This window comes from Petromyzon marinus, unplaced genomic scaffold (assembly GCF_048934315.1).
Source record: "Petromyzon marinus isolate PM22_M1 ecotype Great Lakes invasive population unplaced genomic scaffold, UKy_Petmar_22M1.pri1.0 PM_Scaffold_429, whole genome shotgun sequence".
In the NCBI taxonomy this organism is placed as follows: domain Eukaryota; kingdom Metazoa; phylum Chordata; class Hyperoartia; order Petromyzontiformes; family Petromyzontidae; genus Petromyzon; species Petromyzon marinus.
Window position 1 is genome coordinate 1 of NW_027423423.1, and position 71,747 is coordinate 71,747.

The 71,747-nt window shown below is 51.9% G+C and overlaps 3 protein-coding genes across 6 annotated transcripts in view; 1 reads left to right on the forward strand and 2 right to left on the reverse strand.

Moving 5' to 3' along the window:
- The first annotated feature begins 836 nt into the window (after window positions 1–836).
- Window positions 837–10,807, forward strand: LOC142923335 (uncharacterized). 2 transcript variants are annotated; one of them, XM_076064409.1, is made up of 2 exons: window positions 837–923; window positions 8,626–10,807. In XM_076064409.1, exon 2 carries the CDS (start codon window positions 8,844–8,846, stop codon window positions 10,782–10,784), a length of 1,941 nt encoding a protein of 646 aa, XP_075920524.1. In that variant the 5' UTR covers window positions 837–923; window positions 8,626–8,843; the 3' UTR covers window positions 10,785–10,807. The 2 variants fall into 2 exon arrangements, with proteins under 2 accessions (XP_075920524.1, XP_075920525.1); XM_076064410.1 differs by lacking the exon at window positions 837–923 and adding an exon at window positions 4,148–4,172.
- Window positions 10,808–10,825: 18 nt separating this feature from the next.
- Window positions 10,826–37,874, reverse strand: CHMP2B (charged multivesicular body protein 2B). Of its 3 annotated transcripts, XR_012940686.1 has the most exons (7): window positions 37,316–37,868; window positions 31,793–31,884; window positions 23,871–24,065; window positions 19,448–19,550; window positions 16,943–17,049; window positions 12,947–13,141; window positions 10,826–12,892 (listed from the first exon to the last, which is right to left on the reverse strand). XR_012940686.1 is itself a non-coding variant. In XM_076064411.1 (6 exons), exons 1-6 carry the CDS (start codon window positions 37,347–37,349, stop codon window positions 13,025–13,027), a joined length of 648 nt encoding a protein of 215 aa, XP_075920526.1. In that variant the 5' UTR covers window positions 37,350–37,868; the 3' UTR covers window positions 10,826–13,024. The 3 variants fall into 3 exon arrangements, 2 of the variants coding, with proteins under 2 accessions (XP_075920526.1, XP_075920527.1); XM_076064411.1 differs by having other exon boundaries at window positions 10,826–13,141; XM_076064412.1 differs by lacking the exon at window positions 31,793–31,884 and having other exon boundaries at window positions 10,826–13,141; window positions 37,316–37,874.
- A 13,580-nt stretch (window positions 37,875–51,454) lies between these two features.
- LOC142923336 (NADPH oxidase 3-like) overlaps window positions 51,455–71,747 on the reverse strand; it is a 28,798-nt gene continuing 8,505 nt past the window's right edge. Inside the window, exon 4 of the mRNA XM_076064413.1 lies at window positions 51,455–51,518. Within this exon, the coding sequence (XP_075920528.1) occupies window positions 51,455–51,518 (64 nt within the window). The remainder of the gene's footprint in view (window positions 51,519–71,747) is intronic.

Sequence of the window (71,747 nt, forward strand, 5' to 3'; positions counted from 1 at the left end):
TGAGTAAATAGGTGAGTAAAATAGGTGAGTAAATGGTTGAGTAAAGGGTGAGTAAATAGGTGAGTAAATAGGTGAGTAAATAGGTGAGTAAATAGGTGAGTAAATGGGTGAGTAAATAGGTGAGTAAATGGGTGAGAAAATAGGTGAGTAAATAGGTGAGTAAATGGGTGAGTAAATAGGTGAGTAAATAGGTGAGTAAATGGGTGAGTAAATAGGTGAGTGGGTGAGTAAATAGGTGAGTAAATAGGTGAGTAAATGGGTGAGTAAATAGGTGAGTAAATAGGTGAGTAAATAGGTGAGTAAATGGGTGAGTAAATAGGTGAGTGGGTGAGTAAATAGGTGAGTAAATGGGTGAGTAAATGGGTGAGTAAAATAGGTGAGTAAATAGGTGAGTAAATGGGTGAGTGGGTGAGTAAATAGGTGAGTGGGTGAGTAAATAGGTGAGTAAATAGGTGATTAAATAGGTGAGTAAATAGGTGAGTAAATGGGTGAGTAAATAGGTGAGTAAATAGGTGAGTAAATGGGTGAGTAAATAGGTGAGTAAAATGGGTGAGTAAATGGGTGAGTAAATAGGTGAGTGGGTGAGTAAATAGGTGAGTAAATAGGTGAGTAAATGGGTGAGTAAATGGGTGAGTAAATAGGTGAGTAAATAGGTGAGTAAATAGGTGAGTAAATAGGTGAGTGGGTGAGTAAATGGGTGAGTAAATAGGTGAGTAAATAGGTGAGTAAATGGGTGAGTAAATAGGTGAGTAAATAGGTGAGTAAATGGGTGAGTAAATAGGTGAGTAAATAGGTGAGTAAATGGGTGAGTGTGTCTCTCCGTCTCCCATCCCCCAGGGTGGCCCCTCCCCCTGGCCTCATCAATTCCTCCACGGAGGCTTCCCGGAGGGACTCGAATGTGGTGAGGGTGAGGTTGGACTACGGTGAGTGGTGAGGGTGAGTGGTGAGTGGTGAGGTGAGTGGTGAGTGGTGTGTGTGAGTGGTGAGTGGTGAGTGTGAGTGGTGTGGGTGAGGTTGGACTACGGTGAGTGGTGTGTGTGAGTGGTGTGAGTGGTGAGGGTGAGGTTGGACTACGGTGAGTGGTGAGGGTGAGTGGTGAGTGTGAGTGGTGAGCGGTGAGTGGTGAGTGGTGAGCGGTGAGTGGTGAGGGTGAGGGTTGGACTACGGTGAGTGGTGAGTGGTGTGGGTGAGGTTGGACTACGGTGAGTGGTGAGCGGTGAGGTTGGACTACGGTGAGTGGTGAGGGTGAGTGGTGAGTGGTGAGGGTGAGTGGTGAGTGGTGAGTGTGAGTGGTGAGTGTGAGTGGTGTGGGTGAGTGGTGAGTGTGAGTGGTGAGGGTGAGGTTGGACTACGGTGAGTGGTGAGTGTGAGTGGTGAGTGTGAGTGGTGAGGGTGAGGTTGGACTACGGTGAGTGGTGAGCGAGTGGTGAGTGGTGAGGGTGTGTGGTGAGGGTGAGGTTGGACTACGGTGAGTGGTGAGCGGTGAGTGGTGAGTGGTGTGGGTGAGTGGTGAGTGGTGAGGTGAGTGGTGAGTGGTGTGTGTGAGTGGTGAGTGGTGAGTGTGAGTGGTGAGTGGTGAGTGTGAGTGGTGTGGGTGAGGTTGGACTACGGTGAGTGGTGTGTGTGAGTGGTGAGGTGAGTGGTGAGGGTGAGGTTGGACTACGGTGAGTGGTGAGGGTGAGTGGTGAGTGGTGAGGTGAGTGGTGAGTGGTGTGTGTGAGTGGTGAGTGGTGAGTGTGAGTGGTGTGGGTGAGGTTGGACTACGGTGAGTGGTGTGTGTGAGTGGTGTGAGTGGTGAGGGTGAGGTTGGACTACGGTGAGTGGTGAGGGTGAGTGGTGAGTGGTGAGCGAGTGGTGAGTGGTGAGGTGAGTGGTGAGGGTGAGGTTGGACTACGGTGAGTGGTGAGTGGTGTGGGTGAGGTTGGACTACGGTGAGTGGTGAGCGAGTGGTGAGGGTGTGTGGTGAGGGTGAGGTTGGACTACGGTGTTCTAGTGGTGAGTGTGAGTGTGAGTGGTGAGGGTGTGTGGTGAGGGTGAGGTTGGACTACGGTGAGTGGTGAGCGAGTGGTGAGTGGTGAGGGTGTGTGGTGAGGGTGAGGTTGGACTACGGTGAGTGGTGAGTGTGAGTGTGAGTGGTGAGGGTGTGTGGTGAGGGTGAGGTTGGACTACGGTGAGTGGTGAGCGAGTGGTGAGTGGTGAGGGTGTGTGATGAGGGTGAGGTTGGACTACGGTGAGTGGTGAGCGAGTGGTGAGTGGTGAGGGTGTGTGGTGAGGGTGAGGTTGGACTACGGTGAGTGGTGAGTGTGAGTGTGAGTGGTGAGGGTGTGTGGTGAGGGTGAGGTTGGACTACGGTGAGTGGTGAGCGAGTGGTGAGTGGTGAGGGTGTGTGATGAGGGTGAGGTTGGACTACGGTGAGTGGTGAGCGAGTGGTGAGTGGTGAGGGTGTGTGGTGAGGGTGAGGTTGGACTACGGTGAGTGGTGAGCGAGTGGTGAGTGGTGAGGGTGTGTGGTGAGGGTGAGGTTGGACTACGGTGAGTGGTGAGCGAGTGGTGAGTGGTGAGAGGGTGAGTGGGTGAGTGGTGAGTGGTGTGGGTGAGTGGTGAGCGGTGAGTGGGTGAGGCGGTGAGTGGGTGAGTGGTGAGTGTGAGTGGTGTGTGTGAGCGGTGAGGGTGAGGTTGGACTACGGTGAGTGGTGAGCGGTGAGTGGTGAGTGGTGTGGGTGAGTGGTGAGTGGTGAGTGTGAGTGGTGAGTGGTGTATGTGAGTGGTGTGGGTGAGTGGTGAGTGGTGTATGTGAGTGGTGAGTGGTGAGGGTGAGGTTGGACTACGGTGAGTGGTGAGCGAGTGGTGAGTGGTGAGGTTGGACTACGGTGAGTGGTGTGTGTGAGCGGTGAGTGGGTGAGTGGGTGAGTGGTGAGTGGTGTGGGTGAGTGGTGTGGGTGAGTGGTGAGGTTGGACTACGGTGAGTGGTGTGTGTGAGTGGTGAGTGGTGAGTGTGAGTGGTGAGGGTGAGGGTGAGGTTGGACTACGGTGAGTGGTGAGGGTGAGTGGTGAGTGTGAGTGGTGAGCGGTGAGTGGTGAGTGGTGAGCGGTGAGTGGTGAGTGGTGAGGTTGGACTACGGTGAGTGGTGAGTGGTGTGGGTGAGGTTGGACTACGGTGAGTGGTGAGCGGTGAGGTTGGACTACGGTGAGTGGTGAGGGTGAGTGGTGAGTGGTGTGTGGTGAGTGGTGAGTGTGAGTGGTGAGTGTGAGTGGTGTGGGTGAGTGGTGAGTGTGAGTGGTGAGGGTGAGGTTGGACTACGGTGAGTGGTGAGTGTGAGTGGTGAGTGGTGAGCGGTGTGTGTGAGTGGTGAGCGGTGAGTGGTGAGCGGTGAGTGGTGAGCGGTGAGTGGTGAGCGGTGAGTGGTGAGTGGTGAGCGAGTGGTGAGTGTGAGTGGTGAGTGGTGAGGGTGAGGTTGGACTACGGTGAGTGGTGAGGGTGAGTGTGAGTGGTGTGTGTGAGTGGTGAGTGGTGAGCGGTGAGCGAGTGGTGAGGGTGAGGTTGGAATACGGTGAGTGGTGAGCGGTGAGCTGTGAGTGGTGTGTGTGAGTGGTGAGGGTGAGGTTGGACTACGGTGAGTGGTGAGCGGTGAGCTGTGAGTGGTGTGTGTGAGTGGTGAGGGTGAGGTTGGACTACGGTGAGTGGTGAGCGAGTGGTGAGTGGTGAGTGGTGTGGGTGAGTGGTGAGGGTGAGGTTGGACTACGGTGAGTGGTGAGCTGTGAGCGAGTGGTGAGTGATGAGTGGTGAGAGGGTGAGTGGGTGAGCGGTGAGCGAGTGGTGAGTGGTGAGCGGTGAGCGGTGAGTTGGTGTGTGTGAGTGGTGTGGGTGAGTGGTGTGGGTGAGTGGTGAGTGGTGTGGGTGAGTGGTGTGGGTGGTGAGTGGTGACTGGTGAGCGGTGAGCGGTGAGCGAGTGGTGAGTGGTGAGCGGTGTGTGTGAGTGGTGAGTGGTGTGTGTGAGTGGTGTGGGTGAGTGGTGTGGGTGAGTGGTGAGTGGTGTGTGTGAGTGGTGAGTGGTGAGCGGTGTGGGTGAGTGGATGAGGGTGAGGTTGGACTACGGTGAGTGGTGAGCGGTGAGTGGTGAGTGGTGAGCGGTGAGCGGTGTGGGTGAGTGGTGAGGGTGAGGTTGGACTACGGTGAGTGGTGAGCGGTGAGTGGTGAGCGGTGAGCGGTGAGTGGTGAGTGGGTGAGCCGTGAGTGGTGAGCGGTGAGTGGTGAGTGGTGTGGGTGAGTGGTGAGTGGTGAGCGGTGAGTGAGTGGTGAGCGGTGAGTGGTGAGCGGTGAGCGGTGAGTGGGTGGGTGAGCGGTGAGCGGTGAGTGGGAGACGGTTCTTGCCTCCCCCGCAGATTGGGGGGGAGGTGTCTCCACTAGAGGCCGCTATGGTTGAGCGTGTGTCTGTGTGTGTGAATGTGTGTGTGTGAATGTGTGTGTGTGAATGTGTGTCTGTGTGTGAATGTGTGTGTGAATGTGTGTGTGTGAATGCGGTTTCAGGAAAGGGCGGTCCTGCACAGATGCCATATTTTCTGTCCGTCTGCTACAGCAGAGGTGTAGGGAATCCCAACAAGACCTACATCTCTGCTTTATTGACCTGGTCAAGGCCTATGATACCATCAGTAGGCCTGGGCTCTGGGTCGTTCTTCGTGCTTTTGGAGTACCTGACCCTCTGCTCACGATCATTAAGGACCTTCATGATGGTGAGCGGGCCCGGGTAAAACTACGTGGCCGGGAGTCAGAGCCATTCCCTGTACACCTTGGGGTGCGACAGGGATGTCCTCTGGCTCCCACATTATTTAACATCTATTTTGACCACGTAGTTCGTGAAGCCTTCAATAGCTGTACCGGGGGAATCTCCATATGGTACAGATATAATGGGAGGCTAATCGATGCCCGGGTGCGGTCAAGGGATGGCTCCCTATTGCTCAACCACGTTATGTATGCTGATGATTTGGTAATAGCTGCTCAGTCAGAGGAGGAGTTGGAGACGCTGCTGCTGAGACTGGAGCGTGCCACTAAGAGGTGGGGCCTTACCATCAGCCCCACCAAAACTAAGCACCTGCCTGGGTATTTTGTACCATCGGACACTCCACTCCCACAACTCCCAATCGGTGATGGGGCAGTTGTGGAGAGAGTGGAGAGTTTCCCATACCTGGGCAGTGTGCTTATGACTGGCTCCAGTTTAACAGCAGAGGTCTCACTCCGAATCAGTCGAGCGGCAATATCTTTTCATCGGTTGCGTAACGCTGTGTGGAAGCTACCTGGTCTGTCGCTCCGCACTAAGCTTCAGGTCTTCTCGGCCACGGTCATTCCCTCCCTTCTCTACGCTTGCGAAACGTGGACCCCCCTAATGGAACATCTTCGCCGGTTAGAAACATTTAGGCTGGCCTGCCTACGATCCATCCTGGGTTTAACCAGACTGGATTGTGTGAGGAGCTCACAAATCCTTGAAAGATCTGGGCAGGGTCCCATCGGTGAGCTCCTCCGGCAGGCAAGGCTGCGATGGCTGGGTCATGTAGCCCGCATGCCCAGCCACCGCATGCCGAAACAGCTTTTGTTTGGCCGGATTGAGGGGGCTAAGCGGGCGCGGCACGGGCTAGAAAAGAGATGGAGTGATGTGGTACAGGAGGACGTGGAGCTGAGTGGACTTGCCGATGACTGGTACCAGCGGTGTCAAGATCGGCCTCTGTGGAGGAGGCTCGTGAAGGATGCTACTGGGCAGTTGGAGGCAGTCGCCCTCCAACAATAACGGAGGGCGGAGGAGCGACGCTCACAACAACGAGCGGAGCGCCGGGTGGCTAAAGGACAGCAGGTTGGCACAGTAGGGGGCACAGGTGGTGCATCAGCCAGTCATCTCAGTCAGTCGACCCGTGGCACCTGGGTCTGCCCAGTGACCTCCTGCCAGTGGGCGTTCGACACTTCACGTGGCCTCAAGGTGCACATAGCCTGGCACAAGCGTCGTGGTGACGTCACCGCCACTTAGTGGCCAATGGCGGTTGTTGTGTGTGAATGTGTGTGTGTCTTTGTGTGTGTGAATGTGTGTGTGAATGTGTGTGTGAATGTGTGTGTGTGTCTTTGTGTGTGTGAATGTGTGTCTGTGTGTGTGAATGTGTGTGTGAATGTGTGTGTGTGAATGTGTGTCTGTGTGTGTGCATGTGTGTGTGTGTGAATGTGTGTGTGTGTGAATGTGTGTGTGTGTGTCTTTGTGTGTGTGTGAATGTGTGTCTGTGTGTGTGTGTGTGAATGTGTGTCTGTGTGTGTGAATGTGTGTGTGAATGTGTGTGTGTGAATGTGTGTCTGTGTGTGTCTGTGTGTGTGTGTGTGAATGTGTGTCTTTGTGTGTGTGAATGTGTGTCTTTGTGTGTGTGAATGTGTGTGAATGTGTGTGTGAATGTGTGTGTGTGTGAATGTGTGTCTGTGTGTGTCTGTGTGTGTGAATGTGTGTCTTTGTGTGTGTGAATGTGTGTCTTTGTGTGTGTGAATGTGTGTGAATGTGTGTGTGTGTGAATGTGTGTGTGTGAATGTGTGTGTGTGAATGTGTGTGTGTGAATGTGTGTCTGTGTGTGTGTGAATGTGTGTGTGAATGTGTGTGTGAATGTGTTTCTGTGTGTCTTTGTTTGTGTGTGAATGTGTGTCTTTGTGTGTGTGAATGTGTGTCTGTGTGTGTGAATGTGTGTGTGTGAATGTGTGTGAATGTGTGTGTGAATGTGTTTCTGTGTGTGTCTTTGTTTGTGTGAATGTGTGTCTTTGTGTGTGTGAATGTGTGTCTGTGTGTGTGAATGTGTGTGTGTGTGTGTGTGAATGTGTGTGTGAATGTGTGTGTGTGAATGTGTTTCTGTGTGTGTCTTTGTGTGTGAATGTGTGTCTTTGTGTGTGTGAATGTGTGTCTGTGTGTGTGAATGTGTGTGTGTGTGAATGTGTTTCTGTGTGTGTCTTTGTTTGTGTGTGAATGTGTGACTTTGTGTGTGTGAATGTGTGTCTGTGTGTGTCTTTGTGCGTGTGAATGTGTGTCTGTGTGTGTCTTTATGTGTGTCTGTGTGTGTGAATGTGTGTTAATGTGTTTCTGTGTGTGTCTTTGTTTGTGTGAATGTGTGTCTGTGTGTGTGTAAATGTGTCTGTGTGTGAATGTGTGTCTGTGTGAATGTGTTTTTGTGTGTGTGAATGTGTGTCTGTGTGAATGTGTCTGTGTGTCTTTGTGTGTGTGAATGTGTGTCTGTGTGAATGTGTCTTTGTGTGTGTGAATGTGTGTCTCTGTGTCTTTGTATGTGTGTCTGTGTGTGTCTTTGTGTGTGAATTTGTGTCTGTGTGTGTGAATGTGTCTGTGTGTGTCTGTGTGTGTGAATGTGTCTGTGTGTGAATGTGTCTGTGTGTGAATGTGTCTGTGTGTGTCTGTGTGTGAATGTGTCTTTGTGTCTGTGTGTGAATGTGTCTTTGTGTGTGTGTCTGTGTGTGTGTCTGTGTGTGTCTGTGTGTGTCTGTGTGAATGTGTGTGTGAATGTGTCTTTGTGTGTGTGTCTTTGTGTGTGTGTCTCTGTGTGTGAATGTGTCTGTGTGTGTCTGTGTCTGTCTGTGTCTGTGTGAATGTGTGTCTGTGTGTGAATGTTTCTGTGTCTTTGTGTGCGTGTCTTTGTGTGTGTGTCTTTGTGTGTGTGTCTGTGTGTGAATGTGTCTGTGTGTGTCTGTGTGTGTCTTTGTGTGTGTGTCTGTGTGTGTGTCTGTGTGTGTGTCTGTGTGTGTCTGTGTGTGAATGTGTCTGTGTGTGTGTGTCTGTGTGTGTGTCTGTGTGTGTGTGTCTGTGTGTGTGTCTGTGTGTGTCTGTGTGTCTGTGTGTCTGTGTGTGTCTGTGTGTGTGTCTGTGTGTGTCTGTGTGTGTGTCTGTGTGTGTCTGTGTGTGTGTCTGTGTGTCTTTGTGTGTGTGTCTATGTGTGTCTGTGTGTGTGTGTCTGTGTGTGTGTGTCTGTGTGTGTGTCTGTGTGTGTTTTTGTGTGTGTGTCTGTGTGTGAATGTGTCTGAATGTGTGTGTGTCTGTGTGTGTGTCTGTGTGTGTGTCTGTGTGTGTGTCTGTGTGTGTGTGTCTGTGTGTGTCTGTGTGTGTGTGTCTGTGTGAATGTGTCTTTGTGTGTGTCTGTGTGAATGTGTTTTTGTGTGTGTGTCTGTGTGTGAATGTGTCTGAATGTGTGTGTCTGTGTGTGTGTCTGTGTGTCTGTGTGTGTGTCTTTGTGTGTGTGTCTGTCTGTGAATGTGTCTTTGTGTGTGTCTGTGTGAATGTGTTTTTGTGTGTGTGTCTGTGTGTGTCTGTCTGAATGTGTGTGTGTCTGTGTGTGTGTCTGTGTGTGTGTCTGTCTGTGAATGTGTCTGAATGTGTGTGTGTCTGTGTGTCTGTCTGTGAATGTGTCTGTCTGTGAATGTGTCTTTGTGCGCTACGAACCCAGCAAACCGGCCTTCACAGGTGCTGCTCGCTAACAGCACTTGCCCCTACAGTCTGTTGAGGCTACACGGGGGACCTTTGTCTGTGTGTGTGACCGTGTGGGTATGGTGATGTCACCACAGCTGCTACTGACCTTTAACCCCGCTCACCCACACCCCCGCCCTCAGGAATTGACGGGGCGTCACCTTTGACCTCTCCGGAACTCGCGACCCCTGACCTCCTAGCCCCTGCAGCGGTGGAGGTCGCAGGTCAAATCCACCCCGAGACCCCTGAACTCCCAGACTTCTGCGGCCTCTTGACCTCTGCGGCGCCAGAGGTCGCTGCGACCCCTAAACTCCCCGATATGCTGAGGTCGTGGTACAGCACCACGCCCCACTCGTAGCGGATGGTGCTGATTGTTGCCGGCCGCCCGCCCGTCCATCCACTCACCCACCCATTCACTCACCCACCCACCCATTCACTCACCCATTCACTCACCCATTCACTCACCCACCCACCCATTCACTCACCCACCCATTCACTCACCCACCCACCCATTCACTCACCCACCCACTCACTGACCTACCCACCCATTCACCCACCCACCCATTCACCCACCCACCCATTCACTCACCCACCCACCCATTCACCCACCCATTCACTCACCCACCCATCCACTCACCCATTCACTCACCCACCCATCCACTCACCATCCATTCACCCATTCACTCACCCACCCATCCACTCACCCATCCATTCACTCACCCACCTATTCACTCACCCACCCATTCACTCACCCACCCATTCACTCACCCACCCATCCATTCACTCACCCACCCATCCACTCACCCATTCACTCACCCACCCACCCATCCACTTACCCACCCATCCATTCACTCACCCACCCATTTACTCACCCACCCACCCACTCACCCACCCACCCACCCACTCACCCACCCATCCACTCACCCATCCACTCACCCACCCACTCACCCACCCACTCACTCACCCACCCACTCACTCACCCACCCATCCACTCACCCACTCATCCACTCACCCACCCACCCATCCACTCACCCATCCACTCACCCATCCACTCACCCACTCACCCACCCACTCACTCACCCACCCATCCACTCACCCACCCATCCATCCACTCACCCACCCATCCATTCACTCACCCACCCATCCACTCACCCATTCACTCACCCACCCACCCATCCACTTACCCACCCATCCATTTACTCACCCACCCACCCACTCACCCACCCACCCACCCACTCACCCACCCATCCACTCACCCACCCACTCACTCACCCACCCACTCACTCACCCACCCATCCACTCACCCACCCATCCACTCACCCACCCATCCACTCACCCACCCATCCACTCACCCACCCATCCACTCACCCACTCACCCATCCACTCACCCACCCATCCACTCACCCATCCACTCACCCACCCACCCATCCACTCACCCACTCACCCATCCACTCACCCACCCATCCACTCACCCATCCACTCACCCACCCACCCACCCATCCACTCACCCATCCACTCACCCACCCACCCATCCACTCACCCACCCACCCATCCACTCACCCACCCACCCATCCACTCACCCACCCACCCATCCACTCACCCACCCACCCATCCACTCACCCACCCACCCACCCATCCACTCACCCACCCACCCACCCATCCATCCACTCACCCACCCATCCACTCACCCACCCATCCACTCACCCACCCATCCACTCACCCACCCACCCATCCACTCACCCACCCACCCATCCACTCACCCATCCACTCACCCATCCACTCACCCACCCACCCATCCACTCACCCACCCATCCACTCACCCACCCACCCATCCACTCACCCATCCACTCACCCACCCATCGACTCACCCATCCACCCATCCACTCACCCACCCACCCATCCACTCACCCACCCACCCACCCATCCACTCACCCATCCACTCACCCACCCACCCATCCACTCACCCACCCACCCATCCACTCACCCACCCACCCATCCACTCACCCACCCACCCATCCACTCACCCACCCACCCATCCACTCACCCACCCACCCATCCACTCACCCATCCACCCATCCACTCACCCATCCACCCATCCACTCACCCATCCATCCACTCACTCACCCATCCATCCATTCACCCACCCATCCATCCACTTACTCACTCTCCCACTCACTCACTCTCCCACCCATCCACTCACTCACCCACTCACTCACCCATCCACCTATCCACCCATCCACTCACCCACTCACTCACCAATCCACTCACCAATCCACTCACCCATCCACATCTTGTCGTCTGAATAAAGTTTGTTTGGAGCAGTGATTGAGGGCCGGGACCATAAATATATAATTATTTAATTACCACAACCACCACCACAACAACAACCGTAGCTTGTGAGATATACAGAGACCAGGCATAGAGAGACAGAGACTCGCATAGAGACTCACACAGACACTTACACAGACACTCACACACACAGACACTCACACAGACACACACAGAGACTCACACAGACACAGAGACTCACACAGAGACTCACACAGCCACAAAGACTCACACAGACACAGCCACAAAGACTCACACAGACACAGAGACTCACACAGACACAGACTCACACAGATACTCACACAGACACTCACACAGACACAGACTCGCACAGACACAGAGACTCACACAGACGGAGACTCACACAGACACAGAGACTCACACAGACACAGAGACTCACACAGACAGAGACTCACACAGACAGAGACAGACACACACAGACACAGAGACTCACACAGACTCTCACACACACAGACTCACACACACACAGAGACTCACACAGACACACACACAGAGACTCACACAGACACAGAGACTCACACAGACACAGAGACTTACACGGACACACACAGAGACTTACACAGACACACACAGAGACTCACACAGACACACACAGACACACACACAGAGACTCACACAGACACAGCGACTCGCACAGACTCGCACAGAGACTCACACACAGAGACACAGACTCACAGACTCACACAGACTCACACAGACTCACACAGAGACTCACACAGACACACACAGACAGACACAGACAGACACAGAGACTCACACAGACACAGAGACTCACACAGAGACACACACACACAGACACACACAGACAGACACAGACTCACACAGACACACAGACTCACACAGACACAGAGACTCACACAGACTCACACAGACACAGACTCACACAGAGACTCACACAGAGACTCACACACAGACTCAGACAGACACAGACTCACACAGACACAGAGACTCACACAGAGACTCACACAGAGACACACAGACTCACACAGACTCACACAGACACAGAGACACACACAGACTCACACAGAGACTCACACACAGACACACACAGACTCACACAGACACAGAGACTCACACAGAGACTCACACACACACACAGACACAGAAACTCACACAGAGACACAGAGACTCACACAGAGACTCACACAGACACACAGAGACTCACACACAGACTCACACAGAGACACACTCACAGACACAGAGACTCACACACAGACACAGACTCACACAGACACAGACTCACACAGACACAGAGACTCACACAGACACAGAGACTCACACAGACACACACAGACAGACACAGACACACACAGACAGACACAGAGACTCACACACAGACACAGACTCACACAGAGACTCACACAGACACTCACAGACACACAGACTCACACAGACACAGAGACTCACACAGACACACACTCACAGACACAGAGACTCACACACAGACACAGACTCACACAGACACAGAGACTCACACAGACACAGAGACTCACACAGACACACACAGACAGACACAGACACACACAGACAGACACAGAGACTCACACACAGACACAGACTCACACAGAGACTCACACAGACACTCACAGACACACAGACTCACACAGACACAGAGACTCACACAGACACACACTCACAGACACAGAGACTCACACACAGACACAGACTCACACAGACACAGAGACTCACACAGACACAGAGACTCACACAGACACACACAGACAGACACAGACAGACACACACAGACAGACACAGAGACTCGCACAGAGACTCACACACAGACTCACACAGACACACAGACTCACACAGACACAGAGACTCACACAGACACAGACTCACACAGACACAGACTCACACAGACACAGAGACTCACACAGACACACAGACTCACACAGACACACACTCACAGACACAGAGACTCAGACAGACACACAGACTCACACAGACACACACACAGACACACAGACTCACACAGACACACACTCACAGACACAGAGACTCAGACACAGACTCACACAGACACACACAGACACACACACAGACACACCCCAGGGTCGAGACCTCAGCCTACCCCCTGGGGGTCACGACCTCAGCCTACCCCCTGGGGGTCACGACCTCAGCCTACCCCCTGGGGGTCACGACCTCAGCCTACCCCCTGGGGGTCACGACCTCTCCACCCCAGGGGTCACGACCTCAGTCCACTCCGAGTGCGCGTAGTTGGCGCTCGATGTCGTCATCGCTGACCCGGGATGATGACGCGGAGGAGGGGGGGAGGGGGAGGTCGTGGGAGGCCGAGGGAGCACGTGACATCTGGGGGGGGAGGGGTGACATGGTCACGTGACACACACACAGTGACATCTGGGGGGGGAGGGGTGACATGGTCACGTGACACACACACAGTGACATCTAGGGGGGGAGGGGTGACATGGTCACGTGACACACACACAGTGACATCTGGGGGGGGAGGGGTGACATGGTCACGTGACACACACACAGTGACATCTGGGGGGGGAGGGGTGACATGGTCACGTGACACACACACAGTGACATCTGGGGGGGGAGGGGTGACATGGTCACGTGACACACACACAGTGACATCTGGGGGGGGAGGGGTGACATGGTCACGTGACACACACACAGTGACATCTGGGGGGGGGAGGGGTGACATGGTCACGTGACACACACACAGTGACATCTGGGGGGGGAGGGGTGACATGGTCACGTGACACACACACAGTGACATCTGGGGGGGGGAGGGGTGACATGGTCACGTGACACACACACAGTGACATCTGGGGGGGGAGGGGTGACATGGTCACGTGACACACACACAGTGACATCTGGGGGGGGGAGGGGTGACATGGTCACGTGACACACACACAGTGACATCTGGGGGGGGGAGGGGTGACATGGTCACGTGACACACACAGTGACACACACAGTGACATCTGGGGGGGGAGGGGTGACATGGTCACGTGACACACACACAGTGACATCTGGGGGGGGAGGGGTGACATGGTCACGTGACACACACACAGTGACATCTGGGGGGGGGAGGGGTGACATGGTCACGTGACACACACACAGTGACATCTGGGGGGGGGAGGGGTGACATGGTCACGTGACACACACACAGTGACATCTGGGGGGGGAGGGGTGACATGGTCACGTGACACACACACAGTGACATCTGGGAGGGGAGGGGTGACATGGTCACGTGACACACACACAGTGACATCTGGGGGGGGGAGGGGTGACATGGTCACGTGACACACACACAGTGACATCTGGGGGGGGGAGGGGTGACATGGTCACGTGACACACACACAGTGACATCTGGGGGGGGAGGGGTGACATGGTCACATGACACACACACAGTGACATCTGGGGGGGGAGGGGTGACATGGTCACGTGACACACACACAGTGACATCTGGGGGGGGAGGGGTGACATGGTCACGTGACACACACACAGTGACATCTGGGGGGGGGAGGGGTGACATGGTCACGTGACACACACACAGTGACATCTGGGGGGGGAGGGGTGACATGGTCACGTGACACACACACAGTGACATCTGGGGGGGGAGGGGTGACATGGTCACATGACACACACACAGTGACATCTGGGGGGGGAGGGGTGACATGGTCACGTGACACACACACAGTGACATCTGGGGGGGGAGGGGTGACATGGTCACGTGACACACACACAGTGACATCTGGGGGGGGAGGGGTGACATGGTCACGTGACACACACACAGTGACATCTGGGGGGGGAGGGGTGACATGGTCACGTGACACACACACAGTGACATCTGGGGGGGGAGGGGTGACATGGTCACGTGACACACACACAGTGACATCTGGGGGGGGAGGGGTGACATGGTCACGTGACACACACACAGTGACATCTGGGGGGGGAGGGGTGACATGGTCACGTGACACACACACAGTGACATCTAGGGGGGGAGGGGTGACATGGTCACGTGACACACACAGTGACATCTGGGGGGGGAGGGGTGACATGGTCACGTGACACACACACAGTGACATCTGGGGGGGGAGGGGTGACATGGTCACGTGACACACACACAGTGACATCTGGGGGGGGGAGGGGTGACATGGTCACGTGACACACACACAGTGACATCTAGGGGGGGAGGGGTGACATGGTCACGTGACACACACACAGTGACATCTGGGGGGGGAGGGGTGACATGGTCACGTGACACACAGTGACACACACACAGTGACACCCACAGTGACACACACAGTGACATCTGGGGGGGGAGGGGTGACATGGTCACGTGACACACACAGTGACATCTGGGGGGGGAGGGGTGACATGGTCACGTGACACACACACAGTGACATCTGGGGGGGGAGGGGTGACATGGTCACGTGACACACACACAGTGACATCTGGGGGGGGAGGGGTGACATGGTCACGTGACACACACACAGTGACATCTGGGGGGGGAGGGGTGACATGGTCACGTGACACACACACAGTGACATCTGGGGGGGGAGGGGTGACATGGTCACGTGACACACACACACAGTGACATCTGGGGGGGGAGGGGTGACATGGTCACGTGACACACACACAGTGACATCTGGGGGGGGAGGGGTGACATGGTCACGTGACACACACACAGTGACATCTGGGGGGGGAGGGGTGACATGGTCACGTGACACACACACACAGTGACATCTGGGGGGGGAGGGGTGACATGGTCACGTGACACACACAGTGACATCTGGGGGAGGGGTGACATGGTCACGTGACACACACACAGTGACATCTGGGGGGGGAGGGGTGACATGGTCACGTGACACACACACACAGTGACATCTGGGGGGGGAGGGGTGACATGGTCACGTGACACACACAGTGACATCTGGGGGGGGAGGGGTGACATGGTCACGTGACACACACAGTGACACACACACACAGTGACACACAGTGACACACACACAGTGACACACAGTGACACACACAGTGACACACCGTGACACAGTGACACACACAGTGACACACACACAGTGACACACACAGTGACACACACAGTGACACACGCAGTGACACACCGTGACACACACAGTGACACACACACAGTGACACACACAGTGACACACAGTGACACACACAGTGACACACACAGTGACACACAGTGACACACACAGTGACATACCCCGTGACACACACACACAGTGACACACACAGTGACATACCCCGTGACACACACACAGTGACAAACACACACAGTGACACACACAGTGACACACACACAGTGACAGTAACACACACAGTGACACACACAGTGACACACACACACAGTGACACACAGTGACACACACACAGTGACACACACACAGTGACATACCCCGTGACACACACACAGTGACACACACAGTGACACATACACACAGTGACACACACACACAGTGACATACCCCGTGACACACACACACAGTGACATACCCCGTGACACACACACAGTGACACACACACACAGTGACACACACAGTGACACACACACAGTGACACACACAGTGACACACCCCGTGACACACCCCGTGACACACACAGTGACACACACACAGTGACACACACAGTGACACACACACAGTGACACACACAGTGACACACACAGTGACACACAGTGACACACACAGTGACACACCCCGTGACACACAGTGACACACACAGTGACACACTCCGTGACACACAGTGACACACACAGTGACACACACACAGTGACACACAGTGACACACACACAGTGACACACAGTGACACACACAGTGACACACACAGTGACACACACACACAGTGACACACACAGTGACACACACACAGTGACACACACAGTGACACACACACAGTGACACACACACAGTGACACACAGTGACACACACACAGTGACACACACAGTGACACACACAGTGACACACAGTGACACACACACAGTGACACACACACAGTGACACACACACAGTGACACACACAGTGACACACACAGTGACACACACACAGTGACACACACAGTGACACACACACAGTGACACACACAGTGACACACACACACAGTGACACACACACATACCTTGCCGCTGGTCTCAATGCCGATCTCGTCCAGGACTTGAGCGACGATGGAATCTCCCTCCTCCTCATCCCCAGACTCCTCAAACATCGAGTCCAGCGTTTCACTGACTGACAGGTCAACATGTTAGTTAGCTAGCTAGTTAGCTAGCTAGTTCACTAACTAGCTAACTAACTAGCTAGTTAGTGAACTAGATAGAATCTCCCTCCTCCTCATCCCCAGACTCCTCAAACATCGAGTCCAGCGTGTCACTGACTGACAGGTCAACAGGTTAGTTAGCTAGCTAGTTAGTTAGTTAGCTAGTTCACTAGCTAGTTAGATAGCTAGTTAGTGAACTAGCTATCTAATTAAAATCTCCCTCCTCATCCCCAGACTCCTCAAACATCGAGTCCAGCGTGTCACTGACTGACAGGTTAACAGGTTAGTTAGCTAGTTAACTAGTTAGTGAACTAGCTAGTTCACTAACTAGCTAGCTAGTTATCTAGTTAGTGAACTAGTTAGAATCTCCCTCCTCATCCCCAGACTCCTCAAACATCGAGTCCAGCGTGTCACTGACTGACAGGTAAACAGGTTAGTTAGCTAGCTAGTTAACTAACTAGCTAACTAGCTAACTAGCTAGTTAGTGAACTAGTTAGAATCTCCCTCCTCATCCCCAGACTCCTCAAACATCGAGTCCAGCGTGTCACTGACTGACAGGTAAACAGGTTAGTTAGCTAGCTAGTTAACTAACTAGCTTGCTAACTAACTAGCTAGTTAGATAGTTATTGAACTAGATAGAATCTCCCTCCTCCTCATCCCCAGACTCCTCAAACATCGAGTCCAGCGTGTCACTGACTGACAGGTCAACAGGTTAGTTAGCTAGCTAGTTAGTTAGCTAGTTAGTGAATTAGCTAGCTAGTGAACTGGCTAGCTAGTTAGTGAACTGGCTAGTTAGCTAGTTAGTGAACTAGCTAGTTAGTGAACTGGCTAGCTAGTTAACTAGCTAGTTAGTTCACTAGCTAGTTAGCTAGCTAGTTAACAAGTTAGTGAACTAGCTAGCTAGTTAGTGAACTAACTAGCTAGTTAGAATCTCCCTCCTCCTCATCCCCAGACTCCTCAAACATCGAGTCCAGCGTGTCACTGACTGACAGGTCAACAGGTTAGTTAGCTAGCTAGTTAATTAGCTAGTTAGTGAACTAGCTAGTTCACTAACTAGCTAGTTAGTTAACTAGTTAGTGAACTAGTTAGAATCTCCCTCCTCCTCATCCCCAGACTCCTCAAACATCGAGTCCAGCGTGTCACTGACTGACAGGTCAACAGGTTAGTTAGCTAACTAGTTAACTAGTTAAGTAGCTAGTTAGCTAGTTAGTTAACTAGTTAGCTAGTGAATTAGCTAGTTAGTGAGCTAGCTAGTGTACTAGTTAGCTAGTTAGTGAGCTAGCTAGTGTACTAGATAGCTAGTTAACTAGTTAGTGAACTAGCTAACTAGTTAGTGAACTAGCTAGTTAGTGAGCTAGTTAGTGAACTAGCTAGCTAGTTAGCTAGTTAGTGAACTAGTTAGAATCTCCCTCCTCATCCCCAGACTCCTCAAACATCGAGTCCAGCGTGTCACTGACTGACAGGTCAACAGGTTAGTTAGCTAGCTAGTTAGCTAGCTAGTTCACTAATTAGATAGTTAGATAGCTAGTTAGCTAGTTAGTGAACTAGTTAGAATCTCCCTCCTCCTCATCCCCAGACTCCTCAAACATTGAGTCCAGCGTGTCACTGACTGACAGGTCAACAGGTTAGTTAGCTAGCTAGTTAGTTAACTAGTTAGTGAACTAGTTAGTTTGCTAGCTAATTAGTTCACTAGCTAGCTAGTTAGTGAACTAGCTAGTTAGTGAACTAGTTAGTTAGCTAGTTAGTGAACTAGCTAGCTAATTAGCTAGGTGAGTGGTAGGTGAGTGGTGAGTGAGTGGTAGGTGAGTGGTAGGTGAGTGAGTGGTAGGTGAGTGGTAGGTGAGTGGTGAGTGGTAGGTGAGTGAGTGGTAGGTGAGTGGTAGGTGAGTGAGTGGTAGGTGAGTGGTAGGTGAGTGGTGAGTGGTAGGTGAGTGGTAGGTGACTGAGTGGCAGGTGAGTGGTAGGTGAGTGGTAGGTGAGTGAGTGGTAGGTGAGTGGTAGGTGAGTGGTGATTGGTAGGTGAGTGGTAGGTGAGTGGTGAGTGAGTGGTGAGTGGTAGGTGAGTGGTAGGTGAGTGAGTGAGTGAGTGGTAGGTGACTGAGTGGTAGGTGAGTGGTAGGTGAGTGGTAGGTGAGTGAGTGAGTGAGTGGTGAGTGGTAGGTGAGTGGTAGGTGAGTGAGTGAGTGGTAGGTGAGTGGTAGGTAAGTGGTAGGTGAGTGGTAGGTGAGTGAGTGGTAGGTGAGTGAGTGGTAGTTGAGTGGTAGGTGAGTGGTAGGTGAGTGGTAGGTGAGTGAGTGAGTGGTGAGTGAGTGGTTGGTGAGTGGTGAGTGGTAGGTGAGTGGTAGGTGAGTGGTATGTGAGGAGACTCACTCATCTCCTCACTCATCTCCATCTTAGCATTTTGCTTGTTGAAGGCCTCCATCATCTTCATTGTCTTCATGGGGTCCATCTCCTTGCTCACCGATCCCATCGTCTGCACCACCACCACCACCACCGCCACAACCACCACAACCACCACAACATTAACCACAACCACCACCACCACAATATTAACCACAACATTAACCACAACATTAACCACAACCACCACCACAACATTAACCACAACCACCACCACAACATCAACCACAATCACAACATTAACCAAAACCACCACAACATTAACCACAACATTAACCGCAACATTAACCACAACCACCACAACATTAACCACAAAATTGACCACAACCACCACAACATTAACCACAACCACCACAACCACCACAACCACCACCACAACATTAACCACAACATTAACCGCAACATCAACCACCACAACCACCGCATTAACCACAACCACCACCACAACATCAACCACAACCACAACATTAACCACAACCACCACATTAACCACAACATTAACCACAACCACCACCACAACATTAACCACAACCACCACCACAGCATCAACCACAATCACAACATTAACAACCACCACAACATTAACCACAACATCAACCACTACCACCCACACACTCACCCACCTACCCACCAACCCACTCACTCACCCACTCACCAACCTACCCACTCACTTATCCACTCACTCACTCACCTACCACACATTCACCTACCCACCCACCTACCCACTCACTCACCTACCACTCACTCACCTACCCACTCACTGACTCACCTACCACTCGCTCAGTAACCTACCACTCACTCACCTACCTACCCACTCACTGACTCACCTACCCACTCACTGACTCACCTACCCACTCACTCACCTACCACTCACTGACTCACTGACTCACTCACCCACTCACTGACTCACTCACTCACCTACCACTCACTCACTCGCCCACTCACTCACTCACCCACCCACTCACCCACTCACTGACTCACCCACTCACTCACTCACCCACACACTCACTCACCCACTCACTCACTCAGCCACCCACCCACCCACTCACTCACCCACCCACTCACCCACTCGCCCACTCACCTACCACTCACCCACTCACCCACCCACCCACCCACTCACTCACCCACCCACTCACCCACTCACTCACCCACTCACTCACTCACCCACCCACCCACTCACTCACTCACCCACTCACCCACCCACCCACCCACTCACTCACCCACCCACTCACCCACTCACCCACCCACTCACTCACTCACTCACCCACCCACTCACCCACTCACTCACCCACTCACTCACTCACTCACCCACCCACTCACCCACCCACCCACTCACCTTAGCGGTACTCGCCATGGCCGAAGCCATCTTCACCTGCGAGCCAGCCAGCTGGGCCTGTGTCTCCACGCTGGTGATTTGTGTCCCTACTCACTCACTCACTCACCTACCACTCACTCACTCATTCACCCACTCACTCACTCACTCACCCACTCACCCACTCACTCACCCACTCACTCACTCACCTACCACTCACTCACTCACCTACCACCCACTCACTCACTCACCTACCATTCACTCACCCACTCACTCACTCACCTACCACTCACTCACTCACCCACTCATTCACCTACCACTCACTCACTCACCTACCACTCACTCACTCACTCACCCACCCACTCACTCACCTACCACTCACCTACCACTCACTCACTCACTCACCTACCACTCACTCACTCACCTACCACTCACTCACTCACTCACCTACCACTCACCCACTCACTCACTCACCTACCACTCACTCACTCACCCATTCACCTACCCACCCACTCACTCACTAACCCACTCACTCACTCATTCACCTACCACTCACTCACTCACTCACCCACCACTCACTCACTCACCCACTCACTCACTCATTCACCTACCACTCACTCACTCACTCACCCACTCACTCACTCACCTACCATTCACTCACTCACTCACCCACCCACTCACCCACCCACTCACCCACCCACCCACTCACCTTAGCGGTACTCGCCATGGCCGAAGCCATCTTCACCTGCGAGCCAGCCAGCTAGGCCTGTGTCCTCACGCTGGTGATTTGTGTCCCTACTCACCCACTCACTCACCTACCACTCGCTCACTCACTCACCCACTCATTCACTAACCCACTCACTCACTCACCCACTCACCCACCCACCCATTCACCCACTCACCCACCCACTCACTCACTCACCCACTCACTCACTCACCCACTCACCCACCCACCCACCCACTCACCCACCCACCCACTCACCCACTCACCCACTCACCCACTCACTCACCCACTCACTCACTCACCCACCCACCCACTCACCTTAGCGGTACTTGCCATGGCCGAAGCCATCTTCACCTGCGAGCCAGCCAGCTGGGCCTGTGTCCTCACGCTGGTGATTTGTGCCCCTACTCACTCACTCACCCACCACTCACCTACCACTCACTCACTCACTCACCTTAGCGGTACTCGCCATGGCCGAAGCCATCTTCACCTGCGAGCCGGCCAGCTGGGCCTGTGTCTCCACGCTGGTGATTTGTGTCCCTACTCACTCACTCACTCACCTACCACTCACTCACTCACTCACCCACTCATTCACTCACCCACTCACTCACTCACCTACCACTCACTCACTCACTCACCCACTCACCCACTCACCCACCCACTCACTCACCCACTCACCCACTCACCCACCCACTCACTTACCCACTCATTCACTCACCCACTCATTCACTAACCCACTCACCCACTCACCCACCCACCCACTCACTCACCTACCCACTCACCTTAGCGGTACTTGCCATGGCCGAAGCCATCTTCACCTGCGAGCCGGCCAGCTGGGCCTGTGTCTCCACGCTGGTGATTTGTGTCCCTACTCACTCACTCACTCACCTACCACTCACTCACTCACTCACCCACTCATTCACTCACCCACTCACTCACTCACCTACCCACCCACTCACTCACTCACTCACCCACTCACCCACCCACTCACTCACTCACCCACCCACTCACTCACCCACCCACTCACCCACCCACCCACCCACTCACCTTAGCGGTATTCGCCATGGCCGAAGCCATCTTCACCTGCGAGCCGGCCAGCTGGGCCTGTGTCTCCACGCTGGTGATTTGTGTCCCTACTCACTCACTCACTCACCTACCACTCACCCACTCACTCACTCATTCACCTACCCACTCACCCACTCACTCACTCACCCACCCACTCACCCACTCACTCACCCACTCACCCACCCACTCACTCACCCACCCACCCACTCACTCACCCACCTACTCACCTTAGCGGTACTCGCCATGGCCGAAGCCATCTTCACCTGCGAGCCGGCCAGCTGGGCCTGTGTCTCCACGCTGGTGATTTGTGTCCCTACTCACTCACTCACTCACCTACCACTCACCCACTCACTCACTCATTCACCTACCCACTCACCCACTCACTCACTCACCCACCCACTCACTCACCCACCCACTCACCCACTCACTCACCCACCCACCCACTCACCTACTCACCTTAGCGGTACTCGCCATGGCCGAAGCCATCTTCATCTGCGAGCCGGCCAGCTGGGCCTGTGTCTCCACGCTGGTGATTTGTGTCCCTACTCACTCACTCACTCACCTACCACTCACCCACTCACTCACTCATTCACCTACCCACTCACCCACTCACTCACTCACCCACCCACTCACTCACCCACCCACTCACCCACTCACTCACCCACCCACCCACTCACCTACTCACCTTAGCGGTACTCGCCATGGCCGAAGCCATCTTCATCTGCGAGCCGGCCAGCTGGGCCTGTGTCCTCACGCTGGTGATTTGTGTCCCTACTCACTCACTCACTCACCTACCACTCACTCACTCACTCACCCACCCACTCACCCACCCACTCACCCACCCACCCACTCACCTTAGCGGTACTCGCCATGGCCGAAGCCATCTTCACCTGCGAGCCGGCCAGCTGGGCCTGTGTCCTCACGCTGGTGATTTGTGTCCCTACTCACTCACTCACTCACCTACCACTCACTCACTCACCTACCCACTCACTCACTCACTCACCCACTCACTCACTCAGCCACCCACCCACCCACTCACTCACCCACCCACTCACCCACTCGCCCACTCACCTACCACTCACTCACTCACCCACTCACCCACCCACCCACCCACTCACTCACCCACCCACTCACTCACTCACCTACCACTCACTCACTCACCTACCACTCACTCACTCACTTACCCACTCATTCACTCACCCACTCATTCACTAACCCACCCACCCACCCACTCACCCACTCACTCACCCACCCACCCACCCACCCACTCACCCACTCACTCACCCACTCACCTTAGCGGTACTCGCCATGGCCGAAGCCATCTTCACCTGCGAGCCAGCCAGCTGGGCCTGTGTCCTCACGCTGGTGATTTGTGCACCCACGGCCAGCGACCTCTGGCGCTGCTGACGCAGCCGGACGAGCTGGCGGGCGAGCGTGCGGCAAGCCTCAGAGTTTCCGCTCTTCGCCATGCGGCGAATCTCCGCTTCCTTGGGGTGGGTGGGTGGTGGGTGGGGTGGGTGGGGTGGGTGGGTGGTGGGTGGGAGTTAGCGTGTCTACTACCATCCACCACGTGTCTACCACCCACCCACCCAGTGTCTACCACCCACCCACCCAGTGTCTACCACCCACCCACCAGTGTCTCCCACCCAGTGTCTACCACCCACCCACCATTGTGTACCACCCACTCAGTGTCTACCACCCACCCACCAGTGTCTACCACCCACCCACCAGTGTCTCCCACCCAGTGTCTACTACCATCCACCACGTGTCTACCACCCACCCACCCAGTGTCTCCCACCCAGTGTCTACCACCCACCCACCAGTGTCTCCCACCCAGTGTCTACCACCCACCCACCAGTGTCTACCACCCACCCACCAGTGTCTCCCACCCAGTGTCTACTACCATCCACCACGTGTCTACCACCCACCCACCCAGTGTCTCCCACCCAGTGTCTACCACCCACCCACCAGTGTCTCCCACCCAGTGTCTACCACCCACCCACCAGTGTCTCCCACCCAGTGTCTACCACCCACCCACCAGTGTCTACCACCCACCCACCAGTGTCTACCACCCACCCACCAGTGTCTACCACCCACCCACCAGTGTCTACCACCCACCCACCAGTGTCTACCACCCACCAGTGTCTCCCACCCACCCACCAGTGTCTCCCACCCAGTGTCTCCCACCCACCCACCAGTGTCTACCACCCACCCACCAGTGTCTCCCACCCAGTGTCTACCACCCACCCACCCAGTGTCTACCACCCACCCACCAGTGTCTACCACCCACCCACCAGTGTCTACCACCCACCCACCAGTGTCTACCACCCACCCACCAGTGTCTACCACCCACCCACCAGTGTCTACCACCCACCCACCAGTGTCTACTACCCACCCACCAGTGTCTCCCACCCAGTGTCTACCACCCACCCACCCAGTGTCTTACCACCCACCCACCAGTGTCTCCCACCCAGTGTCTACCACCCACCCACCAGTGTCTACCACCCACCCACCAGTGTCTACCACCCACCCACCAGTGTCTACCACCCACCCACCAGTGTCTACCACCCACCCACCAGTGTCTACCACCCACCCACCAGTGTCTACCACCCACCAGTGTCTCCCACCCACCCACCAGTGTCTACCACCCACCCACCCAGTGTCTCCCACCCAGTGTCTACCACCCACCCACCAGTGTCTACCACCCAGTGTCTACCACCCACCCACCAGTGTCTACCACCCACCCACCAGTGTCTCCCACCCAGTGTCTACTACCATCCACCACGTGTCTACCACCCACCCACCCAGTGTCTCCCACCCAGTGTCTACCACCCACCCACCAGTGTCTCCCACCCAGTGTCTACCACCCACCCACCAGTGTCTACCACCCACCCACCAGTGTCTCCCACCCAGTGTCTACTACCATCCACCACGTGTCTACCACCCAGTGTCTACCACCCACCCACCAGTGTCTCCCACCCAGTGTCTACCACCCACCCACCAGTGTCTACCACCCACCCACCAGTGTCTCCCACCCAGTGTCTACTACCATCCACCACGTGTCTACCACCCACCCACCCAGTGTCTCCCACCCAGTGTCTACCACCCACCCACCAGTGTCTCCCACCCAGTGTCTACCACCCACCCACCAGTGTCTCCCACCCACCCACCAGTGTCTCCCACCCAGTGTCTACCACCCACCCACCAGTGTCTACCACCCACCCACCAGTGTCTACCACCCACCCACCAGTGTCTACCACCCACCAGTGTCTACCACCCACCCACCAGTGTCTACCACCCACCCACCAGTGTCTACCACCCACCAGTGTCTACCACCCACCCACCAGTGTCTACCACCCACCCACCAGTGTCTACCATCCACCCACCAGTGTCTACCACCCACCCACCAGTGTCTACCACCCACCCACCAGTGTCTACCACCCACCCACCAGTGTCTACCACCCACCCACCAGTGTCTACCACCCACCCACCAGTGTCTACCACCCACCAGTGTCTACCACCCACCCACCAGTGTCTACCACCCACCCACCATTGTCTACCACCCACCCACCAGTGTCTACCACCCACCCACCAGTGTCTACCACCCACCCACCCAGTGTCTACCACCCACCCACCAGTGTCTAGCACCCACCCACCAGTGTCTACCACCCACCAGTGTCTACCACCCACCAGTGTCTACCACCCACCCACCAGTGTCTTCCACCCACCCACCAGTGTCTACCACCCACCCACCAGTGTCTACCACCTACCCACCAGTGTCTACCACCCACCAGTGTCTACCACCCACCCACCAGTGTCTACCACCCACCCACCAGTGTCTACCACCCACCAGTGTCTACCACCCACCCACCAGTGTCTACCACCCACCCACCCAGTGTCTACCACCCACCCACCAGTGTCTACCACCCACAAGTGTCTACCACCCACCCACCAGTGTCTACCACCCACCCACCAGTGTCTACCACCCACCCACCAGTGTCTACCACCCACCCACCAGTGTCTACCACCCACCCACCAGTGTCTACCACCCACCCACCAGTGTCTACCACCCACCCACCAGTGTCTACCACCCACCCACCAGTGTCTACCAACCACCCACCAGTGTCTACCACCCACCAGTGTCTACCACCCACCCACCAGTGTCTACCACCCACCCACCAGTGTCTACCACCCACCCACCCAGTGTCTACCACCCACCAGTGTCTACCACCCACCCACCAGTGTCTCCCACCCACCCAGTGTCTACCACCCACCCACCAGTGTCTCCCACCCACCCACCATTGTCTACCACCCACCCACCAGTGTCTCCCACCCACCCACCATTGTCTACCACCCACCCACCAGTGTCTACCACCCACCAGTGTCTACCACCCACCCACCAGTGTCTACCACCCACCCACCAGTGTCTACCACCCACCCACCAGTGTCTACCACCCACCCACCAGTGTCTACCACCCACCCACCAGTGTCTACCACCCACCCACCAGTGTCTACCACCCACCCACCAGTGTCTACCACCCACCCACCAATGTCTACCACCCACCCACCAGTGTCTACCACCCACCCACCAGTGTCTACCACCCACCCACCAGTGTCTACCACCCACCCACCCAGTGTCTACCACCCACCAGTGTCTACCACCCACCCACCAGTGTCTCCCACCCACCCAGTGTCTACCACCCACCCACCAGTGTCTCCCACCCACCCACCATTGTCTACCACCCACCCACCAGTGTCTCCCACCCACCCACCATTGTCTACCACCCACCCACCAGTGTCTACCACCCACCAGTGTCTCCCACCCCCCGTGTCTCTCCACGTGTCTCCCCGTGTCTCTCTCTCTCCCCGTGTCTCTCCCCGTGTCTGCCCTGTGTCTCTCTCCCCCCCCTGTGTCTCCCCTGTGTCTCTCCCCGTGTCTCTCCCCGTGTCTCCCCGTGTCTCCCCGTGTCTCCTCCCCACCAGCTGCTTCTCCTGGCTGCTGCGATCTCTCTCCCCGTGTCTCTCTCTCCCCCCGTGTCTCTCTCCCCCGTGTCTCCCCGTGTTTCCCCGTGTCTCTCTCTCCCCGTGTCTCCCCGTGTCTCTCCCCGTGTCTCTCCCCGTGTCTCCCCCCCCGTGTCTCCCCCCCCGTGTCTCCCCGTGTCTCTCCCCGTGTCTCTCCCCGTGTCTCCCCGTGTCTCTCCCCGTGTCTCTCCCCGTGTCTCTCCCCGTGTCTCTCCCCGTGTCTCTCCCCGTGTCTCTCCCCGTGTCTCCCCGTGTCTCTCTCCCCGTGTCTCCCCGTGTCTCCCCGTGTCTCTCCCCGTGTCTCCCCGTGTCTCCCCGTGTCTCTCCCCGTGTCTCCCCGTGTCTCCCCGTGTCTCTCCCCGTGTCTCTCCCCGTGTCTCCTCCCCACCAGCTGCTTCTCCTGCTTCTCGAGGCTGCTGCGGTCTCTCTCCCCGTGTCTCTCTCTCCCCCCGTGTCTCCCCGTGTCTCCCCGTGTCTCTCCCCGTGTCTCTCCCCGTGTCTCTCCCCGTGTCTCCCCGTGTCTCTCTCTCCCCCCGTGTCTCCCCGTGTCTCTCCCCGTGTCTCTCTCTCCCCGTGTCTCCCCCCGTGTCTCTCCCCGTGTCTCCTCCCCACCAGCTGCTTCTCCTGCTTCTCGAGGCTGCTGCGATCTCTCTCCCCGTGTCTCCCCCGTGTCTCCCCGTGTCTCTCTCTCTCCCCGTGTCTCTCTCTCTCCCCGTGTCTCTCTCTCTCCCCGTGTCTCTCTCCCCGTGTCTCTCTCCCCGTGTCTCTCTCCCCGTGTCTCTCTCTCCCCGTGTCTCTCTCTCCCCGTGTCTCTCTCCCCGTGTCTCTCTCCCCGTGTCTCCCTCTCTCCCCCGTGTCTCTCTCTCCCGTGTCTCCCCGTGTCTCCCCGTGTCTCTCTCTCCCCGTGTCTCTCTCTCCGTGTCTCTCTCCCCGTGTCTCTCTCCCCGTGTCTCCCCGTGTCTCCCCGTGTCTCCCCGTGTCTCTCTCTCTCCCCCGTGTCTCTCTCTCTCCCCGTGTCTCTCTCCCCGTGTCTCTCTCCCCGTGTCTCTCTCCCCGTGTCTCCCCGTGTCTCCCCGTGTCTTTCCCCGTGTCTCTCCCCGTGTCTCCCCGTGTCTCTCCCCGTGTCTCCCCGTGTCTCCCCCCGTGTCTCCCCGTGTCTCCCCCCGTGTCTCCCCGTGTCTCCTCCCCACCAGCTGCTTCTCCTGCTTCTCGAGGCTGCTGCGATCTCTCTCCCCGTGTCTCTCTCTCCCCGTGTCTCTCTCTCTCCCCCGTGTCTCTCTCTCTCCCCGTGTCTCTCTCCCCGTGTCTCTCTCCCCGTGTCTCTCTCCCCGTGTCTCCCCGTGTCTCCCCGTGTCTTTCCCCGTGTCTCTCCCCGTGTCTCTCCCCGTGTCTCTCTCTCCCCGTGTCTCCCCCCCGTGTCTCCCCCCGTGTCTCTCTCTCCCCGTGTCTCTCTCCCCCCGTGTCTCTCTCCCCCCGTGTCTCCCCGTGTCTCCCCCGTGTCTCCCCGTGTCTCCCCGTGTCTCTCCCCGTGTCTCTCCCCGTGTCTCCCCGTGTCTCTCCCCGTGTCTCCCCCGTGTCTCCCCGTGTCTCCTCCCCACCAGCTGCTTCTCCTGCTTCTCGAGGCTGCTGCGATCTCTCTCCCCGTGTCTCCCCGTGTCTCTCCCCGTGTCTCTCCCCGTGTCTCCCCGTGTCTCTCCCCGTGTCTCTCCCCGTGTCTCCCCCCGTGTCTCCCCGTGTCTCTCCCCGTGTCTCCCCGTGTCTCCCCCGTGTCTCCCCGTGTCTCCCCGTGTCTCTCCCCGTGTCTCTCCCCGTGTCTCTCTCTCTCCCCGTGTCTCCCCGTGTCTCTCCCCGTGTCTCCCCGTGTCTCCCCGTGTCTCTCTCTCCCCGTGTCTCTCTCTCCCCGTGTCTCTCTCTCCCCGTGTCTCTCCCCGTGTCTCCCCGTGTCTCCCCGTGTCTCCTCCCCACCAGCTGCTTCTCCTGCTTCTCGAGGCTGCTGCGATCTCTCTCCCCGTGTCTCTCTCTCCCCGTGTCTCTCTCTCCCCGTGTCTCTCCCCGTGTCTCCCCGTGTCTCTCTCTCCCCGTGTCTCCCCCGTGTCTCCCCGTGTCTCCTCCCCACCAGCTGCTTCTCCTGCTTCTCGAGGCTGCTGCGATCTCTCTCCCCGTGTCTCCCCGTGTCTCTCCCCGTGTCTCTCCCCGTGTCTCTCCCCGTGTCTCTCCCCGTGTCTCTCCCCGTGTCTCTCCCCGTGTCTCCCCCGTGTCTCCCCGTGTCTCCTCCCCACCAGCTGCTTCTCCTGCTTCTCGAGGCTGCTGCGATCTCTCTCCCCGTGTCTCTCTCTCTCCCCGTGTCTCTCTCTCCCCGTGTCTCTCTCTCTCCCCGTGTCTCCCCGTGTCTCCCCGTGTCTCTCCCCGTGTCTCCTCCCCACCAGCTGCTTCTCCTGCTTCTCGAGGCTGCTGCGGTCTCTCTCCCCGTGTCTCTCTCTCCCCCCGTGTCTCCCCGTGTCTCTCTCTCCCCGTGTCTCTCCCCGTGTCTCCCCGTGTCTCTCCCCGTGTCTCCCCCCGTGTCTCCCCGTGTCTCTCTCCCCCCGTGTCTCTCTCTCCCCGTGTCTCTCTCCCCCCGTGTCTCCCCCCGTGTCTCCCCGTGTCTCCCCGTGTCTCTCTCCCCCCGTGTCTCCCCCCGTGTCTCCCCGTGTCTCCCCGTGTCTCTCTCTCCCCGTGTCTCCCCCCGTGTCTCCCCGTGTCTCTCTCCCCCCGTGTCTCTCTCTCCCCGTGTCTCTCTCCCCCCGTGTCTCTCTCTCCCCCGTGTCTCCCCGTGTCTCTCCCCGTGTCTCTCCCCCGTGTCTCCCCCGTGTCTCCCCGTGTCTCCTCCCCACCAGCTGCTTCTCCTGCTTCTCGAGGCTGCTGCGATCTCTCTCCCGTGTCTCTCTCTCTCCCCGTGTCTCTCCCCCGTGTCTCCCCCGTGTCTCCCCGTGTCTCCTCCCCACCAGCTGCTTCTCCTGCTTCTCGAGGCTGCTGCGATCTCTCTCCCCGTGTCTCCCCGTGTCTCCCCCGTCTCTCCCCGTGTCTCCCCGTGTCTCTCCCCGTGTCTCCCCCCGTGTCTCCCCGTGTCTCCCCCCGTGTCTCCCCCGTGTCTCCCCGTGTCTCCCCCGTGTCTCCCCCGTGTCTCTCCCCGTGTCTCCTCCCCACCAGCTGCTTCTCCTGCTTCTCGAGGCTGCTGCGATCTCTCTCCCCGTGTCTCTCTCTCTCCCCGTGTCTCTCTCTCCCCCGTGTCTCCCCGTGTCTCCCCCGTGTCTCTCCCCGTGTCTCCCCCCCGTGTCTCCTCCCCACCAGCTGCTTCTCCTGCTTCTCGAGGCTGCTGCGGTCTCTCTCCCCGTGTCTCTCTCTCCCCCCGTGTCTCCCCGTGTCTCTCTCTCCCCGTGTCTCTCCCCGTGTCTCCCCGTGTCTCTCCCCGTGTCTCCCCCCGTGTCTCCCCGTGTCTCTCTCCCCCCGTGTCTCTCTCTCCCCGTGTCTCTCTCCCCCCGTGTCTCCCCCCGTGTCTCCCCGTGTCTCCCCGTGTCTCTCTCCCCCCGTGTCTCCCCCCGTGTCTCCCCGTGTCTCCCCGTGTCTCTCTCTCCCCGTGTCTCCCCCCGTGTCTCCCCGTGTCTCTCTCCCCCCGTGTCTCTCTCTCCCCGTGTCTCTCTCCCCCCGTGTCTCTCTCTCCCCCGTGTCTCCCCGTGTCTCTCCCCGTGTCTCTCCCCCGTGTCTCCCCCGTGTCTCCCCGTGTCTCTCCCCGTGTCTCCCCCCGTGTCTCCCCGTGTCTCCCCCCGTGTCTCCCCCGTGTCTCCCCGTGTCTCCCCCGTGTCTCCCCCGTGTCTCTCCCCGTGTCTCCCCGTGTCTCTCCCCGTGTCTCCCCCCGTGTCTCCCCGTGTCTCCTCCCCACCAGCTGCTTCTCCTGCTTCTCGAGGCTGCTGCGATCTCTCTCCCCGTGTCTCTCTCTCTCCCCGTGTCTCTCTCTCCCCCGTGTCTCCCCGTGTCTCCCCCGTGTCTCTCCCCGTGTCTCCCCCCCGTGTCTCCTCCCCACCAGCTGCTTCTCCTGCTTCTCGAGGCTGCTGCGATCTCTCCCCCCGTGTCTCTCTCTCCCCGTGTCTCTCTCCCCCCGTGTCTCCCCCGTGTCTCCCCGTGTCTCCCCGTGTCTCTCCCCGTGTCTCCTCCCCACCAGCTGCTTCTCCTGCTTCTCGAGGCTGCTGCGATCTCTCTGCACCTCGCGCTGAGCACGGCGCAGATCACGACCCTGCTCCTTCAACACCACTGGGGAGACACGGGGGGAGACACGGGGGGAGACACGGGGGAGACACGGGGGGTGGGAGAGACACGGGGGGAGGGAGAGACACGGGGAGACACGGGGGGGAGACACGGGGGGAGACACGGGGGGAGGGAGAGACACGGGGAGACACGGGGAGACACGGGGGGAGACACGGGGGGAGGGAGAGACACGGGGAGACACGGGGAGAGAGACACGGGGGGTGGGAGAGACACGGGGAGACACGGGGAGACACGGGGAGAGAGACACGGGGGGTGGGAGAGACACGGGGAGACGGGGGGGGGAGACACGGGGGGTGGGAGAGACACGGGGAGACACGGGGAGACACGGGGGGTGGGAGAGACACGGGGAGACACGGGGAGACACGGGGAGACACGGGGGGAGAGAGAGACACGGGGAGACACGGGGGCAGACACGGGGGGAGGGAGAGACACGGGGAGACACGGGGGGAGACACGGGGGGAGGGAGAGACACGGGGAGACACGGGGGGGAGACATGGGGGAGAGACACGGGGGGAGCGGAGACACGGGGAGAGAGACACGGGGAGACACGGGGGGGGAGACATGGGGGAGAGACACGGGGGGAGCGGAGACACGGGGAGAGAGACACGGGGAGACACGGGGGGGAGACATGGGGGAGAGACACGGGGGGAGCGGAGACACGGGGAGAGAGACACGGGGAGACACGGGGGGGGGGGGGGAGGAGACACACGGGGAGAGAGACACGGGGAGACACGGGGGGGGGGGGGGGGAGAGACACGGGGGGGAGACACGGGGGGGGGGGGGGAGACACGGGGGGAGGGAGAGACACGGGGAGTGGAGACACGGGGGGTAGCTGAGTGGTGGTGGTGGCTGACACACAGCGTGCTAACCACTGCACCACCACTCCCCACCATTGCTACCACTTTATCACCACCACCATTACCACCACCACCATCATCACCACCACCATCATCATCATCATCACCACCACCATCACCACCACCATCACCACCACCATTATCACATCATCACCATCACTACCATCACCACCACCATCACCACCACCATCACCACCACCATCACCACCATCACTACCATCACCACCACCATCACCATCACCACCATCACCACCACCATCACCACCATCACCACCATCACCACCACCATCACCATCATCACCACCATCACCACCACCACCATCACCACCACCACCATCATCACCACCATCACCATCACCACCATCACCACCACCATCACCACCATCACTACCATCACCACCACCATCACCATCACCACCACCACCATCACCACCACCATCACCACCATCACCACCATCACCACCACCATCACCATCATCACCACCATCACCATCACCACCACCACCATCACCACCACCATCATCACCACCACCATCACCACCACCACCATCACCACCATCACCACCACCATCACCACCACCACCACCATCATCACCACCACCACCATCACCACCATTACTATCATCATCACCACCATCACCACCACCACCATCATCACCACCACCATCACCACCACCACCACCATCACCACCACCATCACCACCACCATCATCACCATCACCATCATCACCATCACCACCACCACCACCATCACCACCACCATCACCATCACCACCACCATCACCATCATCACCACCACCACCATCACCACCACCACCATCACCACCACCACCACCATCACCACCACCATCATCACCACCATCATCATCACCACCATCATCACCACCATCACCACCACCATCACCATCATCACCACCACCACCACCACCATCACCACCATCACCACCACCATCATCACCACCACCATCACCACCATCATCACCACCACCACCATCACCACCACCATCACCACCATCACCACCACCATCATCATCACCACCACCATCACCACCACCACCATCACCACCATCACCACCATCATCACCACCATCACCATCATCACCATCACCACCACCATCATCACCACCACCATCGCTACCACTTTATCACCACCATTACTATCATCATCACCACCATCATCATCACCACCACCACCATCACCACCACCACCATCATCATCACCACCACCATCATCACCACCACCACCATCACCACCACCATCACCACCACCATTATCACATCATCACCATCACCACCACCATCACCACCACCATCACCACCACCATCACCACCACCATCACCACCATCACCACCATCACCACCACCATCACCATCACCACCACCATCACCACCACCATCACCACCATCACCACCATCACCATCATCACCACCATCACCACCATCATCACCATCATCACCACCATCACCACCACCACCATCACCACCACCATCACCACCACCATCACCACCACCATCACCACCACCACCACCATCACCACCACCACCATCACCACCACCACCATCACCACCATCACCATCACCACCATTACTATCATCATCACCACCATCATCATCACCACCACCACCATCACCACCACCACCATCATCACCACCACCACCACCATCACCACCACCACCATCACCACCACCATCATCACCATCACCACCATCACCACCACCATCATCACCATCACCACCACCACCACCATCACCACCACCATCACCACCATCACCACCATCACCATCACCACCACCATCACCATCATCACCACCACCATCACCACCACCATCACCACCACCATCATCACCACCATCATCATCATCACCACCATCATCACCACCATCACCACCACCATCACCATCATCACCACCACCATCACCACCACCACCATCACCACCACCATCATCACCACCACCATCACCCCCATCATCACCACCACCACCATCACCACCACCATCACCACCATCACCACCACCATCATCATCACCACCACCATCACCACCACCACCATCACCACCATCACCACCATCATCACCACCACCACCATCACCACCACCATCATCACCATCACCACCACCATCATCACCACCACCATCGCTACCACTTTATCACCACCATTACTATCATCATCACCACCATCATCATCACCACCACCACCACCATCATCATCATACCACCACCATCATCACCACCACCACCATCACCACCACCATCACCACCACCATTATCACATCATCACCATCACTACCATCACCATCACCACCACCATCACCACCACCATCACCACCATCACTACCATCACCACCACCATCACCATCACCACCATCACCACCATCATCACCACCATCATCACCACCACCACCATCACCACCACCACCATCACCACCATCACCACCACCATCATCACCACCACCATCACCACCACCATCACCACCATCACCACCACCATCACCACCACCATCATCATCACCACCACCATCACCACCACCACCATCACCACCATCACCACCACCACCATCACCACCACCACCATCATCACCACCACCATCACCACCATTACTATCATCATCACCACCATCATCACCACCACCATCACTACCACCACCATCATCACCATCACCACCACCATCACCACCACCACCACCATCACCACCACCATCATCACCACCATCACCACCACCATCATCACCATCACCACCACCACCACCATCACCACCACCATCACCACCATCACCATCATCACCATCACCACCACCATCACCATCATCACCACCACCACCATCACCACCACCATCACCACCACCATCATCACCACCATCATCACCACCATCACCACCACCATCACCACCACCATCACCACCACCACCACCACCATCACCACCATCACCACCACCACCATCACCACCACCATCACCACCACCATCATCATCACCATCACCACCATCACCACCACCATCACCACCACCACCATCACCACCATCACCACCATCATCATCACCACCACCATCACCACCACCACCATCACCACCATCACCACCATCATCACCACCACCACCATCACCACCATCACCACCACCAACATCATCACCACCACCATCACCACCACCACCACCATCACCACCATCACCACCACCATCATCACCACCACCACCACCATCACCACCATCACCACCACCATCATCACCATCACCACCATCACTACCATCATCACCACCACCATCATCACCATCACCACCATCACCACCATCATCATCACCACCATCACCATCACCACCATCACCACCACCATCACCACCACCACCATCACCACCACCACCACCACCATCATCACCACCACCACCATCACCACCACCATCACCACCACCATCACCACCACCAATTTAATGTCTCATCCAGCAGTGGAGAAATGACTTCCGCACTCCCCCCCCATCTCTCAACATGTGTTCGAAATCCGTAGCGCGGATAAGCGGACCCCCTCACCCCCCGGCTCGCCTATCCACTCTACCAATTCAAGCTCCCATTGAGTGTAATGTTAATTGTCGCGTCAAAGGCCTCCCAAGTGTCTGTGTGTCTCTGTCCCTGTGTCTCTGTGTGTATCTCTGTCCCTGTGTCTCTGTGTCTGTGTGTCTCTGTGTGTCTCTCTGTGTCTCTGTCCCTGTGTCTCTGTGTCTCTGTCCCTGTGTGTCTGTGTGTCTCTGTGTGTCTCACTTGTGTCTCTGTGTGTCTCTCTGTGTCTCTGTCCCTGTGTCTCTGTGTGTCTCACTTGTGTCTCTGTGTGTCTCTGTGTGTCTCACTTGTGTCTCACTTGTGTCTCTGTGTGTCTCACTTGTGTCTCTGTGTGTCTCTGTGTGTCTCACTTGTGTCTCACTTGTGTCTCTGTGTGTCTCTGTGTCTCTGTCCCTGTGTCTCTGTGTGTCTCTGTGTGTCTCTGTCCCTGTGTGTCTGTGTGTCTCACTTGTGTCTCTGTGTGTCTGTCCCTGTGTGTCTGTGTGTCTCACTTGTGTCTCTGTGTGTCTCTGTGTGTCTCTGCCCCTGTGTCTCACTTGTGTCTCTGTCCCTGTGTGTCTCTGTGTCTCTGTCCCTGTGTCTCTGTGTGTCTCACTTGTGTCTCTGTGTGTCTCTGTCCCTGTGTCTCTGTGTGTCTCTGTGTCTCTGTCCCTGTGTGTCTCTGTGTGTCTCACTTGTGTCTCTGTGTGTCTCTGTCCCTGTGTCTCTGTGTGTCTCTGTGTGTCTCTGTCCCTGTGTCTCTGTGTGTCTGTCCCTGTGTCTCTGTGTGTCTCTGTCCCTGTGTCTCTGTGTGTCTCTGTCTCTGTGTGTCTGTGTCTCTGTGTGTCTCTGTGTGTCTCTGTGTATGTCTCTGTGTATGTCTCTGTGTCTCTGTGTGTCTCTGTGTGTGTCTCTGTGTGTCTCTGTGTGTGTCTCTGTGTGTCTCTGTGCGTGTCTCTGTGTGTGTCTCTGTGTGTGTCTCTGTGTGTGTCTCTCTGTGTCTCTGTCTGTGTCTCTGCCATTTCTCGCTCACCATCTGCCGTCTTCTTCTTGCCGAAGAGCGCCATTGGTTTCACAGGGCCGTATCTGTGTCTCCTCCTGTCTCTGTGTGTGTCTCTGTGTGTCTCTCTCCGTGTCTCTGTGTGTCTCAGTGTGTGTCTCTCTGTGTGTCTCTCTGTGTGTGTGTCTTTCCGTGTGTCTCTCTGTGTCTCCGTGTGTCTCTCTCCGTGTGTCTCTCTCCCTGTGTCTCTCTCCGTGTCTCTCTGTGTGTCTCTCTCCCTGTGTCTCTGTGTGTGTCTCTGTGTGTCTGTGTCTCCGTGTGTCTCTGTGTGTCTGTGTCTCCGTGTGTCTCTGTGTGTCTGTGTCTCCGTGTGTCTCCGTGTGTCTGTGTCTCCGTGTGTCTGTGTCTCCGTGTGTCTGTGTCTCCGTGTGTCTCTGTGTGTCTCTGTGTGTCTTTCTCAGTGTCTCTGTGTGTCTCTCTCCGTGTCTCTCTCCCTGTGTTTCTGTGGCCAATGGGGGATTGCGTAACCTCACGCGTGACGTCACTAAAGCTTGGCGCCGGAGCCTGACGTCATCGCATACCACTCGTGGGCGCGCATCGTGACGTAGACCAGACGTAGACCATCACGTGAGGAAGGGGGCCCCATGCACGGTGACGTCATCGCGTATGCGGTGGGGGGCGCGCGTCGTGACGTCAACCCATCACGTGAGGGGGAGCCGATTGACATTGACGTCATAGCGTACGTTTTGTGGGCGCGCGTCGTGACGTCGCCTATCACGTGAGAGGGGAAGGGTGGAGCCTAGTAGTGTAGGCAGCGCCATCGCGTACGGAGTGGGGGTCCGTGCGTCGTGACGTCATCTATCACGTGAGGGGAGGGAGGGTGGAGCCTAGTGTAGGCTACGTCATCGCGTAAGGGATGTGGTCCGTGCGTCGTGACGTCATCTATCACGTGAGGGGAGGGGGTGGGGCCTAGTGTAGGCAACGTCATCGCGTACGGGGTGGGGGTCCGTGCGTCGCGACGTCACCCTACACGTTCCGGAGAGGGTGGAGCCTAGTGTAGTGACGTAATCGCGTACGCGCCCCGTGGGGGGGTGTGGGAGCGTGGTGACGTCACATTTGTAAATCGATACAAATGATCGACTTATCGATACGTTAACGTGGTAAGTTGACTTCAATGGTCATTGGGCACAGAGACCCATACCCACAGAGACCCATAGAGACCCCTACCCACAGAGACCCATACTCATAGAGACCCATAGAGACCCCTACCCACAGAGACCCATAGAGACCCATAGAGACCCCTACCCACAGAGACCCATACTCATAGAGACCCATAGAGACCCACAGAGACACACAGAGACCCATAGAGACCCATAGAGACCCATAGAGAACCACAGAGACCCATAGAGACTCACAGAGACCCATAGAGACCCATACCCACAGAGACCCATAGAGACCCATAGAGACCCACAGAGACCCATAGAGACCCACAGAGACCCATACCCACAGAGACCCATAGAGACCCATACTAATAGAGACCCACAGAGACCCATAGAGACCCACAGAGACCCACAGAGACCCATAGAGACCCATACCCACAGAGACCCATAGAGACCCACAGAGACCCACAGAGACCCATACTAATAGAGACCCACAGAGACCCATAGAGACCCACAGAGACCCACAGAGACCCATAGAGACCCATACCCACAGAGACCCATAGAGACCCACAGAGACCCACAGAGACCCACAGAGACCCATAGAGACCCATACCCACAGAGACCCACAGAGACCCACAGAGACCCATAGAGACCCATACCCACAGAGACCCACAGAGACCCACAGAGACCCACAGAGACCCATAGAGACCCATACCCACAGAGACCCATAGAGACCCACAGAGACCCACAGAGACCCACAGAGACCCATAATCATAGAGACCCATAGAGACCCACAGAGACCCACAGAGACCCACAGAGACCCATAGAGACGCATAGAGACCCACAGAGACCCATAGAGACCCATAGAGACCCACAGAGACCCACAGAGACCCACAGAGACCCATAGAGACGCATAGAGACCCACAGAGACCCACAGAGACCCACAGGGACTCATAGAGACCCACAAAGACCCATAGAGACCCATAGAGATCCATACTCATAGAGACCCACAAAGACCCATAGAGACCCACAAAGACGCAAACTCATAGAGACCTACAGAGACCCATAGAGACCCACAGAGACACACAGACACCCACAGAGACCCATAGAGACCCATAGAGACCCACAAAGACCCATAGAGACCCACAAAGACCCAAACTCATAGAGACCCATAGAGACCCATACTCATAGAGATACATAGAGACGAACAGAGACCCATAGAGACCCATACTCATAGAGACCCACAGAGACCCATAGAGACCCATAGAGACCCACAAAGACACACAGAGACCCACAGAGACCCACAGAGACCCATACTCATAGAGACCCACAGAGACCCACAGAGACCCACAGAGACCCATAGAGACCCACAGAGACCCACAGAGACCCATAGAGACCCACAGAGACCCATACTCATAGAGGCTCACAGAGACCCATAGAGACCCATACTAATAGAGACCCACAGAGACCCATAGAGACCCATAGAGACCCACAGAGACCCATAGAGACCCACAGAAACCCATACTCATAGAGACCCATACAGACCCATAGAGACCCACAGAGACCGATTGAGAGTGGGTGAGTGGGTGAGTGTGTGAGTGAGTGTGTGAGTGAGTGAGTATATGAGTGAGTGTGGTGGTGAGTGTGGTGGTGTGTGAGTGGGTGAGTGAGTGGTGAGTGAGGGAGTGGGTGAGTGAGTGGTTGTGGTGGTGAGTGAGTGGGTGAGTGTGTGAGTGATTGTGGTCGTGAGTGAGTGGGTGAGTGGATGAGTGTATGAGTGAGTGAGTGGGTGTGTGAGTGAGTGAGTGTGTGAGTGGGTGAGTGAGTGAGTGGGTGAGTGTGTGAGTGAGTGAGTGTGTGAGTGGGTGAGTGAGTGAGTGGGTGAGTGAGTGAGTGATTGTGGTGGTGAGTGAGTGAGTGGGTGAGTGAGTGTATAAGTGAGTGAGTGAGTGTTTGAGTGTGTGTATGAGTGAGTGAGTGGGTGAGTGAGGGAGTGAGTGGGTGAGTGAGTGAGTGATTGTGGTGGTGAGTGAGTGGGTGAGTGTATGAGTGAGTGAGTGGGTGAGTGAGTGAGTGAGTGAGTGTGTGAGTGAGTGAGTGAGTGTGTGAGTGGGTGAGTGAGTGAGTGAGTGGGTGAGTGAGTGGGTGAGTGAGTGAGTGAGTGGTGAGTGAGTGGGTGAGTGAGTGGGTGAGTGAGTGAGTGGGTGAGTGGGTGAGTGAGTGGGTGGGTGAGTGAGTGATTGGTGAGTGGGTGAGTGAGCGGGTGGGTGAGTGGATGAGTGAGTGGGTGAGTGAGTGGGTGGGTGAGTGAGTGAGTGGGTGGGTGAGTGAGTGAGTGGGTGAGTGAGTGAGTGGGTGGATGGGTGAGTGGGTGAGTGAGTGAGTGGGTGAGTGGGTGAGTGAGTGGGTGGGTGAGTGAGTGATTGGTGAGTGGGTGAGTGAGTGATTGATGAGTGGGTGAGTGAGTGAGTGAGTGGGTGAGTGGGTGAGTGATTGATGAGTGAGTGAGTGGGTGAGTGATTGGTGAGTGAGTGATTGGTGAGTGGGTGAGTGAGTGGGTGGGTGAGTGAGTGAGTGGGTGAGTGGGTGAGTGAGTGGTGAGTGAGTGAGTGGTGAGTGAGTGGGTGGGTGAGTGAGTGGGTGAGTGAGTGAGTGGGTGAGTGGGTGAGTGAGTGAGTCAAGTCGACAGCGGCTGGGAAGATTTAGCGACTTTATTTGGGAAATCATTAGAATCTCTGTGTGGTGAGTCTCTGAGTGAGTGAGTCTCTGAGTGAGTGAGTCTGTGAGTGAGTCTCTGAGTCAGTCTGTGAGTGAGTCTCTGTGTGAGTCTGTGAGTGAGTCTCTGAGTGAGTCTCTGTGTGAGTCTCTGAGTAAGTCTGTGAGTCTCTGTATGAGTCTCTGTGTGAGTCTCTGAGTGAGTCTCTGAGTGAGTCTGTGAGTGAGTCTGTGAGTGAGTCTCTGAGTGATGTCTCTGAGTGGGTCTCTGAGTGAGTCTGTGAGTGAGTGAGTCTCTGAGTGAGTCTCTGAGTGAGTCTGTTAGTGAGTCTCTGTGTGAGTCTCTGAGTGAGTCTGTGTGAGTCTCTGAGTGAGTCTGTGAGTGAGTCTGTGAGTGAGTGAGTCTCTGAGTGAGTCTCTGAGTGAGTCTCTGAGTGAGTCTGTGAGTGAGTCTCTGAGTGAGTCGCTGAGTGAGTCCCTGAGTGAATCTCTGAGTCTCTGAGTGAGTCTGTGAGTGAGTCTCTGAGTGAGTCTGTGAGTGAGTCTCTGAGTGAGTCTCTGAGTGAGTCTGTGAGTGAGTCTATGAGCTTCTGAGTGAGTATCTAAGTGAGTGAGTCTGTGAGTGAGTCTCTGAGTGAGTCTGTGAGTGAGTCTCTGAGTGAGTCTCTGTGTGAGTCTCTGAGTGAGTCTGTGTGTGAGTCTGTGAGTGAGTCTGTGAGTGAATCTCTGAGTGCATCTGTGAGTGAGTCTCTGAGTGAGTCTCTGAGTGAGTCTGTGAGTGAGTGAGTCTCTGAGTGAGTCTCTGTGTGAGTCTCTGAGTAAGTCTGTGAGTGAGTCTCTGAGTGAGTCTGTGAGTGAGTCTGTTAGTGAGTCTCTGTGTGAGTCTCTGAGTGAGTCTGTGTGAGTCTCTGAGTGAGTCTGTGAGTGAGTCTGTGAGTGAGTGAGTCTCTGATTGAGGCTCTGAGTGAGTCTGTGAGTGAGTCTCTGAGTGAGTCGCTGAGTGAGTCTCTGAGTGAATCTCTGAGTCTCTGAGTGAGTCTGTGAGTGAGTCTCTGAGTGAGTCTGTGAGTGAGTCTCTGAGTGAGTCTCTGAGTGAGTCTGTGAGTTAGTCTATGAGCCTCTGAGTGAGTATCTGAGTGAGTGAGTCTGTGAGTGAGTCTCTGAGTGAGTCTGTGAGTGAGTCTCTGAGTGAGTTTCTGTGTGAGGCTCTGAGTGAGTCTGTGTGTGAGTCTGTGAGTGAGTCTGTGAGTGAGTCTCTGAGTGAATCTGTGAGTGAGTCTCTGAGTGAGTCTCTGAGTGAGTCTGTGAGTGAGTGAGTCTCTGAGTGAGTCTCTGTGTGAGTCTCTGAGTAAGTCTGTGAGTGAATCTCTGAGTGAGTCTCTGAGTGAGTCTGTGAGTGAGTCTCTGAGTGAGTCTCTGTGTGAGTCTCTGAGTGAGTCTGTGTGAGTCTCTGAGTGAGTCTGTGAGTGAGTCTCTGTGTAAGTCTGTGAGTGAGTCTCTGAGTGAGTCTCTGAGTGAGTCTGTGAGTGAGTCTCTGTGTGAGTGTCTGAGTGAGTCTCTGAGTGAATCTCTGAGTGAGTCTCTCTGTGAGTCTGTGAGTGAGTCTCTGAGTGAGTTTATGTGTGAGTCTCTGAGTAAGTCTGTGAGTGAGTCTCTGAGTGAGTCTGTGAGTGAGTCTCTGAGTGAGTCTCTGAGTGGGTCTCTGAGTGAGTCTGTGAGTGAGTCTCTGAATGAGTCTCTGTGTGAGTCTCTGAGTGAGTCTGTGAGTGAGTATCTGTGTAAGTCTCTGTGTGAGTCTCTGAGTGAGTCTGTGAGTGAGTCTCTGAGTGAGTCTCTGAGTGAGTCTGTGAGTGAGTCTATGAGCCTCTGAGTGAGTATCTGAGTGAGTGAGTCTGTGAGTGAGTCTCTGAGTGAGTCTCTCTGTGAGTCTCTGAGTGAGTCTGTGAGTGAGCCTGTGAGTGAGTCTCTGAGTGAGTCTGTGAGTGAGTCTGTGAGTGAGTCTCTGAGTGAGTCTCTGTGTGAGTCTCTGAGTGAGTCTGTGTGAATCTCTGAGTGAGTCTGTGAGTGAGTCTCTGTGTAAGTCTGTGAGTGAGTCTCTGAGTGAGTCTCTGAGTGAGTCTGTGAGTGAGTCTATGAGCCTCTGAGTGAGTATCTGAGTGAGTGAGTCTGTGAGTGAGTCTCTGAGTGAGTCTCTGTGTGAGTTTCTGTGTGAGTCTCTGAGTGAGTCTCTGAGTGAGTCTCTGAGTGAGTCTCTGAGTGAGTCTGTGAGTGAGTCTCTGAGTGAGTCTCTGTGTGAGTCTCTGAGTGAGTCTGTGTGAATCTCTGAGTGAGTCTGTGAGTGAGTCTCTGTGTAAGTCTGTGAGTGAGTCTCTGAGTGAGTCTCTGAGTGAGTCTCTGTGTGAGTCTCTGAGTGAGTCTGAGTGAGTCTCTGCGTGAGTCTCTGAGTGAGTATGTGAGTGTGTTTGTGAGTGAGTCTCTGAGTGAGTCTGTGAGTGAGTCTCTGAGTGATGTCTCTGAGTGAGTCTCTGAGTGATGTCTCTGAGTGAGTCTCTGAGTGAGTCTCTGAGTGAGTCTGTGAGTGAGTCTCTGAGTGAGTCTGTGAGTGAGTCTCTGAGTGATGTCTCTGAGTGAGTCTCTGAGTGATGTCTCTGAGTGAGTCTCTGAGTGAGTCTCTGTGTGAGTCTCTGAGTGAGTCTGTGTGAGTCTCTGAGTGAGTCTGTGAGTGAGTCTGTGAGTGAGTGAGTCTCTGTGTGAGTCTCTGAGTGAGTCTCTGAGTGAGTCTGTGAGTGAGTCTCTGAGTGAGTCTCTGTGTGAGTCTCTGAGTGAGTCTGTGTGAGTCTCTGAGTGAGTCTGTGAGTGAGTCTGTGAGTGAGTGAGTCTCTGTGTGAGTCTCTGAGTGAGTCTCTGAGTGAGTCCCTGAGTGAGTCTATGAGCCTCTGAGTGAGTATCTGAGTGAGTCTCTGAGTGAGTCTGTGAGTGAGTCTCTGAGTGAGACCTCTGTGTGAGTCTCTGAGTGAGTCTGTGTGTGAGTCTGTGAGTGAGTCTGTGAGTGAGTCTCTGAGTGAATCTGTGAGTGAGTCTCTGAGTGAGTCTCTGTGTGAGTCTCTGAGTGAGTCTGTGTGAATCTCTGAGTGAGTCTGTGAGTGAGTCTCTGTGTAAGTCTGTGAGTGAGTCTCTGAGTGAGTCTCTGTGTGAGTCTCTGAGTGAGTCTGAGTGAGTCTCTGTGTGAGTCTCTGAGTGAGTCTCTGAGTGAGTCTCTGAGTGGGTCTGTGAGTGAGTCTCTGTGTGAGTCTCTGAGTGAGTCTATGAGCCTCTGAGTGAGTATCTGAGTGAGTGAGTCTGTGAGTGAGTCTGTGAGTGAGTCTGTGAGTGAGTCTCTGAGTGAGTCTCTGTGTGAATCTCTGAATGAGTCTGTGTGTGAGTCTGTGAGTGAATCTGTGAGTGAGTCTCTGAGTGAGTCTTTGAGTGAGTCTGTGAGTGAGTGAGTCTCTGAGTGAGTCTCTGTGTGAGTCTCTGAGTAAGTCTGTGAGTGAGTCTCTGAGTGAGTCTCTGAGTGAGTCTGTGAGTGAGTCTCTGAGTGAGTCTCTGTGTGAGTCTCTGAGTGAGTCTGTGTGAACCTCTGAGTGAGTCTGTGAGTGAGTCTCTGTGTAAGTCTGTGAGTGAGTCTCTGAGTGAGTCTCTGAGTGAGTCTCTGTGTGAGTCTCTGAGTGAGTCTGAGTGAGTCTCTGTGTGAGTGAGTCTCTGAGTGAGTCTCTGAGTGGGTCTGTGAGTGAGTCTCTGTGTGAGTCTCTGAGTGAGTCTCTGAGTGAATCTCTGAGTGAGTCTCTGTGTGAGTCTGTGAGTGAGTCTCTGAGTGAGTTTCTGTGTGAGTCTCTGAGTAAGTCTGTGAGTGAGTCTCTGAGTGAGTCTCTGAGTGAGTCTGTGAGTGAGTCTCTGAGTGAGTCTGTGAGTGAGTCTCTGAGTGAGTCTGTGAGTGAGTCTCTGAGTGAGCCTGTGAGTGAGTCTCTGAGTGAGTCTCTGAGTGGGTCTCTGAGTGAGTCTGTGAGTGAGTGAGTCTCTGAGTGAGTCTCTGTGTGAGTCTCTGAGTGAGTCTGTGTGAGTCTCTGAGTGAGTCTGTGAGTGAGTCTCTGTGTAAGTCTCTGTGTGAGTCTCTGAGTGAGTCTGTGAGTGAGTCTCTGAATGAGTCTCTGAGTGAGTCTCTGTATGAGCCTGCGAGTGAGTCTCTGAGTGAGTCTCTGAGTGAGCCTGTGAGTGAGTCTCTGAGTGAGTCTCTCTGTGAGTCTCTGAGTGAGTCTGTGAGTGAGCCTGTGAGTGAGTCTCTGAGTGAGTCTCCGTGTGAGTCTTTGAGTGAGTCTGTGAATGAGTGTGATTGAGTGTGTGAGTGCGTCTGAGTGTATGAGTCTGTGTGTGAGTGTGTGTGGTTGTGTTTGTGTGGTTGTGTGAGTAAGTGTGTGTGGTTGAATCTCCATTTGATACAGATATAATGGGAGGCTGATCGATGCCCGGGTGCGGTCAAGGGATGGCTCCCTATTGCTCAACCACGTTATGTATGCCGATGATTTGGTAATAGCTGCTCATTCAGAGGAGGAGTTGGAGACGCTGCTGCTGAGACTGGAGCGTGCCACTAAGAGATGGGGCCTTACCATCAGCCCCACCAAAACTAAGCACCTGCCTGGGTATTTTGTACCATCGGACACTCCACCCCCACAACTCCCAATCGGTGATGGGGCAGTTGTGGAGAGAGTGGAGAGTTTCCCATACCTGGGCAGTGTGCTTATGACCGGCTCCAGTTTAATAGCAGATGTCTCACTCCGAATCAGTCGAGCGGCAATATCTTTTCATCGGTTGCGTAACGCTGTGTGGAAGCTACCTGGTCTGTCGCTCCGCACTAAGCTTCGGGTCTTCTCGGCCACGGTCATTCCCTCCCTTCTGTACGCTTGCGAAAAGTGGACCCCCTTAATGGAACATCTTCGCCGGTTAGAAACATTTAGGCTGGCCTGCCTACGATCCATCCTGGGTTTAACCAGGCTGGATTGTGTGAGGATCTCACAAATCCTTGAAAGATCTGGGCAGGGTCCCATCGGTGAGCTCCTCCGGCAGGCAAGGCTGCGATGGCTGGGTCATGTAGCCCGCATGCCCAGTCACCGCATGCCGAAACAGCTTTTGTTCGGCCGGATCGAGGGGGCTAAACGGGCGCGGCACGGGCTAGAGAAGAGATGGAGTGATGTGGTACAGGAGGACGTGGAGCTGAGTGGACTTGCCGATGACTGGTACCAGCGGTGTCAAGATCGGCCTCTGTGGAGGAGGCTCGTGAAGGACGCTACTGGGCAGTTGGAGGCAGTCGCCCTCCAACAACAACGGAGGGCGGAGGAGCGACGCTCACAACAACGAGCGGAGCGCCGGGTGGCTAAAGCACAGCGGGTTGGCACAGTAGGGGGCACAGGTGGTGCATCAGCCAGTCGTCTCAGTCAGTCGACCCGTGGCACCTGGGTCTGCCCCGTGACCTCCTGCCAGCGGGCGTTCGACACTTCACGTGGCCTCAGGGTGCACATAGCCGGGCACAAGCGTCGTGGTGACGTCACCGCCACTTAGTGGCGAATGGCGGCTGTTGTTGTTGTTGGTTGTGTGTGTGTGGTTGTGTGTGTGTGGTTGTGTTTAGAAGCTTTCCCGGTGTAGCCTGAACGTGGTTGTTGTTGTGGCTGTAATGCGATGGCAAGCTGCCCCTACAGCCTTGCAGAACGGCTCTGGGCCACAAACAAACACCCCTACCACCTCCCTGGAACAACAACAACAACAAACAACAACCACAACAACAACAACATTACACACCCACCACTAACAACAACAACCACATCAAGTAGAATTATAGTAGTAGTGTAGTAGTAGTAGTGTAGTAGTAGTGTAGTAGTAGTAGTGTAGTAGTAGTGTAATAGTTGTGTTGTAGTAGTGTAGTAGTAGTGTAGTAATAGTGTAGTACTAGTGTAGTAGTAGTGTAGTAGTAGTGTAGTAGTAGTGTAGTAATAGTAGTGTGGTAGTAGTAGTGTAGTAGTAGTGTAGTAGTAGTGTAGTATGAGTAGTGTAGTAGTAGTGTAGTAGTAGTGTAGTAATAGTAGTAGTGTAGTAGTAGTGTAGTAGTAGTGTAGTAGTAGTGTAGTGTAGTAGTGTAGTAGTAGTGTAGTAGTAGTAGTGTAGTAGTAGTGTAGTAGTAGTGTTGTAGTAGTGGTAGTAATAGTGTAGTAGTAGTGGTGTAGTAGTAGTGTAGTATGAGTAGTGTAGTAGTAGTGTAGTAGTAGTGTAGTAATAGTAGTAGTGTAGTAGTAGTAGTAGTGTAGTAATAGTGTAGTAGTAGTAGTGTAGTAGTAGTAGTGTAGTAGTAGTAGTGTAGTAGTAGTGTAGTAGTAGTGTAGTAGTAGTGTAGTAGTGTAGTAGTAGTGTAGTAGTAGTGTACTAATAGTGTAGTAGTAGTGTAGTAGTAGTGTAGTAGTAGTGTAGTAGTAGTGTAGTAGTAGTAGTGTAGTAGTAGTGTAGTAGTAGTGTAGTAATAGTGTAGTAGTAGTGTAGTAGTAGTAGTGTAGTAGTGTGGTAGTAGTGTAGTGGTAGTGTAGTAGTGGTAGTGTAGTAGTAGTGTAGTAGTAGTGTAGTAGTAGTAGTGTAGTAGTAGTGTAGTGGTAGTGTAGTAGTGTAGTAGTGTAGTAGTAGTAGTGGTAGTAGTAATAGTGTAGTAGTAGTGTAGTAGTAGTGTAGTAGTAGTGTAGTAGTTGTGTAGTGTAGTAGTAGTGTAGTAGTGTGGTAGTAGTGTAGTGGTAGTGTAGTAGTGGTAGTGTAGTAGTAGTGTAGTAGTAGTAGTGTAGTAGTAGGTGTAGTAATAGTGTAGTAGTAGTAGTGTAGTAGTAGTAGTAGTGTAGTAGTAGTGTAGTAGTAGTGTAGTAGTAGTAGTGTAGTAGTAGTGTAGTGGTAGTGTAGTAGTGGTAGTGTAGTAGTAGTGTAGTAGTAGTAATAGTGTAGTAGTAGTGTAGTAGTAGTAGTGTAGTAGTAGTGTAGTAATAGTGTAGTAGTAGTGTAGTAGTAGTGTAGTAGTAGTGTAGTAGTAGTAGTGTGGTAGTAGTAGTGTAGTAGTAGTGGTGTAGTAGTAGTGTAGTATTAGTAGTGTAGTAGTAGTGTAGTAGTAGTAGTGTAGTAGTGGTAGTAGTGTAGTAGTAGTAGTGGTAGTAGTAATAGTGTAGTAGTAGTGTAGTAGTAGTGTAGTAGTTGTGTAGTGTAGTAGTAGTGTGGTAGTAGTGTAGTGGTAGTGTAGTAGTGGTAGTGTAGTAGTAGTGTAGTAGTAGTGTTGTAGTAGTGTAGTAATAGTGTAGTAGTAGTAGTGTAGTAGTAGTAGTAGTGTAGTAGTAGTGTAGTAGTAGTAGTGTAGTAGTAGTGTAGTGGTAGTGTAGTAGTGGTAGTGTAGTAGTAGTGTAGTAGTAGTGTAGTAGTAGTAATAGTGTAGTAGTAGTGTAGTAGTAGTAGTGTAGTAGTAGTGTAGTAATAGTGTAGTAGTAGTGTAGTAGTAGTAGTGTAGTAGTAGTGTAGTAGTAGTAGTGTGGTAGTAGTGTAGTAGTGTAGTAGTTGTGTAGTGTAGTAGTAGTGTAGTAGTGTGGTAGTAGTGTAGTGGTAGTGTAGTAGTGGTAGTGTAGTAGTAGTGTAGTAGTAGTGTAGTAGTAGTAGTAGTAGTAGTAGTAGTGTAGTAATAGTGTAGTAGTAGTAGTGTAGTAGTAGTAGTGTAGTAGTAGTGTAGTAATAGTGTAGTAGTAGTAGTGTAGTAGTAGTGTAGTGGTAGTGTAGTAGTGGTAGTGTAGTAGTAGTGTAGTAGTAGTAGTGTAGTAGTAGTGTAGTGGTAGTGTAGTAGTGGTAGTGTAGTAGTAGTGTAGTAGTAGTGTAGTAGTAGTAATAGTGTAGTAGTAGTAGTGTAGTAGTAGTAGTGTAGTAGTAGTGTAGTAATAGTGTAGTAGTAGTGTAGTAGTAGTAGTGTAGTAGTAGTGTAGTAGTAGTAGTGTGGTAGTAGTAGTGTAGTAGTAGTGGTGTAGTAGTAGTGTAGTATTAGTAGTGTAGTAGTAGTGTAGTAGTGGTAGTGTAGTAGTGGTAGTAGTGTAGTAGTAGTGTAGTAGTGGTAGTAGTGTAGTAGTAGTAGTGTAGTAGTGGTAGTAGTAATAGTGTAGTAGTAGTGTAGTAGTAGTGTAGTAGTAGTGTAGTAGTAGTAGTGTAGTGTAGTGCAGTAGTAGTGTAGTAGTGTGGTAGTAGTGTAGTGGTAGTGTAGTAGTGGTAGTGTAGTAGTGGTAGTGTGTAGTAGTAGTAATAGTGTAGTAGTAGTAGTGTAGTAGTAGTGTAGTAGTAGTGTAATAGTGTAGTAGTAGTAGTGTAATAGTAGTGTAGTAGTGTGTAGTAGTAGTGTAGTAATAGTGTAGTAGTAGTAATAGTGTAGTAGTAGTAGTGTAGTAGTAGTGTAGTAATAGTAGTATTGTAGTAGTAGTGTAGTAGTAGTGTTAGTAATAGTGTAGTAGTAGTGTAGTAATAGTAGTAGTATTGTAGTAGTAGTAGTAGTGTAGTAGTAGTGTAGTAATAGTGTAGTAGTAGTGAAGTAATAGTAGTATTGTAGTAGTAGTATTGTAGTAGTAGTGTAGTAGTAGTAGTGTAGTAGTAGTGTAGTAGTAGTGTAGTAGTAGTAGTGTAGTAGTATTGTAGTAGTAGTATTGTAGTAGTAGTGTAGTAGTAGTAGTGTAGTAGTAGTGTAGTAGTAGTGTAGTAGTAGTAGTGTAGTAGTATTGTAGTAGTAGTATTGTAGTAGTAGTGTAGTAGTAGTAGTAGTGTAGTAGTAGTGTAGTAGTAGTGTAGTAGTAGTGTAGTAGTAGTGTAGTAATAGTGTAGTAGTAGTGTAGTAATAGTAGTAGTATTGTAGTAGTAGTAGTGTAGTAGTAGTGTAGTAGTAGTGTAGTAGTAGTGTAGTAGTAGTGTAGTAGTAGTGTAGTAGTAGTGTAGTAGTAGTGTAGTAGTAGTAGTGTAGTAGTAGTAATGTAGTAGTAGTGTAGTAGTAGTGTAGTAATAGTAGTGTGGTAGTAGTAGTGTAGTAGTAGTGTAGTAGTAGTGTAGTAGTAGTAGTGTAGTAGTAGTGTAGTAGTGGTAGTGTAGTGTAGTAGTAGTGTAGTAGTAGTAGTAATGTAGTAGTAGTGTAGTAGTAGTGTAGTAGTGGTAGTGTAGTGTAGTAGTAGTGTAGTAGTAGTGTAGTAGTAGTAGTGTGGTAGTAGTAGTGTAGTAGTAGTGTAGTAGTGGTAGTGTAGTGTAGTAGTAGTGTAGTAGTAGTAGTGTAGTGTAGTAGTGTAGTAGTAGTAGTGTAGTAGTAGTGTAGTAGTGGTAGTGTAGTGTAGTAGTAGTGTAGTAGTAGTGTAGTAGTAGTGTAGTAGTGGTAGTGTAGTGTAGTAGTATTGTAGTAGTAGTGTAGTAGTAGTAGTGTAGTAGTAGTGTAGTAATGTAGTAAAAGTGTAGTAATAGTGTAGTGATAGTATAATAGTGTAGTAAAAGTGTAGTAAAAGTGTAGTAGTAGTGTAGTAGTAGTAGTGGTGTAGTAGTAGTGTAGTCATTGTGTAGAAGTGTAGTAAAAGTGTAATATTGTTGTGACTACGTTACCCGGGGTGATGGACAGAGATGGAGTGAAATTCTTTGTCCCAGTTTGGTCGTCCGAACTGTAACTTCCTCCTGGTACCGGTCACCACATCGAGTTCCTCCTCGTGGTGTAAGCACACGTGTTGTGCCTTGCAACAACAACAACAACCACCAACAACAACAACAACAACCACAACTACAACATCAACTACAACAACAACTACAACATCAACTACAACATCAACTACAACAACTACAACATCAACCACAACATCAACATCAACAACAACATCAACTACAACATCAACTACTACATCAACTACAACAACTACAACATCAACTACAACATCAACAACTACAACATCAACTACAACATCAACTACAACATCAACTACAACATCAACTACAACATCAACAACAAATACAACATCAACTACAACATCAACTACAACATCAACATCAACCACAACAACATCAACAACAACTACAACATCAACAACAACCACAACTACAACATCAACTACAACAACAACTACAACAACATCAACAACAACTACAACATCAACAACATCAACCACAACAACATCAACTACAACAACAACTACAACATCAACATCAACCACAACAACATCAACTACAACAACATCAACAACATCAACCACAACAACTACAACAACAACAACAACCACCACGTCGAGTTCCTCCTCGTGGTGTAAGCACACGTGTTGTGCCTAGCAACAACAACAACCACAACAACAACATCAACCACAACTACAACATCAACTATATCAACTACAACATCAACTACAACAACTACAACATCAACTACAACATCAACTACAACTACAACATCAACTACAACAACTACAACATCAACTACAACATCAACTACAACAACTACTACAACATCAACAACAACTACAACATCAACAACATCAACCACAACATCAACATCAACAACATCAACCACAACATCAACATCAACAACAACATCAACTACAACAACAACTACAACATCAACTACAACATCAACTACAACATCACTAAAACATCAACAACAACAACCACAACTACAACAACAACCACAACTACAACATCAACTACAACAAGAACTACAACATCAACTACAACAATCACCACAACATCAACTACAACATCAACTACAACATCAACAACAACATCAACTACAACATCAACTACAACATCAACCACAACAACAACATCAACAACAACTATAACATCAACAACATCAACCACAACATCAACATCAACAACAACAATCACCACGTCGAGTTCCTCCTCGTGGTGTAAACACACGTGTTGTGCCTAGCAACAACAACAACCACAACAACAACATCAACCACAACTACAACATCAACTATATCAACTACAACATCAACTACAACAACTACAACATCAACTACAACAACTACAACATCAACTACAACATCAACACTACAACATCAACTACAACATCAACTACAACAACTACTACAACATCAACTAACAAACAACATCAACTACAACATCAACTACAACATCAACTACAACATCAACTACTACATCAACTACAACTAAAACTACAACATCAACTACACACCTCCATCAACTACAACATAAACCACAACATCAACATCATACATCATCAACTACAACATCAACCACAACAACATCAACCACAACAACATCAACTACAACAACAACAACACAACTACAACAACAACTACAACATCATCTACAACACAAACATCAACCACAACATCAACATCAACAACAACATCAACTACAACATCAACAACAACATCAAGTACAACATCAACTACAACAACACTACAACCACAACTACAACATCAACTACAACATCAACTACAACATCAACTACTACATCAACTACAACAACTACAACTACAACATCATCAACAACAACCACAACAACATCAACTACAACAACAACTAAAACATAACAACAACCACAACTACAACAACAACCACAACTACAACATAACTACAACAAGAATACAACAAGAACTACAACATCAACTACAACAATCACCACCACATCAACTACAACATCAACTACAACATCAACCACAACAACATCAAACTACAACATCAACTACAACATCAACTACAAAATCAACTACAACATCAACTACAACAACATCAACAACAACTACAACATCAACAACATCAACCACAACATCAACATCAACAACAACAACCACAACTACATCAACTACAACAACAACTACAACATCAACTACAACATCAACTACAACAACTACAACATCAACCACAACATCAACAACAACATCAACTACAACATCAACTACTACATCAACTACAACAACTACTACAACATCAACTACAACATCAACTACAACATCAACTACAACATCAACTACGACATCAACTACAACATCAACATTAACCACAACATCAACCACAACAACAAATACAACATCAACTACAACATCAACTACAACATCAACTACAACATCAACTACAACATCAACTACTACATCAACTACAACAACTACTACAACATCAACTACAACATCAACTACAACATCAACTACTACATCAACTACAACAACAACTACAACAACTACATCAACTACAACAACTACTACATCAACTACAACATCAACATCGACAACAACAATCACCACGTCGAGTTCCTCCTCGTGGTGTAAACACACGTGTTGTGCCTAGCAACAACAACAACCACAACAACAACCACAACTACAACATCAACTACATCAACTACAACATCAACTACAATACAACAACAACAACAACACACAAATCAACTACAACAACAACAACATCAACTACAACATCAACTACAACAACAACTACAACATCAACTACCCAACATCAACAACATCAACCACAAACATACTACAACATCAACTACAACATCAACTACAACATCAACTACAGCATCAACAACAACATCAACTACAACATCAACTACAACATCAACTACAACATCAACTACTACAACTACAACATCAACTACAACAACAACCACAACTACAACAACAACCACAACTACAACATCAACTACAACAAGAACTACAACATCAACTACAACAATCACCACAACAACAACTACAAAATCAACTACAACATCAACCACAACAACATCAACTACAACATCAACTACAACATCAACTACAACATCAACTACAACAACTACAACAACATCAACAACAACTACAACTACTACATCAACTACAACTAAAACTACAACATCAACTACAACATCAACATCAACCACAACAACTACAACATCAACTACAACATCAACTACAACATCAACTACAACAACTACAACATCAACCACAACATCAACAACAACATCAACTACAACATCAACTACAATATCAACTACTACATCAACTACAACAACTACTACAACATCAACTACAACATCAACTACAACATCAACTACTACATCAACTACAACATCAACATCAACCACAACAACATCAACCACAACAACAAATACAACATCAACTACAACATCAACTACTACATCAACTACAACAACAACTACAACAACTACATCAACTACAACAACTACAACAACAACTACAACATCAACAACAACAATCACCACGTCGAGTTCCTCCTCGTGGTGTAAACACACGTGTTGTGCCTAGCAACAACAACAACCACAACAACAACCACAACTACAACATCAACTACATCAACTACAACATCAACTACAACATCAACTACAACATCAACTACAACATCAACTACTACATCAACTACTACATCAACTACAACATCAACTACAACAACAACTACAACATCAACTACAACAACATCAACAACATCAACTACAACATCAACTACAACATCAACTACAACATCAACTACAACATCAACTACAACAACTACTACAACATCAACTACAACATCAACAACATCAACCACAACATCAACATCAACAACAACATCAACTACAACATCAACAACAACATCAACTACAACCACAACTACAACATCAACTACAACATCAACTACAACATCAACTACTACATCAACTACAACATCAACTACTACATCAACTACAACAACTACAACTACAACATCATCAACAACAACCACAACAACTACAACAACAACTACAACATCAACCACAACTACATCAACTACAACATCAACCACAACTACATCAACTACAACAACAACATCAACATCAACTACAACATCAACTACTACAACTACAACATCAACTACAACATCAACCACAACATCACTAAAACATCAACAACAACAACCACAACTACAACAACAACCACAACTACAACATCAACTACAACAACCACAACAACAACAACTACAACATCAACTACAACAACAACTACAACATCAACTTAACACAACATCAAACAAACTACAACATCACTAAAACATCAACTACAACACATCAACTACAACAACATACACTACAACATCAACTACAACATCAACTACAACATCAACTACAACAATCACCACAACATCAACTACAACATCAACTACAACATCAACCACAACAACATCAACTACAACATCAACTACAACATCAACTACAACATCAACTACAACATCAACTACAACAACAACTACAACAACATCAACAACAACTACAACATCAACAACATCAACCACAACATCAACAACAACAATCACCACGTCGAGTTCCTCCTCGTGGTGTAAACACACGTGTTGTGCCTAGCAATAAACAACAACCACAACAACAACCACAACATCAACATCAACAACATCAACCACAACAACAACAACCACAACTACAACATCAACTACATCAACTACAACATCAACTACAACCACAACAACAACATCAACTACAACAACAACAACTACAACATCAACTACAACATCAACTACAACATCAACTACAACAACTACTACAACATCAACTACAACATCAACTACAACATCAACTACAACATCAACTACAACATCAACTACTACATCAATTACAACTAAAACTACAACATCAACTACAACAACATCAACTACAACATCAACCACAACATCAACATCATCATCAACTACAACATCAACTACAACATCAACTACAACATCAACAACAACAACCACAACATCAACAACAACAACTACAACATCAACTATAACATCAACTACAACATCAACAACTACAACATCAACTACAACATCAACTACAACATCAACTACAACATACAACTACAACATCAACTACAACATCAACAACAACAACCACAACATCAACTACAACAACTACAACATCAACTATAACATCAACTACAACATCAACTACAACATCAACTACAACATCAACTACAACATCAACTACAACATCAACTACTACATCAACTACAACATCAACCTACAACAACAACTACAACAACATCAACTACAACAACAACTACAACATCAACTACAACAACTACAACATCAACTACAACATCAACTACAACATCAAATACAACATCAACTACAACATCAACTACAACATCAACTACAACAACATCAACAACAACTACAACATCAACAACATCAACCACAACATCAACAACAACATCAACTACAACATCAACCACAACATCAACAACAACATCAACTACATCAACAACTACAACATCAACTACAACATCAACTACAACATCAACCACAACATCAACTACTACATCAACTACAACATCAACTACAACAACATCAAGTACAACATCAACAACTACAACATCAACTACAACAACAACTACAACATCAACTACAACATCAACTACAACATCAACAACAACATCAACTACAACATCAACTACAACATAAACCACAACATCAACTACAACATCAACTACATCAACAACTACAACATCAACTACAACCACCACAACATCATCAACCACAACATCAACTACAACAACAACTACAACAACAACAACTACAACATCACCCACAACATCAGCTACAACATCAACTACATCAACAACTACAACATCAACTACAACAACAACTACAACATCAACTACAACAACAAGAACTATATCAACTACAACATCAACTACAACATCAACTACTACATCAACTACAACATCAACTACAACATCAACTACAACATCAACTACAACAACTACAACATCAACTACAACATCAACCACAACATCAACTACAACATCAACTACAACATCAACAACAACTACTACATCAACAACAACTACAACATCAACTACAACATCAACAACAACTACTACATCAACAACAACTACAACATCAACTACAACATCAACTACAACATCAACAACAACATCAACTACAACATCAACTACAACATCAACCACAACAACAACATCAACAACAACTACAACATCAACAACATCAACCACAACATCAACATCGACAACAACAATCACCACGTCGAGTTCCTCCTCGTGGTGTAAACACACGTGTTGTGCCTAGCAACAACAACAACCACAACAACAACAACCACAACTACAACATCAACTACATCAACTACAACATCAACATCAACCACAACAACATCAACCACAACAACATCAACTACAACAACAACTACAACATCAACTACAACATCAACTACAACAACATCAAGTACAACATCAACAACTACAACATCAACTACAACAACAACTACAACATCAACTACAACATCAACTACAACATCAACAACAACATCAACTACAACATCAACTACAACATCAACCACAACATCAACTACAACAACAACTACAACAACAACATCAACCACAACATCAACAACAACATCAACTACATCAACAACTACAACATCAACTACAACATCAACTACAACATCAACCACAACATCAACTACTACATCAACTACAACATCAACTACAACAACATCAAGTACAACAACAACTACAACATCAACAACAACATCAACTACAACATCAACAACAAAATCAACTACATCAACAACTACAACATCAACTACAACATCAACTACAACATCAACCACAACATCAACTACTACATCAACTACAACATCAACTACAACAACATCAAGTACAACATCAACAACTACAACATCAACTACAACAACAACTACAACATCAACTACAACAACAACTACAACATCAACTACAACATCAACTACATCAACAACTACAACATCAACTACAACCACCACAACATCATCAACCACAACATCAACTACAACAACAACTACAACAACAACAACTACAACATCACCCACAACATCAACTACAACATCAACTACATCAACAACTACAACATCAACTACAACATCACCTACAACATCAACTACAACATCAACATCAACCACAACAACATCAACGACAACAACATCAACTACAACATAAATTACATCAACTACAGCATCAACTACAACATTAACAACAACTACAACATCACCCACAACATCAGCTACAACATCAACTACATCAACAACTACAACATCAACTACAACAACAACTACAACATCAACTACAACAACAACTACATCAACTACAACATCAACTACAACATCAACTACTACATCAACTACAACATCAACTACAACATCAACTACAACATCAACTACAACAACTACAACATCAACTACAACATCAACTACAACAACAACTACAACAACAACAACAACATCAACTACAACAACAACAACTACAACATCAACTACAACAACATCAACAACAGCCACAACATCAACATCAACAACATCAACTACAACATCAACAACAACAACTACGACATCAACAACAACTACAACAACAACTACAACAACTACAACATCAACCACAACAACTACAACATTAACTACAACATCAACTACAACATCAACAACAACAACTACAACATCAGCAACAACTACAAGAACTACAACAACTACAACAACTACAACATCAACTACAACATCAACTACAACATAAACTACAACAACATCAACTACTACATCAACTACAACATCAACTACAACATCAACTACAACATCAACTACAACTACAACATGAGTGAGTGAGCGGTGAGTGTGTGAGCGGTGAGTGAGTGGGTGAGCGGTGAGTGAGTGAGTGGGTGAGTGAGTGAGTGAGCGGTGAGTGAGTGGTGAGTGGGTGAGTGAGTGAGTGGGTGAGTGGGTGGGTGAGTGAGTGGGTGAGTGGATGAGTGGGTGAGTGAGTGAGTGGGTGAGTGGTGAGTGAGTGAGTCAGTGGCTGAGTGAGTGAGTGGGTGAGTGAGTAAGTGGATGAGTGAGTGAGTGGTTGAGTTGTGAGTGAGTGGGTCAGGGAGTGAGTGGGTGAGTGGTGAGTGAGTGGTGAGTGGGTGAGTGAGTGGTGAGTGAGTGTATGAGTGAGTGTATGAGTGAGTGAGTGTATAAGTGAGTGAGTGAGTGTATGAGTGAGTGAGTGGTGAGTGAGTGGGTGGTGAGTGAGTGAGCGTGAGTGAGTGAGTGAGTGGTGGTGAGTGAGTGGTGAGTGGGTGAGTGAGTGGTGAGTGAGCGGTGAGTGAGTGAGTGGTGAGTGAGTAAGTGTGTGAGTGGGTGGGCGAGTGAGTGAGTGAGTTGGTGAGTGAGTGGGTGAGTGAGTGAGTGAGTGGTGAGTGAGTGGTGAGTGAGTGAGTGGTGAGTGGGTGAGTGAGTGAGTGAGTGGGTGAGTGGGTGAGTGAGTGAGTGGGTGAGTGAGTGGGTGAGTGAGTTAGTGGGTGAGTGGGTGAGTGGTGAGTGAGTGAGTGGGTGAGTGAGTGAGTGGGTGAGTGGTGAGTGGTGGGTGAGTGAGTGAGTGAGTGGGTGAGTGAGTGAGTGGGTGAGTGGTGAGTGAGTGAGTGAGCGTGGTGAGTGAGTGAGTGGTGAGTGAGTGGTGAGTGGGTGAGTGAGTGGTGAGTGAGTGAGTGGTGAGTGAGTGAGTGGGTGGTGTGTGAGTGGTGAGTGAGTGGGTGAGTGAGTGGGTGAGTGAGTGGTTGAGTGAGTGAGTGAGTGGTGAGTGGTGGTGGTGAGTGAGCGGTGAGCGAGTGAGTGAGTGATGAGTGAGTGAGTGAGTGGTGAGTGAGTGAGTGGGTGAGTGAGTGAGTGGTGAGTGAGCGGTGAGTGGTGAGTGGTTAGTGGTGAGCGGTGAGTGGTGAGTGAGTGAGTGGTGAGTGAGTGAGTGAGCGGTGAGCGAGTGAGTGAGGGGTGAGTGAGTGAGTGATGAGTGAGTGGGTGAGTGGTGAGTGAGTGAAAGGTGAGCGAGTGAGTGAGTGGTGAGTGAGTGAGTGTGTGAGTGAGTGAGTGGTGAGTGAGTGAGTGGTGAGTGAGTGAGTGAGTGGTTATTGAATGAGTGAGCGGTGAACGAGTGAGTGAGTGGTGAGTAGGTGAGTGAGTGGTGAGTGAGTGGTGAGTGAGTGGTGAGTGGGTGAGTGGTGAGCGAGTGAGTGGTGAGTGAGTGGGTGAGTGGTGAGTGAGTGGTAAGTGAGTGAGTGAGTGGTGAGTGAGTGGTGAGTGAGTGGTGAGTGAGTGAGTGGTGAGTGAGTGAGTAAGTGAGTGAGTGAGTAAGTGAGTGAGTGAGTGATGAGTGAGTGGTGAGTGAGTGAGTGAGTGGTGAGTGAGTGAGTGTGTGAGTGAGTGGTGAGTGGTGAGCGGGTGGTGAGTGGTGAGTGAGTGGTGAGTGAGTGGTGAGTGAGTGAGTGAGCGGTGACTGAGTGAGTGAGCGGTGAGTGAGTGGTGAGTGAGTGAGTGGTGAGTGAGTGGTGAGTGAGTGAGTGGTGAGTGAGTGAGTGGTGAGTGAGTGGTGAGTGAGTGAGTGGTGAATGAGTGAGTTGTGAGTGAGTGAGTGAGTAAGCGGTGAGTGGTGAGTGAGTGAGTGGTGAGTGAGCGGTGAGTGAGTGGTGAGTGAGTGAGTGGTGAGTGAGTGAGTGGTGAGTGAGTGGTGAGTGAGTGAATGGTGAGTGAGTGGTGAGTGAGTGGTGAGTGAGCGAGTGATGAGTGAGTGAGTGGTGAGTGAGCGAGTGAGCAGTGAGCGAGTGCGCGGTGAGTGAGTGGTGAGTGAGTGAGTGAGTGGTAAGTGAGTGATGAGTGAGTGGGTGAGTGGTGAGTGAGTGAGTGAGTGGTGAGTGAGTGAGTGGTGAGTGGTGAGTGAGTGGTGAGTGAGTGGTGAGTGAGTGAGCGGTGAGTGAGTGGTTAGTGAATGAGTGAGCGGTGAGTGGTGAGTGAGTGAGTGGTGAGTAGGTGAGTGAGTGGTGGGTGAGTGGGTGGGTGAGTGGGTGAGTTGTGAGTGTGTGGTGAGTGAGTGGTGAGTGAGTGGTGAGTAGGTGAGTGAGTGGTGAGTGAGTGGTGAGTGAGTGAGTGGTGAGTGAGTGGTGAGTGAGTGGTGAGTGGTGAGTGAGTGAGTGAGTGGTGAGTGGTGAGTGAGTGGTGAGTGTGTGGTGAGTAGGTGAGTGATGAGTGAGTGGTGAGTGGTGAGTGAGTGGTGAGTGAGTGGTGAGTGTGTGAGTGAGTGAGCGGTGAATGAGTGAGTGGTGAGTGAGTGAGTGGTGAGTGAGTGGTTAGTGAGTGAGCGGTGAGTGAGTGAGTGTGTGGTTAGTGAATGAGTGAGCGGTGAGTGGTTAGTGAGTGAGTGGTGAGTGAGTGGTGAGTGAGTGAGTGAGTGGTGAGTGGTTAGTGAGTGAGCGGTGAGTGAGTGAGTGGTGAGTGGTGAGTGAGTGGTGAGTGAGTGAGTGAGTGGTGAGTGAGTGGTGAGTGAGTGAGTGAGTGGTGAGTGAGTGATGAGTGAGTGAGTGAGTGGTTAGTGAGTGAGTGAGTGGTGAGTGAGTGAGTGATGAGTGAGTGAGTGGTGAGTGAGCGAGTGAGCAGTGAGCGAGTGAGCGGTGAGTGAGTGGTGAGTGAGTGAGTGGTGAGTGAGTGAGTGGTGAGTGAGTGGTGAGTGAGTGAGTGATGAGTGAGTGAGTGGTGAGTGAGCGAGTGAGCAGTGAGCGAGTGAGCGGTGAGTGAGTGGTGAGTGAGTGAGTGGTGAGTGAGTGAGTGGTGAGTGAGTGGTGAGTGAGTGAGTGGTGAATGAGTGAGTTGTGAGTGAGAGAGTGAGCGGTGAGTGGTGAGTGAGTGAGTGAGTGGTGAGTGAGCGATGAGTGAGTGGTGAGTGAGTGAGTGGTGAGTGAGCGGTGAGTGAGTGGTGAGTGAGTGGTGAGTGAGTGAGTGAGTGGTGAGTGAGTGGTGAGTGAGTGGTGAGTGAGTGAGTGGGTGAGTGAGTGAGTGGTGAGTGAGTGAGTGAGTGGTGAGTGAGTGAGTGGTGAGTGAGTGAGTGAGTGGTGAGTGAGTGGTGAGTGAGTGGTGAGTGAGTGAGTGAGTGGTGAGTGAGTGAGTGAGTGGTGAGTGGTGAGTGAGTGGTGAGTGAGTGGTGAGTGAGTGAGTGAGTGGTGAGTGAGTGGTGAGTGATGAGTGAGTGGTGAGTGAGTGGTGAGTGGTGAGTGAGTGGTGAGTGAGTGGTGAGTGAGCGAGTGAGCGGTGAGTGGTGAGTGAGTGGTGAGTGAGTGGTGAGTAGGTGAGTGAGTGGTGTGTGAGTGAGTGGTGAGTGAATGAGTGAGTGGTGAGTGAGTGGTGAGTGAGTGAGTGGTGAGTGAGTGGTGAGTGAGTGAGTGGTGAGTGGTTAGTGAGTGAGTGGTGAGTAAGTGAGTGAGTGAGTGGTGAGTGAGTGAGTGAGTGGTGAGTAAGTGAGTGGTTAGTGTGAGTGAGTGAGTGGTGAGTGAGTGGTGAGTGAGTGGTGAGTGAGTGAGTGAGTGGTGAGTGAGTGAGTGAGTGGTGAGTGAGTGAGTGGTGAGTGAGTGGTGAGTGAGTGAGTGAGTGGTTATTGAATGAGTGAGTGGTGAGTGAGTGAGTGGTTAGTGAATGAGTGAGTGGTGAGTGAGTGAGTGAGTGGTGTGTGAGTGAGTGGTGAGTGAGTGAATGGTGAGTGAGTAAGTGGTGAGTGAGTGGTGAGTGAGTGGGTGGGTGGGTGAGTGAGTGGTGAGTGGTGAGTGAGTGGTGAGTGAGTGGTGAGTGAGCGAGTGAGCGGTGAGTGGTGAGTGAGTGGTGAGTGAGTGGTGAGTAGGTGAGTGAGTGGTGTGTGAGTGAGTGGTGAGTGAATGAGTGAGTGGTGAGTGAGTGGTGAGTGAGTGAGTGGTGAGTGAGTGGTGAGTGAGTGAGTGGTGAGTGGTTAGTGAGTGAGTGAGTGAGTGATGAGTAAGTGAGTGAGTGAGTGGTGAGTGAGTGAGTGAGTGGTGAGTAAGTGAGTGGTTAGTGTGAGTGAGTGAGTGGTGAGTGAGTGGTGAGTGAGTGGTGAGTGAGTGAGTGGTGAGTGAGTGAGTGGTTAGTGAATGAGTGAGTGGTGAGTGAGTGAGTGAGTGGTGTGTGAGTGAGTGGTGAGTGAGTGAGTGGTGAGTGAGTGAGTGAGTGGTGAGTGAGTGGTGAGTGAGTGGTGAGTGAGTGAGTGAGTGGTGAGTGAGTGAGTGAGTGGTTAGTGAATGAGTGAGTGGTGAGTGAGTGAGTTGTTAGTGAATGAGTGAGTGGTGAGTGAGTGAGTGGTGTGTGAGTGAGTGGTGAGTGAGTGAGTGGTGAGTGAGTGAGTGAGTGGTGAGTGAGTGGTGAGTGAGTGGTGAGTGGTGAGTGAGTGGTGAGTGGTGAGTGAGTGGTGAGTGAGTGAGTGGTGAGTGTGTGAGTGAGTGAGCGGTGAGTGGTTAGTGAATGAGTGAGTGGTGAGTGAGTGGTGAGTGAGTGAGTGGTGAGTGAGTGGTGAGTGAGTGAGTGAGTGGTGAGTGAGTGAGTGGTGAGTGAGTGAGTGAGTGGTGAGTGGTGAGTGAGTGAGTGAGTGGTGAGTGAGTGGTGAGTGAGTGAGTGGTGAGTGAGTGAGTGGTGAGTGAGTGAGTGGTGAGTGAGTGGTGAGTGAGTGAGTGAGTGGTGAGTGAGTGGTGAGTGAGTGAGTGGTGAGTGAGTGGTGAGTGAGTGAGTGAGTGGTGAGTGAGTGGTGAGTGAGTAAGTGAGTTAGTGAATGAGTGAGTGGTGAGTGAGTGAGTGGTGAGTGAGTGGTGAGTGAGTAAGTGAGTTGGTGAATGAGTGAGTGGTGAGTGAGTGGTGAGTGAGTGGTGAGTGAGTAAGTGAGTTAGTGAATGAGTGAGTGGTGAGTGAGTGGTGAGTGAGTGGTGAGTGAGTAAGTGAGTTAGTGAATGAGTGAGTGGTGAGTGGTGAGTGAGTGGTGAGTGAGTGAGTGAGTGAGTGAGTGAGTGAGTGGTGAGTGAGTGGTGAGTGAGTGGTGAGTGGTGAGTGAGTGTGAGAGGTGAGTGAGTGGTGAGTGGTGAGTGAGTGGTGAGTGAGTGGTGAGTGAGTAAGTGAGTTAGTGAATGAGTGAGTGGTGAGTGAGTGGTGAGTGAGTGGTGAGTGAGTGAGTGAGTGAGTAAGTGAGTTAGTGAATGAGTGAGTGGTGAGTGAGTGGTGAGTGAGTGGTGAGTGAGTGAGTGGTGAGTGAGTGGTGAGTGGTGAGTGAGTGGTGAGTGAGTGGTGAGTGGTGAGTGAGTGGTGAGTGAGTGGTGAGTGAGTGGTGAGTGGTGAGTGAGTGGTGAGTGAGTGGTGAGTGATGAGTGAGTGAGTGAGTGGTGAGTGAGTGAGTGGGTGGTGAGTGAGTGAGTGGTGAGTGAGCGGTGAGTGGTGAGTGGTTAGTGAGTGAGTGAGCGGTGAGTGGTGAGTGAGTGAGTGGTGAGTGAGTGAGTGAGCGGTGAGCGAGTGAGTGAGGGGTGAGTGAGTGAGTGATGAGTGAGTGGGTGAGTGGTGAGTGAGTGAGTGAAAGGTGAGCGAGTGAGTGAGTGGTGAGTGAGTGAGTGTGTGAGTGAGTGAGTGGTGAGTGAGTGAGTGGTGAGTGAGTGAGTGGTTATTGAATGAGTGAGCGGTGAACGAGTGAGTGAGTGGTGAGTAGGTGAGTGAGTGGTGAGTGAGTGGTGAGTGAGTGGTGAGTGGTGAGCGAGTGAGTGGTGAGTGAGTGGGTGAGTGGTGAGTGAGTGGTAAGTGAGTGAGTGGTGAGTGAGTGGTGAGTGAGTGAGTGAGTGGTGAGTGAGTGAGTAAGTGAGTGAGTGAGTAAGTGAGTGAGTGAGTGATGAGTGAGTGGTGAGTGAGTGAGTGAGTGGTGAGTGAGTGAGTGTGTGAGTGAGTGGTGAGTGGTGAGCGGGTGGTGAGTGGTGAGTGAGTGGTGAGTGAGTGGTGAGAGTGAGTGAGCGGTGACTGAGTGAGTGAGCGGTGAGTGAGTGGTGAGTGAGTGAGTGGTGAGTGAGTGGTGAGTGAGTGGTGAGTGAGTGAGTGGTGAGTGAGTGAGTGGTGAGTGAGTGGTGAGTGAGTGAGTGGTGAATGAGTGAGTTGTGAGTGAGTGAGTGAGTAAGCGGTGAGTGGTGAGTGAGTGAGTGGTGAGTGAGCGGTGAGTGAGTGGTGAGTGAGTGAGTGGTGAGTGAGTGAGTGGTGAGTGAGTGAATGGTGAGTGAGTGGTGAGTGAGTGGTGAGTGAGCGAGTGATGAGTGAGTGAGTGGTGAGTGAGCGAGTGAGCAGTGAGCGAGTGCGCGGTGAGTGAGTGGTGAGTGAGTGAGTGAGTGGTGAGTGAGTGATGAGTGAGTGGGTGAGTGGTGAGTGAGTGAGTGAGTGGTGAGTGAGTGAGTGGTGAGTGGTGAGTGAGTGGTGAGTGAGTGGTGAGTGAGTGAGCGGTGAGTGAGTGGTTAGTGAATGAGTGAGCGGTGAGTGGTGAGTGAGTGAGTGGTGAGTAGGTGAGTGAGTGGTGGGTGAGTGGGTGGGTGAGTGGGTGAGTTGTGAGTGAGTGGTGAGTGAGTGGTGAGTGAGTGGTGAGTAGGTGAGTGAGTGGTGAGTGAGTGGTGAGTGAGTGAGTGGTGAGTGAGTGGTGAGTGAGTGGTGAGTGGTGAGTGAGTGAGTGAGTGGTGAGTGGTGAGTGAGTGGTGAGTGTGTGGTGAGTAGGTGAGTGATGAGTGAGTGGTGAGTGGTGAGTGAGTGGTGAGTGAGTGGTGAGTGTGTGAGTGAGTGAGCGGTGAATGAGTGAGTGGTGAGTGAGTGAGTGGTGAGTGAGTGGTTAGTGAGTGAGCGGTGAGTGAGTGAGTGTGTGGTTAGTGAATGAGTGAGCGGTGAGTGGTTAGTGAGTGAGTGGTGAGTGAGTGGTGAGTGAGTGAGTGGTGAGTGGTTAGTGAGTGAGCGGTGAGTGAGTGAGTGGTGAGTGGTGAGTGAGTGGTGAGTGAGTGAGTGAGTGGTGAGTGAGTGGTGAGTGAGTGAGTGAGTGGTGAGTGAGTGATGAGTGAGTGAGTGAGTGGTTAGTGAGTGAGTGAGTGGTGAGTGAGTGAGTGATGAGTGAGTGAGTGGTGAGTGAGCGAGTGAGCAGTGAGCGAGTGAGCGGTGAGTGAGTGGTGAGTGAGTGAGTGGTGAGTGAGTGAGTGGTGAGTGAGTGGTGAGTGAGTGAGTGATGAGTGAGTGAGTGGTGAGTGAGCGAGTGAGCAGTGAGCGAGTGAGCGGTGAGTGAGTGGTGAGTGAGTGAGTGGTGAGTGAGTGAGTGGTGAGTGAGTGGTGAGTGAGTGAGTGGTGAATGAGTGAGTTGTGAGTGAGAGAGTGAGCGGTGAGTGGTGAGTGAGTGAGTGGTGAGTGAGCGATGAGTGAGTGGTGAGTGAGTGAGTGAGTGGTGAGTGAGCGGTGAGTGAGTGGTGAGTGAGTGGTGAGTGAGTGAGTGAGTGGTGAGTGAGTGGTGAGTGAGTGGTGAGTGAGTGAGTGGGTGAGTGAGTGAGTGGTGAGTGAGTGAGTGAGTGGTGAGTGAGTGAGTGGTGAGTGAGTGAGTGGTGAGTGAGTGGTGAGTGAGTGGTGAGTGAGTGAGTGAGTGGTGAGTAAGTGAGTGAGTGGTGAGTGGTGAGTGAGTGGTGAGTGAGTGGTGAGTGAGTGAGTGAGTGGTGAGTGAGTGGTGAGTGATGAGTGAGTGAGTGAGTGGTGAGTGAGTGGTGAGTGATGAGTGAGTGGTGAGTGAGTGGTGAGTGGTGAGTGAGTGGTGAGTGAGTGGTGAGTGAGCGAGTGAGCGGTGAGTGGTGAGTGAGTGGTGAGTGAGTGGTGAGTAGGTGAGTGAGTGGTGTGTGAGTGAGTGGTGAGTGAATGAGTGAGTGGTGAGTGAGTGGTGAGTGAGTGAGTGGTGAGTGAGTGGTGAGTGAGTGAGTGGTTAGTGAGTGAGTGAGTGGTGAGTAAGTGAGTGAGTGAGTGGTGAGTGAGTGAGTGAGTGGTGAGTAAGTGAGTGGTTAGTGTGAGTGAGTGAGTGGTGAGTGAGTGGTGAGTGAGTGGTGAGTGAGTGAGTGGTGAGTGAGTGAGTGAGTGGTGAGTGAGTGAGTGGTGAGTGAGTGGTGAGTGAGTGAGTGAGTGGTTATTGAATGAGTGAGTGGTGAGTGAGTGAGTGGTTAGTGAATGAGTGAGTGGTGAGTGAGTGAGTGAGTGGTGTGTGAGTGAGTGGTGAGTGAGTGAATGGTGAGTGAGTGAGTGGTGAGTGAGTGGTGAGTGAGTGGGTGGGTGGGTGAGGTGAGTGGTGAGTGGTGAGTGAGTGGTGAGTGAGTGGTGAGTGAGCGGTGAGTGGTGAGTGAGTGGTGAGTGAGTGGTGAGTAGGTGAGTGAGTGGTGTGTGAGTGAGTGGTGAGTGAATGAGTGAGTGGTGAGTGAGTGGTGAGTGAGTGAGTGGTGAGTGAGTGGTGAGTGAGTGAGTGGTGAGTGGTTAGTGAGTGAGTGAGTGGTGAGTAAGTGAGTGAGTGAGTGGTGAGTGAGTGAGTGAGTGGTGAGTAAGTGAGTGGTTAGTGTGAGTGAGTGAGTGGTGAGTGAGTGGTGAGTGAGTGGTGAGTGAGTGAGTGGTGAGTGAGTGAGTGAGTGGTGAGTGAGTGAGTGAGTGGTTAGTGAATGAGTGAGTGGTGAGTGAGTGAGTGGTTAGTGAATGAGTGAGTGGTGAGTGAGTGAGTGAGTGGTGTGTGAGTGAGTGGTGAGTGAGTGAGTGGTGAGTGAGTGAGTGAGTGGTGAGTGAGTGGTGAGTGAGTGGTGAGTGAGTGAGTGAGTGGTGAGTGAGTGAGTGAGTGGTTAGTGAATGAGTGAGTGGTGAGTGAGTGAGTTGTTAGTGAATGAGTGAGTGGTGAGTGAGTGAGTGGTGTGTGAGTGAGTGGTGAGTGAGTGAGTGGTGAGTGAGTGAGTGAGTGGTGAGTGAGTGGTGAGTGAGTGGTGAGTGGTGAGTGAGTGGTGAGTGGTGAGTGAGTGGTGAGTGAGTGAGTGGTGAGTGTGTGAGTGAGTGAGCGGTGAGTGGTTAGTGAATGAGTGAGTGGTGAGTGAGTGGTGAGTGAGTGAGTGGTGAGTGAGTGGTGAGTGAGTGAGTGAGTGGTGAGTGAGTGAGTGGTGAGTGAGTGAGTGAGTGGTGAGTGGTGAGTGAGTGAGTGAGTGGTGAGTGAGTGGTGAGTGAGTGAGTGAGTGGTGAGTGAGTGAGTGGTGAGTGAGTGAGTGGTGAGTGAGTGGTGAGTGAGTGAGTGAGTGGTGAGTGAGTGGTGAGTGAGTGAGTGAGTGGTGAGTGAGTGGTGAGTGAGTGAGTGAGTGGTGAGTGAGTGAGTGGTGAGTGAGTAAGTGAGTTAGTGAATGAGTGAGTGGTGAGTGAGTGAGTGGTGAGTGAGTGGTGAGTGAGTAAGTGAGTTAGTGAATGAGTGAGTGGTGAGTGAGTGGTGAGTGAGTGGTGAGTGAGTAAGTGAGTTAGTGAATGAGTGAGTGGTGAGTGAGTGGTGAGTGAGTGGTGAGTGAGTAAGTGAGTTAGTGAATGAGTGAGTGGTGAGTGGTGAGTGAGTGGTGAGTGAGTGAGTGGTGAGTGAGTGAGTGAGTGGTGAGTGAGCGGTGAGTGAGTGGTGAGTGGTGAGTGAGTGGTGAGTGGTGAGTGAGTGGTGAGTGAGCTAGGTTTGAGTGGTAGTGGTGGTGAGTGAGTGGTGAGTGAGTGGTGAGTGAGTAAGTGAGTTAGTGAATGAGTGAGTGGTGAGTGAGTGGTGAGTGAGTGGTGAGTGAGTGAGTGGTGAGTGAGTGGTGAGTGGTGAGTGAGTGGTGAGTGAGTGGTGAGTGGTGAGTGAGTAGTGAGTGAGTGGTGAGTGGTGAGTGAGTGGTGAGTGAGTGGTGAGTGAGTGAGTGGATGGTGAGTGAGTGGTGAGTGAGTGGTGAGTGGTGAGTGAGTGGTGAGTGAGTGGTGAGTGAGTGAGTGAGTGGTGAGTGAGTGGTGAGTGGTTAGTGTGTGAGTGAGTGGGTGGTGAGTGAGTGGTGAGTGAGTGGTGAGTGAGTGAGTGAGTGGTGAGTGAGTGAGTGGGTGGTGAGTGATGGTGAGTGAGTGAGTGGTGAGTGAGTGAGTGAGTGAGTGGTGAGTGAGTGAGTGAGTGGTGAGTGAGTGAGTGAGTGGTGAGTGAGTGGTGAGTGGTGAGTGAGTGGTGAGTGAGTGGTGAGTGGTGAGTGAGTGGTGAGTGAGTGGTGATTGAGTGGTGAGTGAGTGAGTGAGTGGTGAGTGAGTGAGTGAGTGGGTGGTGAGTGAGTGGTGAGTGAGTGGTGAGTGGTGAGTGAGTGGTGAGTGAGTGGTGAGTGGTGAGTGAGTGGTGAGTGAGTGGTGAGTGGTGAGTGAGTGGTGAGTGAGTGGTGAGTGAGTGGTGAGTGGTTAGTGTGTGAGTGAGTGGGTGGTGAGTGAGTGGTGAGTGAGTGGTGAGTGGTGAGTGAGTGGTGAGTGGTGAGTGAGTGGTGAGTGAGTAGTGAGTGGTGAGTGAGTGGTGAGTGAGTGGTGAGTGAGTGGTGAGTGAGTGAGTGGTGAGTGAGTGAGTGGTAAGTGAGTGAGTGGTGAGTGAGTGGTGAGTGAGTGGTGAGTGAGTGAGTGGTGAGTGAGTGGTGAGTGAGTGGTGAGTGGGTGAGTGAGTGGGTGAGTGAGTGAGTGGTGAGTGAGTGAGTGAGTGGGTTGAGTGGGTGAGTGAGTGGGTGGGTGAGTGAGTGGGTGGGTGAGTGGGTGGGTGGGTGGGTGAGTGGTGAGTGAGTGGGTGGGTGAGTGAGTGGTGAGTGGGTGAGTGAGTGGGTGAGTGAGTGGGTGAGTAAGTGAGTGAGTGGGTGAGTGAGTGAGTGGGTGAGTGAGTGAGTGGGTGAGTGGTGAGTGAGTGAGTGAGTGGTGAGTGAGTGAGTGAGTGGGTGGTGAGTGAGTGAGTGGTGAGTGAGTGAGTGGTGAGTGAGTGAGTGAGTGGTGAGTGATGAGTGAGTGGGTGGGTGGGTGAGTGAGTGGTGAGTGAGTGAGTGAGTGGTGAGTGATGAGTGAGTGGTGAGTGAGTGAGTGGTGAGAGAGTGAGTGGTGAGTGAGTGAGTGAGTGGTGGTGAGTGGTGAGTGAGTGAGTGGTGAATGAGTGAGTGGTGAGTGAGTGAGTGGTGAGTGAGTGAGTGGGTGAGTGAGTGAGTGGTTAGTGAATGAGTGAGTGGTGAGTGAGTGGTGTGTGAGTGGTGAGTGAGTGGTGAGTGAGTGAGTGAGTGGTGAGTGAGTGAGTGGGTGGTGAGTGAGTGGTGAGTGAGTGAGTGAGTGGTGAGTGGTGGTGAGTGAGTGGTGAGTGGTGAGTGAGTGAGTGAGTGGTGAGTGAGTGAGTGAGTGGTGAGTGAGTGGTGAGTGGTGAGTGAGTGGTGAGTGAGTGGTGAGTGGTGAGTGAGTGGTGAGTGAGTGGTGAGTGAGTGGTGAGTGAGTGAGTGAGTGGTGAGTGAGTGAGTGGGTGGTGAGTGAGTGGTGAGTGAGTGGTGAGTGGTGAGTGAGTGGTGAGTGGTGAGTGAGTGGTGAGTGAGTGGTGAGTGAGTGGTGAGTGGTTAGTGTGTGAGTGAGTGGGTGGTGAGTGAGTGGTGAGTGAGTGGTGAGTGGTGAGTGAGTGGTGAGTGGTGAGTGAGTGGTGAGTGAGTAGTGAGTGGTGAGTGAGTGGTGAGTGAGTGGTGAGTGAGTGAGTGGTGAGTGAGTGAGTGGTAAGTGAGTGAGTGGTGAGTGAGTGGTGAGTGAGTGGTGAGTGAGTGAGTGGTGAGTGAGTGGTGAGTGAGTGGTGAGTGAGTGAGTGGGAGTGAGTGAGTGAGTGGTGAGTGAGTGAGTGAGTGGGTGGTGAGTGAGTGAGTGGCGAGTGAGTGAGTGGTGAGTGAGTGAGTGAGTGGTGAGTGATGAGTGAGTGGGTGGGTGGGTGAGTGAGTGGTGAGTGAGTGAGTGGTGAGTGATGAGTGAGTGGTGAGTGAGTGAGTGAGTGGTGAGTGAGTGAGTGGTGAGTGAGTGAGTGAGTGGTGAGTGAGTGGTGAGTGAGTGAGTGGTGAATGAGTGAGTGGTGAGTGAGTGAGTGAGTGGTGAGTGAGTGAGTGGGTGAGTAGTGGTGGTTAGTGAATGAGTGAGTGGTGAGTGAGTGGTGTGTGAGTGGTGAGTGGTGAGTGAGTGGTGAGTGGTGAGTGAGTGAGTGAGTGGTGAGTGAGTGAGTGGTGAGTGAGTGGTGAGTAAGTGATGAGTGAATGAGTGAGTGAGTGGTGAGTGAGTGGTGAGTGAGTGGTGAGTGAGTGAGTGGTGAGTGAGTGGTGAGTAAGTGATAAGTGAATGAGTGAGTGAGTGGTGAGTGAGTGGTGAGTGAGTGGTGAGTGAGTGAGTGGTGAGTGAGTGGTGAGTAAGTGATGAGTGAATGAAGTGAGTGAGTGGTGAGTGAGTGGTGAGTGAGTGAGTGGTGAGTGAGTGGTGAGTAAGTGATGAGTGAATGAGTGAGTGAGTGGTGAGTGAGTGAGTGAGTGGTGAGTGGTGGTGAGTGAGTGGTTAGTGAATGAGTGAGTGGTGAGTGAGTGGTTAGTGAATGAGTGAGTGGTGAGTGAGTGGTGAGTGAGTGAGTGGTGGTGTGGTGAGTGAGTGGTGAGTGAGTGAGTGAGTGGTGAGTGAGTGGTGAGTGAGTGGTGAGTGAGTGGTGAGTGAGTGGTGAGTGAGTGAG

What these genes read in the sequence shown, in the direction of transcription:
- CHMP2B (XM_076064411.1), bottom strand. Translation starts at nt 37,349, where the DNA reads ATGGCGCTCTTCGGCAAGAAGAAGACGGCAGATG. An exon ending in CAAGAAGAAGACGGCAGATG is followed by an intron (nt 31,885 to 37,315) that starts GTGAGCGAGAAA and finishes GTGTCTCCCCAG; the next exon opens with TGGTGTTGAAGGAGCAGGGT. An exon ending in AGAAGCAGGAGAAGCAGCTG is followed by an intron (nt 24,066 to 31,792) that starts GTGGGGAGGAGA and finishes ACCCACCCCAAG; the next exon opens with GAAGCGGAGATTCGCCGCAT.
- LOC142923335 (XM_076064409.1), top strand. Translation starts at nt 8,844, where the DNA reads ATGGTGCTGATTGTTGCCGGCCGCCCGCCCGTCCATCCACTCACCCAC.